General features: G+C 35.3%; 1 long non-coding RNA gene across 1 annotated transcript; it reads right to left on the minus strand.

The window, feature by feature from the left end:
* Positions 1 to 30,808: 30,808 nt before the first annotated feature.
* Positions 30,809 to 31,965, minus strand: LOC116422092. Its single transcript, XR_004232679.1, has 3 exons — positions 31,689 to 31,965; positions 31,465 to 31,558; positions 30,809 to 31,265 (listed from the first exon to the last, which is right to left on the minus strand). It is a non-coding gene; the product is annotated as an uncharacterized LOC116422092 (long non-coding RNA).
* Positions 31,966 to 72,089: the final 40,124 nt, after the last annotated feature.

Below are 72,089 nucleotides of genomic sequence, written 5' to 3' on the forward strand. Positions count from 1 at the left end.
ATCAGGAAGACTTGTCTTCATCAGTCGAAATCCAGCCTCAGACACTTATTAGCTGTGTGACCCTGGTCAAGTCACTTAACTTTGTTTCTCATCTGTAAAATGAGCTAGGGAAGGAAATATTAAACTACTCCAGTATTTTTGCCAAGAAAACCCCAAAATGGGGTCATGAAAAATCAGACGTGATTGAACAACAAACAACAAAGAACCGCTTTGAATAGTAGTGTTTAGAATACCTCAGCCCCTTTCACAAGTGGATCCATAGAATATCTATCTCAGATTCATGGTACTTATTGGATCCACATTTAATCCTAAATCATAGTACATGGCCCCCAACAATATGTTTATTAATCGGTCAGAAGACAAAATTTAATACAAAGGCATTTAGTGAAATAGTGCAGGAAAAAAAGGAATAGTACATTTCCCCTCTTTCCAGATTTGTGGCATGCTATCTTGCAAAAGCATACATAATCAGTGGGATGAAAGAACATTTCTGGAAAAGACATGTAAGAGGGAAATGTAGGAAACTGGTGTCACTCATGGGGCAATACATAATCATAGGATCAAAGATTCATAAATCTGGAGCTGAAAGATCATTCAGCCTGATCCTTTCATTTCATTCATAGATCTGAAACCTAGGGAATTTGTACCTTGCCCAAGATTGTACAAGTGGTAAGTGGAAGAGTTAAAATTTGAACATAGATCTGAATTCAAATCCAGCAAACTTTTCCATTTGTGGCTAGGGAATATGTATGTATGAACACTTATGATGGGAACATGTGAGATCAAGGATATATCTGGAGGGGGCAAAAACAAATGCTACATGGCCACTAATTGCTTCGTGATGGTATTTACATTGCTGTCAATGGACCCAAGTTTTCAATGGACATAACATGTATCCTCTGCCATGTGGTGCTTTGCTGGTCATGTGGACACTGTTTGGCTTTGTTCTCGGAGCCACTGCCAGGTTCCACATAGCTTGGCATGTTGACATAAAGCTTCTTTGTTGCCAGGTTCTGCCTTCCATTAGATTTCTCAGCTAAGTAACTACCTCTTTTTCATCAGAAAAAAGTGATCTATGAGATCTTTCTTTTAGCTTAGAACCCTGAGGTTTAAATTTCAGTTTTTTGTTTTGTTTTTAGTGAGAAAGGCAGATTTTTGTCATATAACCCACCATCAGATTGGGAAGATCACCTTTATTTTTTATTTATCCCATAAGAAGAAAATTCTGTTAGATCCTATTACAGTGTATAGAGTCCTGGGCTTGGTGTCAGGAAGATCAGAGATGAATCCAGCCTCAGACACTTTCTAGCTGTGTAACCCTTGACCAGTTACTTAACCTCTGTTTACCTCAGTTTCCTCATCATTAAGGATGGCTTAGAATAGGGAGGTAGTAGGAGAGAAATCAATTTAATTCAATTAAGCAAGCTTGCCCTACAAGGAGATAGGACTTAACCAGCCATCTCTTGTGAAGATGATGAAGCAAACATAAGAGAACATCTACTATAATGAAGAAACATTATGGATTCAGGGAAATCCCAGAATGAAAATATAGAAGACAGAATAACTCAGCAATAACTACAAGTAGGATACCAGAAAAGAATATATTGATGACAAGGATACGAGAGATGAAGGAAGACTTATTTTTTAAAAATGAAGGAAGAAATTGAATGTCTGAAAAAAAATTTGGAAGACTGAATAGCTCAGAACAAAAGTTGGAATCTTTTTTTAAACTCAAGTAATGTATGTTCCAAACTAGAGTAGAGGAAAATAACATTTAAAGACTAAATGATAAAATGAAAGACAATAGAACAAAGTCAAATAACAAAAATGAAGATATGACACATAACATCAGAAACAACTGACATAAACAAAGAGAGATAATTTAAAAATCATTGGGATCCCTAAAAGGGGGATAAAACCAAAAATTTGGACATCATATTCCAAGAATCATAGAACAAAATTGCCAGAACTATTAGAACAAAAATTGAATTCACCAGTCATTTCCAGAAACAATTTACATAAATTATATAATTTTATATAATAAATTAAATCACAACTAGAAATGTGAATTATCAACTCCAGTGCTTTTAGTGGGGAAAAAAAGAAATCATTAAGAGACAGATAGTATGCCAACGAGCCCAGGAGAATCATACAGAATTATGCAGAACACATGAGGGCAAAACAGAAAAAGTAGAATAAGATAGACACAAAATGAAAAGAAAATGGTACACAAGTGAATGATTTTCCTCTCAAATGTGAACTTAATCCTACAGGGAAAAAATGGAACAAGGTATTGAAAAAAAGTAATGATATTATAAAAAACATTAATAAAATATTTTAAGGAAATGATTCAAATTAACAATTTAGATTCATTAAGAAACAGCAACATAATCAGATCAAAAAGGAGAAAAATGAGAAAGAAAAAGAAGCATAATGACATAATTTTGATCTGATATTTTTGTATAGCATAATGAATATGGAAATATGTTTAGAAGAATTGTACTTGTTTAACTTATATCAGATTGCTTTCTGTCTTGAGGAGGGGAGGAGGGAGAGAGGAAGAAAAATTTGGAATTCAAGGTTTTTCAAGTGTGAATGTTGAAAACTATCTTTGCATGTGTTTGGAAAAATAAAATGATATGAAAAAAAAAGAATCGGCAACATAAAAAATGATGCTCTTTACCAACTGGAATTATAGACAACTAATTTGATTTTGTGAAAGGGGATTTAATAATATAGGTTTGGTAGGTAAAAGTGTTATCATTCTGCATGTCCTTGATCCTTAACCTCTGATTTCTTTTCTCTGGCTTATTTTTCTCATCTGTGGTTGTTGCTGGAAAATCTGGGGTCAGAATTACAATGCTCTCTGTCTCCATATTTCTCTAGCTAAAGCTACTGTCTCTGTCTCTGTGTCTCTCTCTGTCTCTGTCTCTCTGTGGTGTGTATGTGCGTATGTGTATCTGGCCTCTTGTGCAGTCATTTTCTTTTTTTTTCCAGAAAAATGTTTCTTTATGTATCAAATAAAATACATTGTGTTATAAAGGAAATTAATTACATTGAAACAAACTTATCAAAATATTTTTTACAAGTTTACAGACTCCAGGTTAAGAATCATTGCTTTAGAGAGTTGAAACAACTTTCCTGGGATCACATGGCCTGAAGCAGAATCTGAACCCAGTTATTCATGGTTCTGAGGGCAGCTCTCTGATGTTTCTTTGGGAAATCCAAATGGGTTCCCATAAATATAAACCACTGACCAAGGCTTTTATAATATGTTCACATTATCACTAACTTTCCTTTGTGCTGTGACAAATAATGTTAAAAGGTATTGTAAAATTACATATTCTATCTCCTCATATGGAATATTGTTTTTCTTGTATTTAGGAGTAGCTTGTAATTCATCCTAACTGGCCTTGATTTTTCTTCTTCGTTTTATGCCATAAATACCAGAAGTAATTGCTTGTAATCAGGGCTCCTTGGATGGCCAGAGAAAATTCTGTCAGACAATGGCTCTCTCTGCAATTACTTGTAATAACAATAAAAATGTCTCTGAAAGACATTAAATATGAAGCAGAGCAAAGCTTCTTTCTTCCATGTGGAAAATTGAGAGAAGGAAAGAATATGTACTAAGATTCCAGTGCTGGAAGAAGCACTTTTCCTTGGAATAACCCCATGAGATAGGTAGTTCATTTTTAGCACCTTTTGTCAGATGCGGGCCACGTAAAGCCATGGCTCAGGAGGGTTGGAATCATCACCCTTTTGGTTGTTCTTGCTTTGATTTCTATCAACTGAACTCTCAATTAACTGAGATCTCTTCCCTGGTTCTAGTGGTGAGACCCTGTTCTTGTTCCTTATGCTTAAGTCTCCCCATTTCTTCTAGACCGTGGTTTCTTTTTTTTTGTTTTTAATCTTTATTTTCAATTTCAAATTCTCTCCCTTCCCCAGCCCCTTTTTCATGCATCGAGAAGGCAAGTAATATGCTACCTATTATAAATGTGAAGTCATATAGAAAAATAAATTGGAAAAAAAGCTTCAATATGAAGTCAGAGTTCGTTAGTGTTTTCTTTGAAAGTAGTGTTTTTCATCATGTGTCCTTTGGAATTATAGGATAGGATTTCTTCCTTCCTTCCTTCCTTCCTTCCTTCCTTCCTTCCTTCCTTCCTTCCTTCCTTCCTTCCTTCCTTCTTTCCTTCCTTCCTTCCTTCCTTCCTTCTTTCCTTCCTTCTTTCCTTCCTTCCTTCCTTCTTTCCTCCTTCCCTCCTTTTCTTTCTTTCCTTCTTTCCTTCTTTCTTTCTTTCTTTCTTTCTTTCTTTCTTTCTTTCTTTCTTTCTTTCTTTCTTTCTTTCTTTCTTTCTTTCTTTCTTTCTTTCTTTCTTTCTTTCCTCTGAGGCAATTGGAGTTAAGTGACTTGTCCAGGGTCATACAGCTAGGACACTTTATGTCTGAAACCAAATTTGAACTCATTTCCTCCTGACTTTAGAGCTGGTACTCTATCCACTGTGCCACCTAGCTGTCCCTAGAATAGGATTTCTTAACCCTTTTTGTGACATGAAACTTTTTGGCAATCTGGTGAAGCCTATGGCCCTCTTCTCAGAGCAATAGTTTTTAAATGCATAGGATCTTAAATTAAACCAATTATATGAAAGTACCATTACATATAATATATATACAATAAATATATATTAAAATATATATTATATATTAAAAATTTCAATTCACAGAGCTCAGCATGGCAAATATGGAAATATGTTTAGAAGAATTGCAATGCACATATTTAACCTATATCAGATTGTTTATTGTCTTAGGTAAGGGGAGAGAGAGAAAAATTTGCAACACATTTTGCAAATGTGAATGTTGAAAATTATCTTTACATGTATTTGGAAAAATAAAATACTACTGAAAAAAATTCGCAGAGTTCAGGGTAGCACTGCTTTAGGATTTTCACCCTGCCTTGATCTTGTTACCTTTCCCATGGCCATGTAGCTCTCTTCCTACATTATATTTTCTTTTTTTTTTTTTTCAGTGATAGGAGAATTGTTTTTTTTTTTTTTTACATTATATTTTCTATGCCATTAATGTATATAGGTGACATGCCTACCTGACTCTACCTACTGTCTACCACCAGATGATCTGAACTCTAAACTCTTTGCTGCTTTCCAGGATCCTGCTTTGTCTCTTCCATTGATTCCCCCTATGTCAACTTGCATGGACCTTTACTCAATTCCTGATTCCATGTTCTTCAAATTCTACCCACTTGTACTGCTTTCTCACAGTTCTTTTACTACTTGTCTAGTTACTCCTTCTCACTTTCCTTTGTTAATATTCATCCAAGTTATGCCTGCTAATGGGATATCTTCCAAATTCTGTCCTGGGTCCTCTTTTCTTCTCCCTCTATATTACTATGGTGGATTACTTGCCCCAATTGCTACATATTTTGTGACGCATATAACAATTTTAATGCAAAAAATCAAACATAAATAAATATAGAGATATAGAGATAATTATAGAAATGATAAATTTCTAAATAAATGTAAGGTAGTTAAATACAGGGAAGGGGAGGTACTAGAAATTTTGAGGAATCAGAAAATGCATTATGTAGAAAGTTATCTTTAGGCAAAGTCTTGAAGGAAGGAAGTAATTCTGTCATTGTTCTGTTCTTTGTGAGTTAGCAGAAAGACACACAAATATACATATATACATGTGTATATACACATATGCACAGAGAGAGAGAGAGAGAGAGAGAGAGAGAGAGAGAGAGATTAATGTAGGGATGCTTATTATTCTCTCAAAAATGTGAAATGATCAAGTTTAGCTACTCTAAATGGTGACTCCAGCCTTACTCTGAAATTGTTTGCTCTCTTTTGGATGGAATAAGAATGATAGGGGACAAAGTCAAAGCTAAGTCTCTTTCGATAGAAGTTAGTGTCCTTTCTGAAATTCTTTCATATGGGGAAGGGAAGTCTGGTGGCCCTGGAGGTCATTGGGACTGAAGCCATCCCTTTTCCCTTTCTGCTTAACTCTTTTACCTTATTCCCTTGTGGTGTCCACCTCTTTTGTTTGACTGCTGAAAACTTTCCTCCTTGCTGAGCTTTGAGGAATTAAACAAAGGGAAAGCCTGCCAGGAGCTGTCCTATGTTCTCTGATATATAAAGGAGATTGGTGTAACACTTTTATGCACTTCTGGCACTGCCCATAAGTCATAGAATCATAGGGCTAGTTGGACTGTGAAGAAATGTCCCTGGGAGGCTGGGAAAAGCTTTGGTTGATGAACCCCAAAGCCACTGCCCCAGAGGGGTTTCTTGCTTTACTTTCTTACTGCCATCTGACCCACTGCCAGTCCTGCATATACTCTCAAGTGCCATCATTCACCAAACCCCTTTTTCTCCTTCCCTACCTCCATTCCCCATGCCCATATTAATAAGGACATTCCAGACATAGCCATGGAGGTGCGGGGCACAATTCAGTTTGGCTGCAACAAAGATTCTGAAAAATAAGAAATAAGGCTCCCAAGGCAAGGTAGTATCAGATTCTGAAAACCTCCAATTCTGAGTTCAAAAGTTTGAGTTTCAGTACTCTGAACAGACTTCCCCTTTCCATTTCTTCTCTTTTCAAACTCCACCCCCAAAACTCAACCTAATGTAAACATATGACACTTATCCAGGATTAGATTCTTTTCACTGAGTTCTTTCACAAATCTTGTTTTAAACATTACTCTTATATATAAACATTTGAATATAATCTTTTCACTTAATTATTTTTTGTTTAATTGTTAAGGTAACAAGTCATTGTTACATTGGCCCCACATCTGGGTGGAATGATGGATAGGGCACTGGACTTGGAGTCAAATACAATTTCTGACATTCACTGGGTGACTCTGAACAAGTCACATATCCTCTGTGTAACTCAATTTCTTCACTGTAAAAATGGGGATTAAACAGAACCTATCTCATAGAGTTGTTATGAGATCTAATAAGAGAATATTTGTAAAGCTAAGGCTTAGCACAGTGCCTAACACTATACAAATGCTTATCCTGTTTCCTTCAAAGCAGAGTGATCTCTTCTTATTTTCCCAGTTGACATTTTCTTCTTTATATATTATATCCTTACAATATTCTGATTCTTCACACGTACTTTTCATATCAGCACTTTTAACTCTTCTGTGCAATAAGCTCTAGTGGCTCACAATTATAAAATTTTCAGGCATTTAAGTCTTGTTATAATCTGGCCTCTTTCTACCTTTCTAGTCATTTTAGACATGAGGTCCATACATGTACAATAATGATCCAGCCAAACTGAGCTTCTTACTGTCCCTCCCTTGCAACCATCCATCTCCTATCTCTCTATCTTTGCAATGGCTTTCCTTCGTGCTTTATTCTCTCTCTTCATCTGGTCCTCTTGGAATTTTTGGTTTCCTTTAAGATTAAGTTCAAGTGTCATTTTCTTCATGAGATCTTTCCATTCCCTCCATCCCTTATTCTAATTGCTAATCCTTTCCCCTTCGAGATTACTTTGTCTCAGAACTTTTGATTTACTTCTTTTGGAGTTTTTTTGTCTTTGGTTTATCGGCCATTGTTCCTGACACATAATAGTTACTTAGATTGATGGATAAACTGTTTTATACAAAATATTAGAATGAAACTAAGTCCCAGAAATGCCTTGTTTTAAGTAAGCTGCATGTTAATTAGTGGTTTAGCCAGAACTAGCATGCACATCTTCTGACTTCTAGCTTAATATTTCCTTTATTATTTGTTTCTTTTAGAAGACATAAATAAAACAAATTTGTTGGGCTGATTTTATTGGAGTCATATTGAGGTTAAGGTGTTTTCAGTTGTGAACAACTCCATGCCCCTTTTGGGGTTTTCTTGGCAGATATTGGAGTGGTTTGACTTTTCCTGCTCCAGCTCATTTTACAAAGAAGGAAACTGAGACAAACAGATGACTTGCCCAGGGTCACGAAGTTAGTGTCTGAGGCCAGATTTGAACTCACAAAGATCAGTGTTTCTGACTCCAGGCCTAGAATTCTGACTACTGTACCACCTAGTTCCCTTCTATTTGCCCAGGCTCACATAGCTAGAAAATGTCAGAGCTAAGACTTGTATCCAATGATTTTCTTTCTTCTTCAGTAAAAAACAAGTGTTTTTCATTAAAACCTTGTGATAAGTGAATAGCCCTTTTATGGAGGAGAGGAGTATTACTGGATCTGAGATTTCATTGGCAAAAGCTTCTCCCACTGAGGAAATGCCCTCCATCAACGCGGCTCATAGTTTTTCTGAATTTGAAATTTTAAAAGATTTGTTTGAGGGCACTGAGAATCTGACCAACTTACAAGAAGTTGCATAACTGGAACATATTTGAGGGAGGACTTAAATCCAGTCAGTTCTGCTTTTGAGGCCAGTACTCTTTCCTCTACCCCATGTTGCTTCTTGACTTCTTACCATCCTAAAAATTTATTTGAGTTAACTTCTCATGTGTTCCAAATATTTTTTCTTCCCAGTTTTTATTATTTTCCAGTCTTCAAAAAGCCATTACATTTTTATTTCTCTTCTTAAAACATACATTTTTATTTTGCTTTTCATCACAAGTATTTCTTTAATATAATCCTCAAGTGACCCTCTCCTCCATTAGACACAATCAATAGGGATTTGGAGTACCTCTCCCCCTCCCACCCACCCTAGTCTAGACACTTGTTTGGGAATTAAATGTAAGAATAAGGCCCATTTCCTGCCAAAAAACAGTGGACAAAAAGACTTGCTGATCGCATTCATGTGATGGAAGGAAATGCCAGCCATAAAGCCCAGGTTTGGGACTCTTCCATTTCAGGAGGCAGCAGTGGAGGAAGTCTCTGTGTGAAGGTCTGAGCAGTGATGAATGAGACAGGCCTGCTGGGTATGCTGGGTGCTGAACTCTGTGAACAGGAATTTTATAGCTCCTAGTAAAAACACGTCCTGTTGCTTTGAAAGCCAGCACTGGAGGAGCAGAGAGAGGAGGTGTTAACTGTCCCTGACACGGCAAGGGAAGCAGCATGGAGAGTTGAAAGAAGACTGAATTCTGTGTCAAAGGTTTTAATCTAGAGTTTAGAAGTCCATTACAGATTTAAAATCTGTGATCTATGAGAGGCCTGGTCCTATTTCTGAGCAAACATCACTGTTATACCTAAAAAGTTGTCCTTGTTGTCAATTTTATAACTCTTCAGATCTGATAAGAGGAAGGCATTTCCGAATGTCAAAGAGGAGGACAGGTAAGATGTGGGGTCCCAATTGATGAAAGCCATACTATTGGGGGTAAAAGCTATTCAATTGGGGTGAAAGCTATTACAAGAATACTGTGCCTAGCAAATTACTTTGTGTGTGCCTGGGAAACTTATTCACACTGACCAGCCCATGGGTTTTGTGGAGTCCCTATTGGGCTGGAAGCCCTGACAAGGATATAGTAATGAGGTGTAAACCGAAGCAAGACATAGCAAGGACACAGAGACCAGAACGCAATCTTCACTGTGTCCACCACATAATCTTGGGGTGTCTAGGCACTCACCTGAGAGTGCTGGTGTAATTAATGCCTGAGTTCTGGGACCCAGGCTCCTTGCTAAACGTAGTGCAAATCCTAATGACATAAGTAATGATGCTTTGCAGCTCCTCTTCCTTTTGTTTGATTTCTATAATTACCATGGGACTTTTGGGGATCTTTGCAGGGATCTGCTGAATAGTTTGGTTGATACCCCAAGAATGCATGGTGGGGTTCTAAGATTCAGTGAATTGGCCTCCCCCAGACAGCCCCTATGTAAGTAACCCATTATGGTTATTAAACCATTCATATCAAAATGGATCTCTCTGCCTCTTTCTTTGGTACAATTAGTTGCTCCTTGGTTGGGGTGGGAGGGAGGAGGCTCAGAGTTTCTTTGGTTGGGGAATTCTGGACCCTAAAGAAAGGAATAAGCATTTATATAGTACCTACTATATGTCAGCTAATGTGTTAAATGCTTTAGAACCATAATCTCCTTTGATCTTCACCACAATTTTGAGAGGTATTATTAACCTCATTTCATAGTTTCAGGAAATTGAGATAAGGTTAAGTGACTTGCCTAAGGCCATATTGCTTATAAGTATCTGAGGGTGTATCTGAACTCAGGTTTTCCTGACCCCAAGTCCAATACTCTATCCACTGTGCCACCTAACTGCTTGGGAAAAGAATATTAAATCTCTTTATTCAGTCAACCATCCCATGTTAGATATTAGGAAAAATGAAATAAATTGGGGTTTGGAAAAACTATTCACCATGTTGAAGAGACAAGAGAAAAAATTGTGATGTATAAAATGTAAATGCTTTCAAGGGATTGTGGAGTGTTTGAAGACTTCTGTAGCTGGTCACTACCAATTCCCTTATTCTAATTGGCTGCAAATTTTTGTTATGATTCCTTTACTGAGGATGTTTTACAAACGTAAGGGGAGGAACCAGGGGTCTTCTCCCTCTGAAGCCATGTAGATCTTTAAAAATAGATCTTATTTTTTGCTTGCCTTGGCAATTTTTTTTCCCTTTTCCATTCCAGGTGAAGGTATTGAACACTATCAACCTGTGAGCTTCAAAAGGTCAACAGAGTGAGTTTCTGAGTCTACTGGCATTGTAGAATCTTAGCACCCAAATTTTTCAGTCACCTCAGTAATGATGGAAGCTATGAGGGACCTTCAGGGATGACCTTTGGGACCCAGCCCAGCAGTAACTGAGAAGAGGACTCATCTAACAGTCATGATGTTTCTGGACATGAACTTCGTTGAATCAATGGTGAGTATTAACTGTGTCAAGATTCTATTCTTCTCAGATACTAAAACAGTATAGGGGAAGAAGGCAGGTAGGTGATACAGTGAATAGATCACTGGGCCTGGAGTTAAGAAAACCTATGTACAAATCCAGCCTCAGACATTTACTAGCTACGTGACCCTGGGCAAATCAGTTAACCCTTTTTGCCTCAGTTTCCTCCTCTGTCAAATGAGCTAGAAAAGGAAATGGCAAACCACTCTAGTATCTCTGCCAAGAAAACCCCAAATGGGATTATGAAGAGTTGGACATGACTGAAAATAGGGAGAGTGCCTTAAAAGTATTTATTAGAGGGAAATTTCTGACTTTATTAGTCTCATACCATTGAAATAAATGCCTTTTTGTTAAAGCTAATTAATGTTAAATGAAACTGGTATTTTAGTTGCTCATGGCTAACAGTGATATGACAAAGCTGGTGACTGCTTGAACCAATAGCATTAGAGATCCTCTGGGACTCTCAAAATGACCCCTAGAACCCTGAGGAGAAGATGTAGTAGTCTTGTTCTGGAAGTATGGAGAAACAGTAACAATAAACATATAAACAAAAAGATACAGTGTCTGCTTCATGGTTTGTAAAGACAATACCTAAACTATCCTTTTAAAAAAAATTTCGTCACTCTCTTTGAGAATCTATTTTAATACTAGCACACCTTTGACTTCATTATTCATAGGATCATAGATTTATAAATAGAATGGACTTGAGAGGTCATCAAAACCAATTCTCTTATTTTACAGATGAGTAACCTGAGGCCCAGAGGAAGAAATTAAGGAATTGGCTTAGGGTCTCACAGCTAGGATAAAAAGTGCTGTCTCTTTAATTCCAAATTCAACATTTTATTCACAACACCACACTCTTTACTTTCTGGCTCAGTGAAATAAATAAGTGTTATACAAATTAAAAGCAAAACAGCAATATTTGTGTGCCTGTATTGAAATTGGAGAGTTGAGTTCTGAATGGCAATCCACATATACTTTTTCTAATACATCCTTTCATGAGAAATATTTTATTTTTAAAAATTGCTGATAACTTTATTGTTAAATGTTATTTTTTATTTTTAAAAATTTAGGGTTTTATTTTTTTTCTTTTAAAGGCAGTCCAAAAGGATTCTTCGTTTATGGCATAGAATGAAAATTCCCAATTATCTTGTTTTGTGGATTATTCTGGGGAAGTTTCTTTCAACCCTAAATAGAGGTGGGATCATACTGCTTCCCAATTGACTCCAAAGCCTTGATGTTTCCAAAATCTTGTCCTCCCCAATCCCCCATGTAAGGGACTTTCTAAAACATGAGTTATGGAGGTGGAGCCAATTTGTACTAGTAAAGGAAATTTACTCAGCTAGAAGTTCTCTATAACAAAGAAATCATAGCTCTACTATATTTCCCTACTTTTACAATTCTTCATATTCATTATTTCTCACATAACATGAAATTTCATACCATTCATGTAATACAAATTTATTTAGTCATTTCCCAATAGTTCTTGACCTCCTTGTGCTATAGGACAAGCAATGGGATCTTTGGGTCAAAGATTATTGAAATTTTCACAATTTAATTAACACAATTACAAATTGCTGTTTAGAATAGTTAGATTGATTCACAGATCCCCCAAAGGCCATTAGTATATGTGTCCTTCCTATCTTACAGACTCCTTAATGATATTTATTTCTACTGTTTATCATTTTTGCAAATTTTATCTCAGACAGTAAAAACTTACAGTGGTTTTGATTTTTCATTTCTCTTATTATAAATGAAAAAAATATTTTCAGTTATAGAATGATTCTCGAAATATCTTCAAAACAAACATGACTAGCTTTAATTACAAGTTTTGTTTGAAGTAATAAAAATGAAGTATGTCTTAATTTTATTAACAGACAACCTCTTCTTTGTTTTTAGTATTGGGACCTTGGATTCTCTGGAACTGATTCTGAAGTCAATTAGGGAAATTTTAAGACAGCAATTAACTAACTTTGATGAATTCAAGTCATTAGATTCAAATGTACAATAACCCAGAATACTAGAAGAACTAACAGATGACTTTGTTAGGCCACTTTTAGTGAATTGTAAAAGATTATGCGGAATGGGGAAAGTACAGAGGGTAGAAAGAAGAGAGTAGAGTCTGTAAACATAGGCCAATGAGTTTGACTTTGATTCTTGACAAAATTCTAGAATGTCTCATTAAAAGAATGACTAATTTACATCTAGAAAAGATTGTGATGATTACAAAAAGCCATCATAACTTTAAAAAGATATGTCATATCTTCTAGCTCCACTTTCTTTTTGAATAAGCCACCAGTTTGATAGATCAAGGGAATCTTTGAAGTACAGTTTACCTGAATTTTAGGAAAGTATTTGGCAAGTCTTTTATGCTTTTCTTCTACATTGGTTGAATAACTAGACTTCCAAAACATTCATTAGTGGCTCATTGAGAAATTTGTTGGAAAACTTTAATGTCCTCAGCGATCTATGTTTGGCTTTATGCTACTTAAATTTTTTGTCAATGGCCTAGATAAAGGTGGTCCTCATATCCTTATATCAAACATGCAGAAAGCACAAAGCAAGCTAATATGTTGGGATGACAGAGGCAAGATCCAAAAAGATTTTGACAGGGCTAAATTTAATAAGATAGATTGAATGTAGCTAGAGTTAAAGTCTTACATAGATTCAGAAAGAAACTCTGGAAGTTCAAGGGGGATGATATATCTTGATAACAATTTATTTGAAAAAGAATCTTGAGGGATTTGGTGGTTTTTATAAGGTTAGTATGAGTCAACAGCAATATGGCAGCAAAAAAGTCAATGAATCCCAGTTCTGTTGCTTACTGATTATTTGACTTCTATGTTCATCTCATCTCTCATATTTGCCTTCTTCTCTCCTCTGATACTGCACTAGGCTAGTGTGGATGCTCCTCATGGCTGGACTATTGCAACAATTTGCTAGTTATTCTTCATGCCTCAAGTCTTTCCCTACTCCAGTATATTCTCCAATCACCTGCCAAATTAATCTCCCTAATGTACAAATCTGATCATGTCAACAGACTTCTTATGAACTCTAGGACCAAATACAAATTCTTCTGTTTAGATTTTGAAATCCTTAAAAGGTCAACTTATGGACCAGTGAAGTCAGGACAAATCCAAATCTATCCTTCTAATACTGACTTTGTGACCCTGAACAAATCACTTACATTCTGTCTATATAACTTTTCTTATGTATATAATGGGGATAATAATATCACCTACATTGCAGGATTGTTGTGAGGATTATATCAGATAATATTTGTAAAAGCACTTAGCACAGTGTCTGACACATAATAGGTAGTGCAAAAATGCTATTCCCTTTCCTCTCCATTCCTAGCTTGGCCCCTTCCTACCTTTCCTATTTTCTTACACCTTTTCCCTTCCTATTTCATCTCCCATATTCTGTGTTCAGTGACACTGACCTCCTCATTGTTCCTCTTACAAGATACTGGGTCTCCCAGTTTTGTTCATTTTTAAAAGCTACTCCCCCATGCCTGGAATACTCTCCCTCTTCAGCTCTTGCTCTTGATTTCCTTCAAATCCCTGCTAAAATTTCACCTTCTGTAAGACTTTGCTAATTCCTCTTAATGCTAGTGCCTTACCTCTATGACAATGTCCAATTTATCACAAATATATATGTAAACATAGATATATATTTTAATATAAATTTTGTTTGTACAAAGTTGTTTGCATATTATCTCCCTCATGAGAGTATGTGGAGTGTGAGTTCCTTGAGAGAGAGGGCTGTCTTGCTCTTTGCATTCTCAGCCTTTAGATCAATACCTAGCAAATGGTAGGTGCTTAATAAATATTTGTTGATTGATGTGATTATCCAGCAAATCAGACTCTCTTATTATCAGCAAGTCAGACTCTCTTAGTCTCAGTTTTTTCTTTAATATAGGGACAGTAATATTTGAGCTACTTGCTCAAATGCTCAGTATGGTTTTCCCAAAAGTCTTTTGTGAACTTTATAGTGCTGCATCAATGGGGATCACTGGTACCCACCTTGCTCTTATGGGTGCCTCTGGGGAATGGAATCCTGTTCCATATGACAATCTCTATGTCTAAATCCCTGCTGCTTTATAACAGACATTTCTGATCCTGATTGATTGTCTAAGTCACTGCCTATAGCTAGCTTTCCAACAGCGTTCTATCACCTGTCCTCTGTTCCTACTGGACATCTCTGATACCAGCTTCTTGCATGCCTATATCCTAAGATGATAGATTTAGAGCTGGGAAGGACTTCAGAAGTCATATCATCCAATTCCTTCATTTTATAAATAAACTGAAACCCAGTGAGGATCCCTAATTTCCCATGGTCATACAGGTAGTAAATGGCCTGCTAGAATATGAACTGAGATCCTCAGGTTCTAGGCTCCAAGTAGTTTTCTCTGAATCATTCTGCTTCTCTCTTTCTGCAGTTTTGGTCTCCCAAATACTCCAACAACATGCCCAGACTTCAATGGAGCTCAAGGCTTAGAACTTCTCAGATCACTCGTCTCACTGGTTTCTGGGTTCCAACCAGATCCAATCTAGTTCATTTGTTACACAGTGTTAAGAGAATTACTATCCTGGAAACTCTTGTAAAATTTGGGGAAAAGGATTCTAGCAGAAGTTCTCTAAATAGTAGGTTGACTTCAAAACTTAATCCAGTTGATCCCCAAGTGGATTCTTATTACTCTATGCCCATTTTTATCTTATTCACCTCTCTGAAGTGTGCCAGGATTAACAGTCCCTTTCCCACAAAGCCAGAAATGGTCTCTCCTTTCCCTACTCCCAAACCTCGGTACCACAGGGAAAACTAGACCACTCCGTGGCACCTTGATCCCAAAGTAAAGTTACTAAAGTAACATTCCCAAAAGCCTATTGTCTTAGGTAGGAAAATATCTAGCTCACTAAGCCATTAGCTTCTGTCTTCTCATCCTGGTGACAATCATAAATTTAATGAAATGAATATAAGTCAAGTGCTTTGCAAAACTTGTGGAGTTATATAAATGAAATTTATGGTTGTTGTCATTGTTATTTTCAGATCTAGAGGATCCTTGCTGAAGAAATATGGGGGAGGATTGTTAAAATCATACAGAGAAAGGCTTGCATTGGTGAATGTGGACAGACCCGATATACATTTGTGAGTCAAATAAGATATTTGTGCCTGAAAGATTTTTTTAAAAAGATTATCTGAAAGGCTGTTCTAGTATGTTAGTCACTGCTTTCTTTTGCCCTATCCTGGAATCAGTGATCATTACTTCTCTTGTTGGAAAAATGATTATATTCAGGTTTGAATGTCACTCAGAGGCCCTAGACACATGAGTTAAATAGGGCCATAAGAACTCCCAGGTTGAATGCAAAATTCTGATTACAGGAACTGTTAGAGATGATCTGTTTGTTATTGTGACCTGTTAGTACAAAAGTAACAAATTCCCAAGTCTGTTTGAAAGAGACACTCACAACCCAAAGCCTATTTGCGAAGTTCTTTTTGTCATTTACCAAACTCCTATAGTATCTTTTGCATATTCTGAGGTGATATGGCACATTCCTTGAGTACTATTGATAAATATAGAGAAACCAGTATGTGCTGATCTGGCAAGAATATTAAACAAGAATGAATAATTTTGTTATAGCCTGGTCTATAGAATAAAAGTAGGAAATGGAAAAAAAAAAGAATCTAAAGTGGTGAATCTAAAGTGATAAAGTGGTTTTGTGTGACAATTTTGTCTACCTCTTGGTTCTTCTGGAGTTCAAGACTACAAAGTAGGAATATTATGAAGTTGAAAGGCTACAGAGATCTTATGAAAAGACTAATGAGAGCCTCTTAACCCTATATTCACATAGATTCTTCATTTTGTCCAGATTTTGTCCAGAAAAACCTTGTAGTGATTTGAGGCTAATAATTAGGGATTTTGAAGGTCTTGAAAGGAATTTACTAATGACAAATGATTACTGGAAGCAAGAACTTTGAATAGAATTCAGACAAAAGCAGGAAAAAAATAGATTAAATTTCTCCTGGTGCTTTCTAGCTTTTGGCTCTCTGTCCCACAGACTGTAATTCTAGGAGTGGGGGTATGTGGAGAGAGGCTAAAACTCCCTTAGAAAAGAGAAGCTTATCTGTTGGCAGACCCCAGCACATAGCAGCAGAGAATGTCAGATGTCCCAAAGAGGCTCAAGATGGTAGCAGACAACAGTTCATCTAACTCTTCAGTAGATGCTACGATTGAGCTGTCTAGAATTAAGTTATGTAGAGGAGAATGAACATGTGATACCCACCAGATGCCCATAGCTATCAGAGAGCAATATGATCACATTGCCAGTGAACATTGGCAACTCTATAATATCAAAGATGTGAAAATAGAAAATTTTGATTATATCAAATTAAAAAGCTTTTGTACAAACAAAACTAATTCAAACAAGATTAGAAGGGAAGCAATAAACTGGGAAAATATTTTTATAGTTAAAGGTTCTGATAAATGCCTCATTTTCAAAATATATAGAGAATTGACTCTAATTTATAAGAAACCAAGCCCATTCTCCAGTTGAAAAATGGTCAAAGGATATGAACAGACAATTTTCAGATAATGAAATTGAAAGTATTTCTACTCATATGAAAGGGTGTTCTAAATCACTATTGATCAGAGAAATGCAAATAAAGACAACTCTGAGATACCACTACACATTTGTCATATTGCTAAGATGACAGGAAAAGATAATGATGAATGTTGGAAGGGATGAGGGAAAACTGGGACACATGCATTGCTGGTGGAGTTGTAAGTGGATCCAACTATTCTGGAGAACAATTTGGAACTATGCTCAAAAAGTTATCACATTGTGCATACCCTTTGATCCAGCAGTGCTACTACTATGCTTATATCCCAAAGAGATCCTAAAGAAGGGAAAGGGACCTATTTGTGCAAAAATGTTTGTGGCAGCCCTTTTTGTAATGGCTAGAAACTGGAAATTGAATGGATGCCCATCAATCGGAGAATGGCTGAATAAGTTGTGGTATATGAATGTTATGGAATATTATTGTTCTGTAAGAAATGACCAGCAGGAAGATTTCAGAAAGGCCTGGAGAGACTTACATGAACTGATGCTGAGTGAAATGAGCAGGACCAGGAGATCATTATATACTTCTATGACAATACTATATGATGATCAATTCTGATGGACATGGCTCTCTTCAACAATGAGATGAAACAAATCAGTTCCATTTGTTCAATAATGAATAGAACCAGCTACATCCAGAGAAAGAACACTGAGAAATGAATGTGGACTCCTTGCATTTTTGTTTTTCTTCCCAGGTTATTTTTACCTTTCTGAATCCTATTTTTCTTGTGCAACAAGAGAACTGTACGTATGTATACACATATATTGTATTTAAGATATACTTTAACATGTTTAATATGTATGAGACTGTCTGCCATCTAGGGGAGGGGGGAGGGAAGGAAGAGAAACGTTGGAACAGAAGTGATTGCAAGGGACAATGTTGAAAAATTACCCATGCATTTGTTCTATCAATAAAAAGCTATAATAAAAAAAAAAGATGTGACTTGTCTCAGTTATTTATGTGCCCTGTTTTGGCAAGTCCTTTTGTGTATGACATCCATGTTGGTACCTGGACTAAATATATTTCCAATGTAAGTGCACTATTCACACATTTTCCTGACTATATGTATATCCTTTTATGCATATTCCCTGATCACATATTCTCTACATATTTAAACTACCCCATACCACCCTTATTTTGTGTAACCTGTAGGAGACTGTACTCTTGTGGCTATGGGGAAATCTTTCTTGGCATCTAATTTGCTATACAGAAGCAGCATAGCATAGTGGCTCAACAACTATTCTGAGAACTAAGAAGACCTGCATTCAAGTCTTGCTTTAACACATAATAACTCTGTGACTCTGCACAAGTCACTTCATCTCTCAAGGCTCTTAGCAATTCTTTAAGACTCTAAGTTTCAGATAGATGCCAATCTGTGCTGGCAAAGAGAATTTCTTTATTTGAAAGTTCCATATATTACTGAAACTATAAGTCCATTCCTATCCAGTTATCTTGCTATTGTGTTAAATCAAATATTTCTTACTTAAAATAATATATCTTTTGGTTGGCCAACAAAAGAAACATGTTGATGGGAACTCATCAGCTATGATTTTGAGTCCCAGCTACAATGTGTATTTAAACTGGGATAGAATTCAGGGGAATCACATGTGAGGAGAATGTTAGGAGCTATAATCGTGTGACTTAGTGGCACCAAGGTAAATGATGAATGTATGGCCCTGGTGGTGTGCCCCTTGTGTTCAAGGCTCAAGCCCTGGCATAGGCTTGGCAGCCATCAACCATGGAAACCTGCAAATCCTAGATTGCAGGATCTTTATTTTTCTTCTATCACCACATTCCTGCTGTTAATAACTTTCTAATTGGTCTTTCTGCCTCAAATCTTTCCTCTGCTAGTCCATCCTCCACTCAACTGTCAAATCTTCCTAAAGCATAGGTCTGATCGTGGTAGTTCCCTATTCAGTGAACTCCAGTGGATTTCCTTTCATCTCCATGATCAAATATAAAATCCTCTGCTTTTTAAAATCACTAATATCTGGTCTTTTCTAACTTTTTAGAATTCTCATACTTTACCCACTTTCACATACTGTATGACCCAGTGACACTTCTTTTTGTTACTTAAAGAAGATACTCCATCTCTTGACTCCTTACATTTTTATTGGCTGTCCCCGGAACATGCAATGCTCTCCCTTCTCACCTCTGTTTCCTGGCTCTACTGGTTTCTTTCAAGTCTTAGCTAAAAACCTCACCTTTTACAAAAGCCTTATCAGCTTCCCTTAATGGTAGCACCTTCTTTTCAAGATTACCTCCCACTTAAGGATTTATCATGAATGTATATACTTTCCCCCCATATTGCATACTTCATTAGAATGTGAGCTCCCTAAGGGTGGAGATTGCTTTTTTTTTTTTTTACTCTTTTCTGAGTTATTGCTTCAGATAGAGGAGGTAAGTAGGCAGGGAAAGATGCCCCCATAGTAATGAATCTTCTTGCCTCCCATCCCATTCGAAATCGTATGTTTAAGAGAGTTACTATTAAACAATTTTATACTATTAAATATGTGGAAAGAGAATTAATTTCCCACAGAGAAATCATAGAAGATTTTTCTGGAAGAGACTTTTAAGTCATCCTGAAGAATGGATAAAATTTCAGTAGGCAGGGATGAGGTTTGAGTTTCCTAAGCACTGGGTTCAGCTTGAGCAAAGGAATGGGGATAGAAAAGGGTGGTCTGAGAAGCGGTACAGTTTGACTGTTGCCTGGTGGACATAGTAGGGAGCTGTGTACAATATGGTTGGAAAAGTAAAACATTGACTTAAGGAGGGTCTTGAATATTAGGTTAGGGAATTTGAACTTTAATCCATAAGTAATTGAAAGCCATGAAATTATTTTGAATAAGAGACTAACATGATCATATCTGTTCCATAGAAAGAGCAATGTGCCATTGGTGTGAAGGATGGATTAGAGTGGAACAAATTGGTGTTGGAGAGGGACTAGATAAGGATGGTAGTGTTGGGAATGAGTCCTGGATAGTTACACAAATAGGTCTCTGGATAGGAAGCCTCTTAAATTAGTAATTTTGAGAGAATATTTCTCCAAATAGCTGGCACACCATGCTTCCTTTATATGTCTGCTTGAACATGTAATATGCTTACTCAGATTTCCTAAGATGCTGCTTAGCATTGGAAACAAAGGGCAAATCTAGTATATTGGTATACTGGGATATAAATGAACTTTTTGGAAATTATCATAGCATGGAGAATAGAGATGGCTGTCCTCAAAGCCAGGAAGACCCACTTTGAGTCCCACTTCTGACATCTACTGGCTGTGCAACCTTGAACAACAATTTAATTTGGTTTTCTTGGATTTCTAAGCAACTCTTTAAGATTATAATTTTCAGAGAAAGAGTTGAACCTCCATTGGTAGAAGAAGTTTTCTCACTTGGGACTTCTCTAAACCACTGAAACCAAAGATCCAGTTCCTATTTCTATTCCAATATCAAACCACAGATATTGAAAACAAAAATTGACCAATATAGCCAATACCCAAAAGAAATAAAGTTAGGCTGCATGAATGGATTAGCAAGTTTCCAAGGCAGGCAAGAAAGTGATATTGGTTTATTCATTTTTGGTGTTTTTATAATTCATTTTAAAAATTCATTTTGCTTTCATGCATGCATCAAGTGTTATAAGAAGGCTGAGGCGGGGTGCTTTTACAATCATCCATCCTTCCTGACTCTCAGTCAATTTTCTTCAGGTTTGTACCTAGATTCAAGATAGGTCCTACTGGGACCTAATCAAGAGTTTCTTGAATCATCCCAACAAGTCTGGGATGAAAGATTTTTATTCTTGAATCATAGAGGTTAAATCTTAGAAGGTATTCTGGGGCCACTGAATCCACCTAATACCTGATAAAGAATTGACTCCTCAATGTACCTAACAAATAACCATCCAGACTTTGCCTGAACACCTCCCATATTTTTCCTAGCAAGGAAATTGAATGCCCCTCCATTTCAAGCCTCCTAGGCCAGTAAATAAGAGTTCCTTTGATCACCTTTGTTACATGTTCATGAAATTGTGCTGGGGGTTATGTATGGGGCTGGAGGGTGATTATCTGTTAGTACTTTCAGAAAGGAAATGTGGGTTATTTTTTTAGCCTGCTGTCATGGGAAACATCTGAAAGAATTAGGTTTGGAGACAGAATGATCTTGAGGAATGGAGGTAAGTAGAAAGCTGGCTTTACAGGTAGAAGAATTCTTCTGTGAGGACATTTAGAAAGTGATTTGCAAAGCCAGGGAGGGGAATCTTCAGGACCTAGTAGTCCCCTTGACTCACCAGTTGTAGGTTCCTAGGTCCATCCTGGAATTCTTTTGGGCCAGAAGCAAACACCATATAAACAAACTTATGGACACTATCAGCTAACAAGGTTGTTTTAATTACTTTTGGAGTCATGAAAAACTTAAGTACTTCCTAGAGGAAAATGCTACCTTATGCTCAGTCACACTGGGTTTAAAGCTGTCACAATAAAGGCTTAAACTTCCTACTTACATTTTGGTTCTAGGTTTATATATTGCAGACATCCTAATTAATAAAATCAGGAACTATTAGCTTATTTATCTTTGTGTCTCCCTCAATATCTGGCAGAATGAGCTTTCACACAGTCAGTGCTTAACCAATATTTATTGAAATTGAGTTGGAAAAAATGGAATTTAACTGAACTCTCTTAATATTTAAAATTAGTGGTATCATAGCTGGAAGTCACCCCAAATTATATATAAATGATCCTATCCAGGGGAAGTGTTTTTTGTCTTTCAGTTCAAGTCTTTCTAAACAATCTTCTGGAAAGTTATATGTGATAATATAACTCCAGACAAAATATAAGAGTTCTTAATATGGAATATAGATTTGAAGGGATCTAGGAACTTGAATGGGAAAAGATGTATCTTTGTTTTTTACTAACCTCTACCTGGAAATTGAGCATTTCTTTAAATTATGAATGTAGGCAACAAATGAAAGTTCATAAGCTTCACTAGAATGTTAAATGGGATTCCCAATGGAAAAAAAGTAGTATTTACGATTTGTTGCTGTTTATCTTAGCCTCGTACATGGTCCTAATACAACTTCATGATCATATAAGAGAGTGGCCAGGAGAATCCCAAATTGCTAGCCTGGGGCATCATAGAGGTGCATTCTATCTCCTTACTAAGGAACATATTAGGAGTGGGTAAGCAAAATCTAAATGGCTTTTTTGCTGGGTGTTTTATGGTAATAGCTGTGTTAAGGCATGTAAAGCACTTTATAAATATTATCTGTGAGGCAAATAGGTTCCAGAACCAGAGTCAGTAAGACCTGAGTACAAATCCAGTATTTATTAATGAGATGATCTTGGACAAGTCATTTAACAGTTATCTGCCTCAACTTCCTCATCTGGAAAACAGAGATAATAGAAGCACCTATCTTTCAGGGTGATTATAATATTTGTAAAGTGCTTGGCAAATTTAAAATTTTAAATGCTAGCCATTATTATTCCATTTTATTCCCATCTCATTTTATGTACCTAGGCACTACCTAGGTGCTTCAAAAAGTTAAGTATATTACCAAGTAAGAGAAAGAGAACATTAAAGGATACAAAATGGATAAATTTGACTCTATTAAGTGAGAAAGGTTTTGTATAAACAAAGCCAAAACAACTAATATTAGAAGGAAAGCAGAAAGTTGGGCCAGAGGATGGGATGAGGAATCATATAGCAAATTTCTCTGGTAAAGGCCTCATTTCTCAAATACATAGAGAACTGAATCAAATTTATAAGAATACAAGTCATTCCCTAGTTGATAAGTAGTTGAAGAATATGAGCAGTTTTCTTTTTTTTTCTTTTTAAAAATTTTTATTAAAGCTTTTTATTTACAAAATATTTACAAAACATCATATGCATGGGTAATTTTTCAACATTGACTCTTGCAAAACTTTCTGTTCCAAATTTTTCCCTTCTTCCCCCACCCCTCCTCTAGAGACAGATAAATCAATATATGTTAAATATGTTAAAATATATGTAAATCCAATATATGTATACATATTTATACAGTTATCTTACTGCACAAGAAAAATCAGATCAAAAGGGAATAAAAACCCTGAGAAAGAGAACTAAATGCAAGTAAACGTCAACAAAAAGAGTGAAAATTCTATATTGTGGTCCACACTCAGTTCCCACAGTCCTCTCTCTGGGTATATAGATGGTTCTCTTCATCACTGAACAATTGAAACTGATTTGAATCATCTCATTGTTAAAGAGAGTCACGTCCATCAGAACTGATCATTGTATATAATATTGTTGTTGCCGTGTATAATGATCTCCTGGTTCTATTCACTTCACTCAGCATCAGTTCATGTAAGTCTCTCCAGGCCTCTCTGAAATCATCCTGCTGATCATTTCCTGTAGAACAATAATATTCCATATCATTCATATACCCTAATTTATTCAGCCATTCTCCAACTGATGGGCATCCACTTAGTTTCCAATTTCTTGCCACTACAAACAGGGCTGCCACAACCATTTTTGCACATGTGGGTCCCTTTCCCTCCTTTAATATTTCTTTGGGATACAAGCCCAGTAGAAACCAAGCTGGGTCAAAGGATATGCTCAGTTTGATAATTTTTTGAGCATAGTTCTAAATGAGCAGACAATTTTCAAATGAAGAAATCAAAGCTATGTGTATAGTCATGAAAATGTTTTAAATATTGATTGAAAAAAATGCAAATTAAAACAACTGTAAAGTACCACCTCATACCTATCACATTGGCTAATATTACAGAAAAAAGGAAATTGACAGATGTTGGAGGGAATGTGGCAAAATCGGAACATTAATGCACTGTTGGAATTGTGAACTGATTCAACCATTTTGAAGAACAATTTGGAACTATACCCAAAGGACTATAAAATTGTGCTTATCCGTTTGTTTGTTTTTTTTTAGCAATACCGTCATTAAATCTGTCTCCCAAAGACATTTTTAAAAGGAAAAGGACCTATAAACAAAATATTTGTAGTAGTTCTTTTTGTGGAGGCAAAGAATTGGAAATTAAGAGGAGACCCATCAATTGAAGAACCGCAGAACAAATGATTATATATGATTGTGAAGGAGTATTATTGTGCTTTAAGAAATGATGAGCATGATGCTCTCAGAAAAAAAACATGAAAAAACTTTTATGAACTGATACAAAGAGAAATGAGCAGAACCAAGATGACAGTGTACATAGTAAAAGTAACATTGTATGATGATCAACTATGAATGACTTAACTGTTCTCAACAATACAATGATTCAAGACTTTGCTGAAGAAACTATGATAAAAAATGCTATCCACATTCAGAGAGAAAACTTATGGAATCTGAATGCAAATTGCAGCATACTTCTTAAAATCTTTTCTTTTTTTTGGTCTGTGTTTTCTTTTACAATATGACTAATATGGAAATAGGTTTTGCATGACTGCACATGTATAACTATATAAAACTGCCTGCCTTCTCATTGAAGGAGCAGACAAGGGAACATTTGGAACTCAAAATTTTGGGAGAAAAACTAACATTAAAATTTTTTACATGTAATTGGAAAAAATAAAATATTAATATATGTGTATTTATTATATCATTGTTTATTTTGCTTTATTGCTAAATAAATATGCTTAAGATTTTAAAAAATTATTATTTTTACATGTAATTGGAAAAAATAAAACATCTGAAAATAGAAAAAAGTTAAGAATCCTATTCCATTGGGACAAAAGATATGCAATTTGAAAGTCAAATTTGCAGTCAATGTATGTATTATCAAAATTTATCTCTGATGCTTACTACCCATGTGACCTATAATGACAAATCTTTTAATCTTTCCAAGCCTGTGTTTTTTTAATTTATAAAATGAGAAAATAGCTCTAGATGGAAAAAAAATTTTAAGTTCTTAAATTCTTAGAACATACACTATTCAGTGCCACTTCATTCTAATGATGCTTCTTCACCTTGATGTGGCTTTTTCTGCTGTGGATGAGTAACAAAGAGCATTCAGGGACTGGCTGCTGGTCAGTTGCTCCTTCTCTCCATAATCTGGCCTTCTTAAATATCCCAGAGGGATTTTAAAAAATGTGAATCTGTAATCTATTTCTTTGTAATTGGACAAATAGCAAATTTCTCTGTCTTTGTCTCTCTCTGTCTCTCTCTCTCCCCCCCTGAGCAGACTTAGGTTTTGCCTATCAAATAATGAGTTCCCAAGTAGGCTTCTTCTGTTCTGAGCTAGAACACACTGAGCAAGAACGAAAGCATGTCTAACAGCCAACGGAAGCCTTCTGCTTTTCTTGTGGCTGACTCTACACAGGCTTCAGCCTCTAACTTGCTGGTTCTCAGACCCAGTAGTCTGCCCCATGTGCCTCATGCCCTTGCACAAGATCTTCAAATGGCTTTTGGTCTGGAAACGAATAAATCTGGGCACAGGTGCATCATTTAAGATTTGTGGGGAAATCTAGGTGATGTAAAAGCAAAAAATATCAACAGAATTTGTTTCTTTATTATTCTATCTTTGTTGTTGTTCTGAAGAAAGTTCTTTGTAGACCTTACGTGTCTTGTACTGTGAGCCATTATTATTATTACTGTGGGCCAACTCTTTGTCCCAGGACTTGCCAAGGTCTGTAGAGAAGCCTCAGCTGCAGTAAGACTTGAAGAAGCCACAATGAATTTACAAAAAATAACAAGATGGACAGTTAATAAATAGAGGGCCAGGCCAGCAGAATTCCATGTCAGCCTCACACAGATATTAGTTGTGTGACTTTGGGCAAATCACTTAATTCTATTTGCCTTAGTTTCCTCTTCTACAAATTGAACTGGAGAAGGAAATGTCAAACCACTCCAGTATCTCTGCCAAGAAAATTCCAAATGGGATCACAAAGAGTTGTATGTGACTGAACAACAGCACATAAGATAAAAGATTGGCAAGGAACTTCTCTAAGAAAAAAGCTGAAGCAACCTGGATGTCTTGGTTTAAAGATCAAAGAACTGATAGAAAATTTTGTAATTAATTGCCTTCTTATCTGTGATATAAGATTTATTTTGCATGATGGTATTTATTATGTATCATTCTGAGGAAAGGCAAGAAGAAACACGCTTAATTTGTAGTAAGAGGAATCCAGGTTAGCTATTAGGGGAAAACCTTCTCTCTGTCACATAGTAAGTACTTAAGCACTGCTTGTTGACTGATTTCATGACTGCCAAGTTTCTAAGATGTTAGAATTTGTTGCCAGATGAAAACTTTCTCTCTCTCAGGAGATTTTTTTCAGAAAGATAAATATCTTTTATTCTGAAATGATATAAGTATGTTATTTCCTGAAGGGTAAGAGATGGACTACATAAACTCAATTTTATGATTCTAAGGATAAAAATTAATATCATCTCACAGGTGAGCATCTCAAAGTCATGGAACAGAAACATTGCAAACAGGATCCCGCTACTCTGAGATTTATTTTTATAACTACATAGAAAGTTTCCTCCTTCATCACTGCCAAGGACTTGGTTAAGTGTTCAAAAGATGAACAATAGTAGCCATAAATAAGGTACAACAACTATCACCAAATAATGCTACAGCTGAGATCCCAAGCTCAAAATCCTTCATGATACCATTTGTGTGGTAGCTTGCCAAAGGCCTTTTTAAAAAATAAGGCACTGGCAGGACCATATCCATAAAATTCTGAATTATGAACAACTGACAAAACATTTTTCAAAAAGATTGGAGTTGGAAATGGGAACATTTCCAAGTCAAGGATAATTTATACAACAGGAAATTATGCAACAGAAAACTGAAGATTGAGGGAACCTTGACATTATTGCTGTGAACATCATTTCTAGCACAACCCTAAATTTGCATATCATGGGTCATTAATAACTGCCAGGGATAGTTGTTCTTACCTTTTTTCTTTTTTTTTCTTCCTCCAGTTATAGATAACTAGCTAGTCTAATACAATTTAGCTAATTAAGAAATCACTAATTGAGAATCTATGACAATTCAGAGAATGGTTGAACTAAAGTTCATTTTTGTTGAGTAACAGTTTCCAATTGTCAGACTCCCTAAAGGGCCCCATATTGACAGTGTTATTGTTGTTTATTGTGACCGACTCTTCCTGACCCCATTTGGAGTTTTCTTGCAAAGATACTGGAATAGTTTGTCATTTCCTTCTCCGACTCATTTTACAGAGGAGGAAACTGAGGCAAATAGGGTTAAATAACTTGCCCAGGATTAGACAGCTAATGTCTGATCTAAAAAATATGAACCCCCATACTCTAGGCCCCCATACTTTTTCGAGTGTACCATCTAGCTGTCAAAACTTTATTTTTGGATAGCTATAAAGATTCAGCTTAGCAAATTATCATTGTCATGTGCTTCAGTTCTTTTGGTTGCAAAAAAAGCAATTCATTAATTACAGTGGAACCATAAGTGGGCCCTGTAGTATCTCTCCTAATCAATACTTTAATTAGCAATTTAAATCTCTGTGTATGCTGGATAGTAATAAAATGATTTCTTTTTAATTTTATAATTCAGACTTTTTTTTTTAATTCAAAATGAACTCCCCTTCTAATTTGCATTAGTGACATTTTGCTGCATTTGATTTTCCTTGGCAGCCCTGGAGTATCTGGTCCTTTCTAATGATGTACAAATAGAAAAGGCAAGAGTCACTTTCATATCATGACAGTGACAGTTTTAAACAAGGACTCTGATCCAAACGGCCTATTCTTACATGTTCTTCATCAATCATAAATTTCGTATCTTAACTAAGGCAACTGTGGATCAATGTCTGTCCAATTCAACAGCATCCATATGACCCAAAGTTTACTTGAAAAGGTGTTTGAAAGAACAAAGCAAATATCTGGAGCTGCTTTCTTTCCTCCCTCCTCCTTCAAACATGAAAACCTCGGCTTCCATGTGAATTTAATATTAGTTAGGTGCCAAGGATTGAATAATAGAATGTTGTACCACAGAGCTAGATTTTATGTTTGATAGCAAATAGCAAATTTGCTAGCAAAAATTGTTATTCTAAATGCAAGGGATCAAGGTGCCATTAATTACCCTATTGTGTGAATTGTACAGCCTCCTTTCAAAATAAGTTAATTAATCAATCAATAAGCCTTTGATAAATATCTATAATTTCCTTCAGGGTATGGACTGTCTTTTGCTTCCTATTATATCTGTAGTGTTTAACAGAGTAGTTGGCACTTAATAAATGTTTATTGATTATGTTTCAGGCATTGGTTGGGGAGATGTTCAGGATACAAAGATAAAATTGAAACCATCCTTGCCCTGAAAAAAACTTGTTCCCATATGTTGCAAAGATCAGAAATTATTTTATGAGAACTAATGACTAAAGGAAAGTACTTTGATCAGGAAACTGATAGATGGTATCTCATAGTTCAAGAATCTTACTTCAACAGCTAATATTTTACTTTTATGTGTGTGTCTATATAGATATATACCATATATATTGCTTTCTATCTGAAAATATCACAAATGAACACTCTTCTTACAAATCTCTAGTTATATATCTATCCTTTTCATTATCAGAAATAGGCAGAGCAATAAATACACGAAAATCTTGTTTGCTAAATTTCTAGTGCCTTATTCTGTTAAAATGAAGCCTTTGTTTCTACAGCTGTTACCTTACATAGAGAATGAAGTTCTGTAATCTTGCATGCAAATATTATTTATGTTACTACTAAAATGTTAATACCAACTATATATTTTTTGCCTTCTCAATTAGTCTCAAGTTCATTACAAGTCCTTAAGTTTATTATAGATACAGATTTGAATATTTCTGCATAGCAGAGGGGAAACCCCACCCAAAAAACCCCAAAATACTTTCCTGCAAGAAAGAACAAAATTTTGCAAGACTATCTCTTGACTTGCTTCTAAAAGAAAAATTGGGTCCTCAGAACTTGATATCTGTGCCAGGAAATTATGTTTATATACATGTATGTATTTATACATGCACAAATATTTTATTTTAACTTTTATTTAATATTTTAATATTTTTAATTTAAAATTATTTTAACTTTCTAGATGTTAACAATTTTTAAAAATTTTATTCTTGCTGATAAATAGCTTGCATATGAAATGTTTCATTTCTTCTCTTCCTACTGAAATCTATCTATATCTATATTAATATGAAAGACAAGAAAATGACCCATTTACCCACCAAAACCTATTTAGTATGGAAATGCAAAAGTAGATTGAGAAACTTAGTGAAGATCTTGAATAAACAAACTTAAAATTTTTTTACACATTGTTATTTTTAGAAATTTCTTATGTTAGATTTTTTTTAACACCTTTTCTTTTAAATGTCCAAATAAACCATTTCTTCTCGATGCCTTTGGATAAATAAGCCAAATTTTGGCCTATAACATCTGAGACCTTCATTAGGTATATATTTTGAAAATGGAAAAATTAATAAAACAGCCACCTGATTAATAAAACCAAACCTCATTTCACATCTCAGGAAACCAGGACCAGGGAAGTTATATGATTCATTATTTTCAGTCTTAGACATTGTATCTCTATTTATATAAATGAAGATCATTAGATCATATTCTTGGTTGCCATATTTTACTGCCAATTCTGCCAATATTGGATATGAATCCAGTAAAACCCACAGATAAAATGAGATCATTTTGGCATCTGACTTGACATTTTACAGTGTCATCCACAAATCTGGCAGGATGGTAAGTAATACAAAAACCTATGTACTAATTCTGATTCTATTACTCACTCACTAGCTCTGAGACCTTACAACTAATCTGAATCACTTTGGCCTCAAAATCCAAATTTTTCTTCCAATAAATCAGTCAATTAATTACTTCTAGAGTCCATTTCACATTGTATGACCAGATACTATTAATGATCCAATATATGAAGCTTGAATTTGAAGAAAATAATCATTCATTCATATTTTTGCATCCCTTTCTTGTTTTCGTTTATGGTTTTAGAGACTAGCATAATTTTTTTTACATTTAAAATCTCTAATTTTTCCATGACAGTAGTACCTAGACTTGAAGATATTCATGATAAAATAATTTCCATTCATTTGTATTTTACTTTGTCATGGTAGGTTGGTTTCATAGTGATTTTTTATGTGTCACTTCTAAGAATTCTTCTAAGAATTACTGAAAAAACTGGAAAATAGTTTGGCAGAAATTAGGTTTGGACCAAGATTAACATCATATAAGCTGAATACAAATATATATGACCTGAGTATATGAAAAGCTTCAACATAAAAAAATTAGACAAGAATAATATTGGTTGCCTTTTATGTCTATGGCTAAGGAGACTTCTTAATTAAACAAAGGATAAAGGAAACCATAAATCATTTTTGACTATATAAAATTTAAAACTTTTGTAATTCTTCTTTTAAGTCTCCATCCTTTCTCCCTTGGCTCTTCCATTTCCTTTCTCTGCCTTTTGCTCTTGTCTCTAGGCACCTGACTACCAAACCCATATGTCTATAGCCCCCTTGGCCAAATGTAATAAAATGAGATTTAAAAGAGATAAATGTGCAGTAGGTTCCAAAAAATAGACATCATTAGTTAGAAGCATAGTTATACAGCAGTTCATTTGAACAAGATCCAGGAGTTTTAGTACATTATAAATTTAGTATGAGTCAACTTGGAATGTGGGGCACCCATTAGAACTAACATGATCTTAGGTCACATTGAGAGGAGTAATGTGAAGAATAAGTAAGGTGATGGACTGGTTATTTTATTCCATCCTGCTCATTATTTTAAAGGGACATTTTAGGAAGAGAGCCGTCAGAAGAAGGATGGTGAAGATCTTTGGAATCACTCCTGATGAGGATTAGTTGTAGGAAATGGAAAAGGACCTGAAGGAAAGAAAAGGAAAGTTCAGTGAAGTACTAGTAAACGTTTAATAACTGATTCTTCAGGGAAAAAAATCTACAAGTGGCATGTTTATTTGCATTATTAACATTTTCTGCATCATTTTCTAAAGTCTAGACAAAATCAGACAATATATCAAACCCTGATTTGTAGTTTGCTTATTTGCAAAGGATAAATACTCACACTTAAAAATTGACAACCCTGTGTTTCATGGACCTGTGGAGCTATTTCCAGCGAACCCTTCAAGAGGCTGTTTTGGGGAAATTAGTCTTGGCTCCTGGGGGCAGAATGAGGAGAAAATGTGTTGAAATTACAGCACAAAAAAGATTTAGGTTCAGTGTAAACAATACTTTCTTAACAATTAGTGCTACTTGGAAATAAAATGGAGCTATCTCAGAAGGAAGTACCTTCTCCTTCACTTTGACTCTTCAAGCAAAAACTGGATGTCCACTTGTCAGGTGTGATACGGAGAGGATCCTTGTCCAAGTGCAGTTTGGGCCAAATGTTTTTGTTGGTTCCTTCCTACCCTAAGGCTCTGTGATTCAGTAATCTATCCTTCTAACCCACTTCCCCAAATCAGAACCCAGCAGTGGTGGGTAAGCCATAACGAACAACTCCAGAGAACAATTTCATGGAATTTGAGGTGAAGAATCTTCAGTAACCCAGAGTGCTGGAGACAGGAAAATAGACCTGAAATAGAAAGATTTTTATTTGAAACGTTTTCTTCTTGTTAAAGAGAAATGAATATGTATGATTTTGACTCAACAATATCATACTCGTTCAGCAAAAGTGTGCATAAAAGCTGCTCAGTGTATAAGATGATCTGAGAGTCTTTTTTAAAAAAGTATTAAAAAAATAGGGAAAACACAAATCCCAAAGGGTTGAAATGCAATTCAAAAATCTAATGCTAATAGTTTTCTTTAGGTTCTAAATGCTGAGAAAATAATACTCTTTCCTTGACTTCAGCCTTAGAAGGAGTCATTCATCTCTTTTCCTCAACCAAGGGACAGTGTAGGCAGGGTCACAACAAAGACTTGGCCTTCTATTTGCATAATGTGCAAGTAAAAAGATTGTCGGTGTCATTCCTTTGACTACTGGCCGAGGTGCCCAATAGATGGGGCAGACTGGGAAAACCTTGGTACTTATTTCCAAGGCTGCTTCACTATTGTTTCATTTGAATAAAATGGGGATACTCGGTTCTTTCTCTCCTTGAGGAATATCATTAATAATAGCCCTGGCTGACAGAATGGGAGGATAGCTAGGGTCATTCTGTGGTCATTTCGGAGTCAGCTTTAGCTGCTAGGTGACTATCTCTCCTACCAGGTTTTGAGCTCAGGGTCTGGTCACCTATAGGAGTGGGTGGGGATGAGGGGGGTGCAGCAGGGAAAGGTCCCAGAATCTCACAGTGCAATTGGTTAAAGCTGAGAATTTGGCCCCATTTGGAGTAGAGAGCCCCAGAACAGGGGAGAGGGCAACCATGAAGCCTTGGGACTTGGCCCTGTGCCCCACTGTAGGGGAACATAGCAGCCATCACTAGAGCAAGGAAAGAAGACCTTTTTTTTTTTTTTCTTGCTATTAACCTTACAACTGAGGGATCTGTTTTTATACATACAGGTTTTATATCTGTAACCAGTCATTGATGTCCAGTAATGGGAGAGATCATGCTGGCTGTTCAACAATCTCATGTACTGTATATGGAAATAGGAATTGACCAATATTCCATTGCTTTGGCCCACTAGGATGCACAATTAGCCCTTGCTTGAATTAAGATTCAGAAAGTTGGAACATAATAATAAGGCACATTTTATAGTCAGTCAATAAGCATTGGTTAATCACTGCCAGCCATAGTTCTTAGTAATATATCATATATACATAATTCTTTGCATGTTATCTCTTCTCTATTGGATTATGAGCTCCTTGAGGGTAAGAATTATGTTTTTGCCTTTCATCATGATTCTGTTTATAAAGATCTTCTTCACAAGAGCCCTTTGAAGTAGGCGATGTAAACATGTTCTTAGTCCTCTTCTGAAGAAAAGGAACCTAGGACAAGAATGGACAGAAAGTAGCAGGGACCCAAGTGTCCTCACTCCAAATGTGGTGTTTGATCAATTTTATTACTATCCTCCCAGTATATAGAATATTCACAAATTCTGGTTAATATTGAGAAAATTAGTATCAGATATGTCAGTTTATCACACACACACACACACACACACACACACACACACACCATACCCTATGTTCTAATTTCCTCAAGTCTTACTGAGATCTTTATCTGGCATGCTTAATATTAGATCTGAAGAGCTGATGTTGGAACCTAAGGTCCAATATCTGAGCTACTTAAATCCCACTCTCCTGTTCAACTCAAACTCTGACCATCATCTATTTAAAAACTCTTCTAATCCATTTGGCTTTTAGAATGTGTTTGGATGGAGAATACACTAGTGCAAATCTGGGGAAATTATATAGTCAAAATGGATTTTCCATGATTTACCAGTAACATATGCTTATCATTTCTCCCCTCCCAGCATCCAAAAAATGTCCATTGGGGTGAGTTATCCCTAAAGCTCTACTTTTATTTGTGTAGTGTTTCATAAATGCAAATAGCTCTATCTGCTTATGTGGCCCTGAAGAAATTAGGGCTGAACTTTTAACAAAACAATTAAAATGACCTTTAGCAACTGGTTTAGTGTGGAAAAGACAGAAGATAATTTTGCAGGTAATTACAAAAATTGAGGAAATCAATTTTATAGAAAATAAGTTAGTTGGAAATATTATTTCAAACTTGTTTGCAATGTATTCAAGGTACATGCATCCCAAAACATAACTTCTTACATGACACATAGATGAAAATATATATACAAATATACTGTACATCCATTTGACTTAGTGCTGTCCAGAATTCTCACCTCATTTTTTAAAAAAGGCATTCATGTAACAGTTCAAGAGCTTTTACTTAAATATTGTTACCATCATGATATCAATAGACAAAAAGAATATTTTCATCACCTCTGTTACTTTTGAGGGAACTTAAGAATCTTAATTGAAAATGGCTTTCTCTTTTGTGTTTGCTGGCATTTCCTCTCATTAGCAAGTTTCAAAACCCAACATAATCTTTATTCCCTTGTCTCCTATGGAGTACTATATATCTTTTATATGTATTTTCTTGTTGGAGTAAATGGCAAAAAAGAGGGCCTTGGTCTTGGGACCTCCTAATCTGAACTGTAAATGGATCATTTCACATTATGCAAATGGTGGAACAGAAGAACAGTGAAAAGTCCGTGGTTAATCAGATCTCTCTTTCTGTGGTGTTTTTCCTAGGTACAGATGGAGAAATGCCCTTGTAACAGCTTCTAAAAGAAAGAGGGAGCAGGTGAGCTGGACTTAAAAACCGGGACACAAGCTGACTGTTCCACGGGCCTGTGATGTGCTAAGTCTCTGAGGAGCCCATTTCCAGGACTTGGGGGCTGGGGAGCCTGTGAGCAGGTTACATGGGATGTACCTAAGAATTTTCCCAGCATCCAGATAAAAAATCCTCCCGCCAAAGCCAGGCCACCGCATCTCTGCAAGAGTCTCCTTTTAGCCAGCCCTTCCTCCCCAATGCTTAATGTGCTGGGTGTCTGAGCAAATTTCTGGGGGGGAATACAAACTTCTGAAATAAACATTTTTGGGAAATCTCCAGATTGTTTCAGAATCAGTGGGACACATTGGCCAGCTACAATAGGTTCACTTTCATGTGGACGCTGTAGCAGGCAAGACTTCCAAGTAAAAACTCTGAATGTGAATTTAGCTAGTTTTGGATAAAGACGCCTTTCAGCGTCAATAAACACCATGAATGCAGCCACGGTAGTTACAACTTAATGAGATGAGGGGAAGTGCACCGGGTCAGGCCTCATCTCCCGCCCTCTGTCATGCTAATCAGCTGGGTAGCCTGCAGCTGAAAAACTGCTGGAATTTTTATTTGCATTTCATTTACTTGGAAGGAAATTGACCCAGATGGCCCACAAAGGCAGTGGAAGGCTGGCGAGCACGGTAGGGCTGCACACTTTTCAGAGGGCCTGCACTTGTCTGCCCAGCCCTCTTTGAGCCCAGCACATAAAAGATTAAAACAGCGTAAGGGAATTGATTTCATGATTTTTAGATAATTTCCCCAAGATTTCAGAAAAGACCTAGAAAAACTAATTTAATCAGTGCGCAGCTCAATAGTAATTAAGGGGAAGAAAAGCTGAGATAATGAAAGAGGTGGTGGGGATTTTTGCTGTTGCTGGTGGGAACCTTTCTTAATTAGGAAAAGTCTAAAAACTAAATGATGTTAATGGAGACAAGCATAAACATGGATGGTAGAGGCGCCGGAGGCCCAGGCAGGATCAATGATGGATTGCCCGAGCAGTTAATCTTTCTGAAAGAAAGCAAAAATGATTGACCATGGAGGTGCCCCCAGCTTGGCATTCCCATAAGCATTTGCCCAAATCAGGAGGCTGGAGCAGCTGGAAGGGCTTGGAGACTTGTGCGTCACCCCCTTAACCCTTTCAATTTAGAAATACTTTTCATAGAGTTCACCCAGGTAAGCATCATCTCTCTAAACTCAGTCTTTGGACTGAAAGGAGCATCCTCTTTGTCTTTCTTTGTTTTTGTTTTGTTTTAGGAAAGAAGATTTTCAAGTAGCTGGATCTGGGGTGGATTGGCTAAAAATAGTTCATCCTCAGTCAAGTGACAGGCACACTTCTCTGAGATCAGCCATGGGAGAAATGAGAAAGATAGGTGTTCTTGTTTCCCTCCTGAAGGAACTATAGAAAACGGAAATTTAGGTTCTAGCTACTGTTCATGATAAATATAAGGTTTTTTCAGTCATTAATCAACGAATCAGTCTGCCCTTCCAACTTATGGCTCTAAATTTGCCCTAACCCCAGTGTTCTGATCAATGCTGCTAACTCCTGGATTTTTAGTTTCTCATCAGTTCTTAACCAGTATTACCTTCATAGACAAAGGCCATTCCTTGAATCCCTTGATTCCTATGTCTTCCCTTTTTTCTTAGTTTTCATCTATAATCCTCAGCTCATCCTCTAATCCTTTATCATACATAGACTTCTTCCTGCTTCTTTTGGTTCTGGGCTCTCTCTGACCAGTTCTTGACCCACTGGGCTTCTCCCACTTCTGTTCTCTTCCTCCGGGTACTACATCCAAATCCTTGCCTACTTTTTGTAATTATCTTAGGATATTGTTGAGAACAACAATATATGTTTTTTTTTAACCAAATGAAAGTGATGTTTCTTCTACATATAACACTTCAGCATTTTATATAAGTGTTTTTGAATTTATTATCTTATTTGATATTCACAATGGTTCTGAGATAGATCATACTATTATCACCACCATTTTACAGATACTGAGGCATAGAGAACAGGTGTAAACAAATAAGAGGATATATGGAAAGTTTTTGTAACCCAAAATATATTAATAAACATGAATGATTATTATAATGTATTCATCCAAGATCACATGGCTAGTAATAGAAATGAAACTCCAAACTAGATCTTCTTCCTCCACATTCAGTGTGTGCTTTCCACTACAATGATAGGTTTCAATGACTAGAATTTCCAAATAGTTGAGAAATACCAGAAAAACTCCCAAAATATAACCCCTATGTTGACAGATTTTAATGACATAATGGGCCCAAATAATTTTTTTACCTCTCTTTCATTGGACTGCACCCAGAAAATCTTGGCATTTTACCCAGTGATACCATCTAGTGAGTTGTTACTAAACTCTTTTCAAGCTCATGGTTCAAAAATCTCCAATATGAAAGAGTTTATTTATAAGTCAAAGAATGCATATAGAACTTAGAGTTCATGAGAAGTATTAATAATAGCTAATAACTCATCTTTGGCATAGTCTCAGTAATTTACACCCATGCACTAGATAGGCCTCCCAGTAGGCACTACTTTTCATAATTTTTCCAGTAGGTATTGCCTTTTACGTCTTTTCTCAATTTTTAGAGGTAACATCTGTTGCCACTTCTACCTATCATTCTCTGAAGCTCCTGGAAGACAATGTCTGCTCCCTTGAATCTCTCTGGTTTTCTGTCAGTCTGTCTGTAATTCATTAAAGTTCCCAAAAGGTGGTATGCTGGTTCTCTTTCCAGAAGAAAAGGCTCTCTGGAATTGGGTCCATTTTAGTATGGCATAGTAGAATGTTTTAAAGTTTTCTCTCATGGAAATTTTCTTGACCAGAAACTGGGTCAGAGCAGGTGCCTCCACTCTGAAGTCTATCCCTTGCATTCCCACTCCCGTTGATCTCAGATCTCATATTAATATTTGCCAGGGGAAAGAGGATGGTGATAGAGGAGGAGGAGGATGGAGTCAAGATGGAGGAGAAAAGGCAGTGACTCCTGTGAATTCTCCCCCAAATTCCCCTAAACATCTTTAAACAATGCCTGGAGCAGCAGAACTCACAAAAGGATGGAGTGAATTAATTTTCCAGCCAAAGACTACTTAGAAGCTCAGCAGGAAAAGTCTATCACATCTGGGAAAGAATGGAGCATAGTCCTGTGCAAGCCATGGCAGAGCAGACCAGGGCCCAGGAAACTAGGAACAGGCCTTAGGAGCCACTGAATCATCATTCACTACTTCTTCCAGAGCCTTCAGTCCCTAGACAGTAGGGGGAGTAGGGCAAACAAGGGTCTCTTTATTAGCACTGAGGCAGGACTCTGTTGTTTTGCCCATACTCAGATCTGGGCTGTAATCCTGGGTGGCAGCCCCAGGGTGAGGAGGAGCAGCAGCACACCAGAGCTTGTGATCACAGTGAAGCTGCGACTCTTGTCACAGATCCAGAGCAGATCAGAAAAAAAGTCCAGGGGAACAGTAAACATACCTCTCTTTAAATCATATCACCTTGGAAGAACTGAAAACTTACAGGTCCCTAGAAGTGTCTCTGGAAACAGCTACACAAAACTAAAGCTTGAAAAGATGTGCCCTCCAGTCTAGAAGGAGAGCCCTATTTTAACAAAGATTTAAAAGTCAAGAAATAGGCTGGGAAAATAAGCAACAACAAAAAAATTTTCTCACCATGGAAAGTTATGAAAGTGACAAGGAAGATCAAAATATATACTCAGAAGAAGATAGCAAAGTCAAAACTACTATATCTGAAGCCTCCAAGAAAAATATGTGTTGGTTTCAGGCTATGGAAGAGCTCAAAAAGAATTTTAAAAATTAAGTAAGAGATGTAGAGGAAAATTTGGGAAGAGAAATGAGAGTGATGCCAGAAAATAATAAAAAAAGCATGAAAAATAAGCTTAGCAAAGAAGACAAAAATTCTGAAGAAAGTACCACTTTAAGAAAGAGACTAAGCCAAATGGTAAAAGAGGTACAAAAAGCCAATGAGGAGAAGAATGTCTTTTAAAAAAAGTAGAATTGGTGAAATGGAAAGAGAGGCATACAAATTCATTGAAGAAAAAACTACTTAAAAAGTAGAATTGGTTAAATGAAAAAGGAGATGCAAAAGCTCACTGAAGAAAATAATTCCTTAAACCACCAAGAAAAAAGTAAATTCCTTTCTGTCTCCATTCAATTTTCTCCAAAGCTCTATTATACTTAACTTTTCTAACATTATGTTTACCTCTTTAACTTCTTTCTTGTTTATTTTGTGGTTTGATTTATCTAGCTCAGAGAGAGCAAGTTTGAGATCCCTGACTACTATAGTTTTGCTGTCTATTTCTTCTTGCATCTCTCTTAACTTCCCCACTAGGAATTGGATGCCATACTACTTGGTGCATATATGTTTAGTATCCATATTGCTTCATTGTCTCTGGTTCCCTTTAGCAAGATATAGTTTCCTTCCTTATTTCTTTTAATTAGATATATCTTTGCTTTTACTTAATCTGAGATCAGGATTGCTATCCTTGCTACCCCTGCTTTTTTTTTTTTTTTTACTTCACCTGAAGCATAATAAATTCTGCTCCAGCCCTTTATCTTCATTCTGTATGTATCACTCTGCTTTAAATGTGTTTCTTATAAACAGCATATTGTAGGGCTCTGGCTTTTAATCCAGTCTGCTATCCACTTCCGTTTTGGGGGGAAAGTTTATCCCATTCCCATTTACAGTTAAAATAACTAATTCTGTATTTCTTGCCATCTTATTTATCCCAAGTTATGCAAAAAAATAATTCTTTAAAAATTAGAATTGAGCAAATGCAACCTAATGACTGTATAAGAAATCAAGAAACCATAAAACAAAAACAAAAGAATGAAAAAATAGAATACCATGTGAAATATCTTATTGGAAAAAACAACTGACCTGAAAAATATATCCAGGAGAGATAATTTAAAAATTAATGAACTAATTCCCCAATTGATAGTCAAAGGATATGAATAGACAATTATTAGATGAAGAAATTAAATTCATATCTAGTCATATGAAAAAATAGCCTAACTCATTATTTAATAGAGAAATGGAAATTAAGACAATTCTGAGGTATCACTTCCTACCTCTTAGATTGACTAAGATGATAGGAAACAATAATGATAAATGTTGGAGGGAATGCAGGAAAACTGGGACACTAATACATTGTTGGTGGAATTGTGAAATGATCCAACCATTCCAGAGAACAATTTGGAACTATGTCCAAAGTGCTATAAAACTATGATCCAGCAGTCTCATTACTGGGTCTGTATCCTAAAGAGATCATAAAAGAGGGGAAAGGACTCACATATACGAAATTGTTTGTGGCAGCCCTTTTTGTAGTGGCAAGAAATTGGAAATCGAGTGGATGGCCATCAATTGAGGAATGGTTGATTAAGTTATGGTATATTAAGGTAATGGAATATTATTGTTCTATAAGAAATGATAAGTAACCTGATTTCAGAAAAGCCTAGAAAGATTTACATGAATTGATGCTGAGTAAATTGAGCAGAACCAAGAGAACATTGTACACAGTAACAACAAGATTATGTGATGATCAACTGTGATGGACTTGGTTCTTTTCAACAATGCAGTGATTCAAGGCAATTCCAATAGATTTGTGATGGAAAATGCCATCCACATCCAGAGAGAGACTTATGGAGACTGAATGTGGATTGAAATATAGTATTTTCACCTTTTTTGTTTGCTTCTTCTTTCTCAGGGTTTTCCCCTTTTTGTCTGATTTTTCTTGCACAACATGACAAATATGGAAATATGTTTCAGAGAGTTGCACATATTTAACTTATATCAGATTACTTGCTGTTTTAGGAAAGGGGAAGGTAAGAGAGGGAGGGAGAAAAAATTGGAACATAAAGTCTTACAAAGACAAATGTTGAAAACTATTTACATATATTTAAAAAATAAAATACTATTGAAAATTTTAATTCTGGAGCTTTTCAAGGACTAGAAATAAGGAGGAATTCCAAAATGAGAGTGAGAGTCTGAATTATGAGGCTGACATAATATTCTTTTCCAGTGAACCCTTTTCTAGAAAGCTGGAAAAAAAATTAATGAACTACCTGAAAGCCATGATCAAAAAAGAACCTAGTCATCATCTTTCAAGAAATTATCAAGGAACATTGTCCTGATATTCTAGAACCAGAAGGTAAAATGGAAACTGAAATCATTCGCCAATCATCTCCTGAAAGAGATCCCAAAATGAAAACTCCCATTATAATCAAATTTCAGAGCTCCCAGGAAAAGTAGCCAGAAATAAATAGAAAATTTGATTTTTAAATTACAAGACTCAGGAGGATAAAAAGGTAAACAGAAAAGGGTAGGCATAAGGGACTTAATAAACTTAAACTATTTATAGTCTTATATGGGAAAATGATTCTTGTAACTTAAGAACTTTCTCATTATTAGGGTAGTTAGTAGTATATATAAACAGAGTGTGTGTGAATTGAATATGAAGATATGATATCTAAAAAAATTAAATTAAGTAGTGAGAGAGGAAAGGAAGAGGTATAATGGGATAAATTATCTCATATAAAAAAGGCAAGAAAAAGCTTCTATAGTGTAGGGTAAGAAGACAGAGATGAAGGTGAGTGAGTGAACCTTAATCTCATCAGAATTGGTTCAAAGAAGGAATAAAATACACACTCAATTAGGTATAGAAATATATCTTATCCCACAGAAAAGTAGGAGGGGAAGGGAATAAGAGAAGGTAGAGTGATAGCAGGGAGGGCATTTTGTGTGAGGGAATTATCAGGGACAGTCAGAAACAAAACACTTTTGAGGAGGAACAAGGTGAAAGAAAAGAGAATAGAATTAACAGGTGGGGGGAATAGGATGGAGTGAAACGAAGTTAGCAATAGTAACTATGAAAAAAAATTTTGAAACAAGTTTCTCTGATAAAGGCTTTTTTTCTCAAACATAAAGAGAACTGAATCACATTTCAAAAATAAGAGGCATTCCCCAATTTGTAAATAATCAAAAGATAGGAATGGTTTTCAGATGAAGTAATCAAAGTTATGAATAGGTATATGAAAAATTACTCTAACTCACTGTTGATTGGAGAAATGCAAATTAAATTAATCCTGAGGTACTGATTTATACTATTAGATTAGCTAACAGAATAGAAAAAGAAAATGACAAATGGTGGAGAGAATGTAGGGGAAATGAGATGTTAATGAACTGTTAGTGGAGTTGTACATTCATTCAACCATTTTGGAGAAATATTTGGAATTATGTCCAAAGGGTTATAAAACGGTGCATACCCTTTGACTAGTGATACTACTATTAAGTCTGTATCCTAAAAGAGATAAAAACAAAAAGGAAAAGAACGTATATGTACAAAAATATTTTTATCAGCTCTTTTCTGGTAGCAAAGAATTGAAAACTGAAGGGATGTTCATCAACTAGGAAATGGATGAGCAAAATTGTGACTTATTATTTTGATGGAATACTATTGTGTTACAACAAATTACGAGCAGGATGCTCTCAGAAAAACCTGGAAACACTTTTGTAAGCTGAAGCAAAGTAAAAAGTAATGTGTATAAAGCATAGCAATATTTTTAGATGATTAGCTGTCATCTGATACAATAGCAATACAATAATCCAAGACAACTCTGATGAAAAAAGCTATCCATTCCCAGATAAAGAATTGATGGTGTCTGAACACAGACTGAAGCATACTTTTTAAACTTTATTCTTCTTGGAGGGTTGGTTTTGTTTGTTTGTTTGTTTGCTTTTGGTCCATGTATTCTTTCACACTATGACTAATATGGAAATGTTTTGCATGACTACACATGTATAACATGACTACACATGCTTGTCTTCTCAATGAAGGGTGATGAGCTGGGAGGGAGAGGATTTGGAACTTAATTTTAAAAACAAATGTTAAGGCTGTTTTTATTTTTATGTGTAACTGGAGGAAAATAAAGTATTAAATAAGTTGAAAGGGAAAAAATGAAATTTGCCAGAAATCAGCAATCTAAACTTGCCTCTCCCATTTTTGAATGACTATTATTGATCCATGATTGGGTCAAAGTGAAGTTGATGTCCTCTTCCTCCACAAACAAGTAATATAGGTCCATACCCTTCAGTATTTCCATGGGTCTAAGAGTTTGAGAAAACAATTCATTTTCTCTCTAATTGTCCCTCTATCCCTGAGAGTCCTTTTAATGTTGATTGGGCAGAACTATTCAAATTACTTGGGCCTACTCTTGTTATATACAATATATCAGACACTCTTTACTATTGTCATGTACAAAGAATAGAAGATAAATTTTTAATAATCCTCACTAAAACTGTCGGTATTGAAGAAATGGAATATACTTGTTGCCATCACTGTCTTTATCCATACTTAGTTCAAATATGGGAAACAGTGGATAGAGTCTGGAGTCAGGAAGACTTGAATTTAAATCCAGTCTCAGATATTTATTAGATATATGACACTTGGTAAGTCACTAGAAGCTATTTATCTCAGTTTCCACAGCTGGAGAAGGAACTGGCAAACCACTCCAGTATCTGTCAAAACCCACATAGAATCACAAAGAGTCAGATGCAACTGAAAAAAAGCCTGAAGAACAGTTTTTAAAAATATTTCATATTTGTTAGTTTTCTTTTTAGTCATGTCTCCTACATTCTTAGATCACTATTCATAGAAAAAAACCATACACATACACACACATAAATGATATCTCTAAAATCTCTTTTTGATGATTACAGGTAAAATCCTTTTATAGCAAATACTTTGTAGTCAGACAAAGGGACAGTATGGTCAGAAGAGCAATGGACATACAACCAGCTTGTTTCTACTCCCTCCTTTTTTCCTAGCTAACTGAGAAATTTAGAGCAAGATAGTTAGCCTCTCTGAGCAATCTTTCTTTCCTTAAATCTTTCAAAACACTCTGTGTGATCTTTCCTTAATTAAATTCTATTAATTTTTGTGTATATGTTACTACAACATAAGTTCCTTAAACCAAGGATTCTGTCTTATTTCACCTATGTATTCCTTGGACTAGCCCCCTTCTCAATATGGTAGTATGCCTAGGTGGTATCTGATGTAGTGGCCACTAATTTTTTTCTCTCTCTTTGAACTGCCTTATTCTTTCTGACCTGTCCTGATTTTCACTCACTTGATTTTTTTCCCTCAGAGCAAGGGATAGGAAATTATAGATCCTCACCCTTTCTTTTTTTATATGTTAAAATATATATTAAATATATTTTAACATGTATTACATATTTTGGATTGCTTGCCATCTAGGGGAAGGGCTGGGGGGGAAGGAGAAAATCTGAACACAAGGCTATGCAAGGGTCAATGTTGTTAAATTATCCATGCATATGTTTGGAAAATAAAAAGCTTTATTAAAAACAAATAAAAATAAAATATGTTAAATTTAATATGTATTAACATATTTATACAATTTTTTTTTACTGCACAAGATCAAAAAGGAAAGAAAACGAGTAAGAAAACAAAATGTAAGCGAATAACAACAAAAAGAGTGAGAATGTTATGTTGTGATCAACAATTAGTTCCCCCAGTTCCCTCTCTCTGAGTATAGATGAATCTCACACTTTCAACTAGGATGCTATGCTATTCATAATCTCTCCTAAGGTTCTAGGAATAACCCTGATGTGAGGAAATATATTCTGCTCTACACCATTATAGCTCCTGAGTTCCCATTGTGGCAATGTGTTTCCAAAGTCAAGTATTTCAGGATACAGTCCAAAGGGTGAACAGTTGGGGTTAGGAACATGATGGAGTCTGCCAGCTCCTCTCATGTCAGCTTCTTCCCACATTTTATTTTATTTTCAGATATCTGAAGAGGGGTTAGCATCTCCCATTTTCTCTCTCCAAGCTGGAAGCCAGAAGCATCCTCAATGACTGCATAACCCAAAATGACTGAAGAGACTTTCAGAGGCTGAAGAAACTGAAGAGATTTGAAAAACCTGATGTTCTCTTCAATTCTACCCTGCTATACTATAAAGGGGCAGTGATCTCCACCAGTGAGGAGGGAAAGTCCCATACAATAGGCATTGGGACTCAGGTTACATACAAAAATCAGACACCACTAACTACTAAACATAAACTTTTTGCTAAACAATAAGGCAAAAGCAATAATAATCATAACATTTACCATTGCCTTCTGTTTTAAAAAAAATGTTATAATAGCTAACTAGATAACACAGTTATTGAATGCTTACTTTGTGTCAGATACCATGCTAAGTGCTGGGGATTCAAATACAAAGCAACAACAAAAACATACAAATTAAAACCATAAGACACTGAAGGAGTTTATATTCTAATATGGGAAAACAAAACATAAAAGAGAGCTAGAAGACTTTTGGGATGTTAAATAGGGAGAAAAAGAGTATTCAGGGTAAAAGAGTCCTGAGAGTGTGTTGAACTAGAAATGGAGTGAACAGTATTCCTGGACCCTTCAAGAAATGGCAGTTCCAGCCAGAGAGATTAGCCTTGCGGGAGGAGTCATCCTGAGTGGGTCATAGTAGCTGATGGGGAGGTGGAGCAATCTGGAGAATGAACTTGACAGTTAAGTACACAGGGGGAGGACTAATTTGCATAGCTTTCATAGGACCTGCCCTATCTCCATCCCAATCAGCAAAGCAATGCCAATCTTCCAAAAATACATGTTACCAGCAAAACAGTAGATGATCATCACTAATATGGAAATATGTTTAAAATGATTATACATGTATAACCTATATCAGATTACTTGCTGACTTGGGGAGGGGGAGATAAAGGAGGAGAGAGAAAATTTTGGAACTCAAAACTTTACAAAAATGAATATTGAAAATTTAAAATTTTACAAAAATGAACGTTGAAAATTATCTTTACATGTAGTTAGAAAAACAAAATGCTACCCAGAAAAAAAAATAAAAATAACAAAAAAAGTTTAGATGACACAGCTGGAAGCAATTTTTCCATTTTTCTTCTATGTCTTCTGTCCCAGGCGTCCCAAGATTGTCCTGTGCTCAGCGTCCTCCTCCTCTATATTCTTTTCTGAATTCTTATATTTTCTAATTCTTCAAATTAAAGTCTCCTAGAAATCAGTGGCTTATCTTGACCTTATGAAATAAAATTCAAGAAAATCACTTTTTTTTCATGCATGATACCAATAGACCTCAGAGAATCTTCTTATAATCCTCAGGTATTTGATCTATACTTTTGTCAGTTATAATCTTCAAAACTTAAGTTAACTCCAGTACTTTTGTCAAGAAAACTCCAATAGGATCATATAGAGTTAGTTGGTCATGAACAAAACAACCGAAAAACAACATATCAGATAAAACTTTTTTTTTAAACCAGTGCTCACTAGGCATATCTTATTCCTTGATAGGTACCTGTCATTTTCTTATTATAAGCCATTATCTAAAAACCCAAACCCAATTCTGATACCACTTTGGAGCTGAGGTAACCAAAGGAAACAGCTTAAGTGACTTGCCCAGAGACATGCAGCTAGTAAGTATCTGAGGCTGAGTTTAGATTTGCTGGACCCCAAGTCCAGCCTTTTATATCCTGTACCACTAATTGTCTCAGAAAGATAAAGGTGATAGCTTTTTCCCTATATCCAGCAATATAAGTTGTTCCCTCCCCCTTCACCTTGGTAGATTTACAGTTAAATTCTATTTTTTCCCTGAGAATAGATTATTTAAGATTTCTGTTGGATCTTCTGTTAGTTGGGTATATTTTTGAAAGTATTCTTATATTTTGTTTGTTAGCATACATAGTAAATTCTGATAATTAAAAAAAATTTCTCCTAGTTTTGTTGTGATTTTACCTTGTTTGGTTGCTGTTTTGTTGATATAATTTTCTGGCTTCTTTTTTTCTATCAAGTTGGTTAAAGATTTATCAATTTTTATTAGTCTTTTTCAAAGAACTAACTTAGTTTTAGTTACCATTTCTATAGACTTTTAAATGTCTTGTTTATTTATTTTTCCCTCTAATTCTCAACATCTTTTTGTATTCATTTTAGGTTTATTTGTTGGCTTTCTACCTTTAAAATGTTTATTTATTTTATTGTCTCTTTCTATTTTGTTGAGATGTATATATATATATATATACATATTTAAGCATATGTATGTATAAATACATATATAAGTATTTGTATATCTATACATATATAGTATATATGTATCTATCTATATATATGTATATATAAGTATGCACACATAAGTATATATGTGTGTATACACACAAACACACATATTGTACACATACACACACACACATGCACAGAGTATGTGTGGTAGGTAATTTTCTTCCTGAACACTGCTTTAGCAGCATTCTAGAAATTTTGGTATATAGTTTCATCACTATCATTTTCTTTTACATAAATATTAATAATTTCTGTGGTTTATTCTTCGATTCACTAATTATTTAGGATTTATCAAATCTCTATTTGATCCGTGTCTTTTGTTTGTACTCCCTGAAATGATTACTGTTTTTATTGCATTATGGTTTATAAAAGATGTGTTTACTATTTCTTCCCTTTTACATTTATTTATAATATTTTGTATGCTTGTACATAATAAATTTTTTGTAAAAGTTCCATGGGGCATTATATATATATATATGCATATATATTTATATGTGTGTATATATATATATATATATATGTATCCTTTAGCAATCTCATTTAGAAACCACTATAAATCTTTTAGCACTAGTTACCCCAGTTGTTTGTGCAGTCTTATGTATTTTATTTTGTTTATCTTTCTAATTAGATTTGTCTAAAACAGAAAGCAACAATGTCTCCTGCTATTTTTATATCTATATCTTCTTGTACTTCGTTTAGTTTTTTCTTTATGAATTTGTGTGCTTAAGGCATTTGAACATAAAAGTTTAATTATTGTCAGTGGATCCTGTCAACATAATGTAGTTCCTTGTTTATCTCTTTATATTGTGAATTTTTGCTGTTTCTTTTGTGTGATAGCATGATTGCAATTCTTCTTTTTGTTTTTATTTTGGATTCACCTGATGTATATTAAATTTTTTTAGTATGTCATTTTAATAGTATTTTATTTTGCCTCAATTATGTCAAGACAATTTTAAGTATTAATTTTTCTGAGATTTTTTTCTTTCTCCCTCTCTTTTAAAAATCATAGACAATTTGCTATAAGTACTATCATGTAAACTATATTTCCATAATAGTCATATCTGGGAAAGAAGAAATATATCAAAAGAAAAATAAAACTACAAAAAAAGAACAAATTAAGTGAAAAAATATGCCCAAATCTATATTCAGAGCCCATCACTTCTTTATCTGGATGTAGATAACATTTTTCTTTATTAGTCTTTTATACTTTTCTTGGATCATAGTGTTTGTTGCTGAGAAGAGCTGAGCCATTCATAGATGATAATCACACAACATTGCTAATACTTTGTACTAAGTTTTCCTGATTCTGCTCATTTCACTTTGCATCAGTTTGTACAAGTCTTTCTAGTTTTTTTTTTTTTCTGAAATCTGCCTATTTATCATTTCTTTTTGCACAATAGTATTCCATTACATTCATATACTACAGCTTGTTAAGCTCTTCCCCAATTGATGGGCATCCCCTCAGTTTCCGATATTTTGATACCATAAAAAGGGCTGCTGTAAATATTTTTGTACATGTAGGTTCTTTTCCCTTTTTTATGATCTCTTTGGATTACAGACCTAGTGGAAGTATTGATGCACCAAGGGAAGGCATAGTTTGGTTGCTCTTTGGGCATAGTTCCAAATTGCTCTCTAGAAGGGTTGAATTAGTTTTCAACTTCACCAGCGGTGCATCAATATCCCAATTTCCCCCCTCTATTATTTATCATTTTCTTTTTTTTATTATTGTTATCATATTAGCCAATCTGATAGGTATGAGGTAGTACCTCAGAGTTGTTTTAATTTGCATTTCTCTAATCAAAAGTGACTTGGAGCACTTTTTCATTTGTCTATAAATAGCTTTGGTTTCTACATCTGAAAAATGTCTGTACAAGTGCTTTGACCATTTATCATTTGGGCAATGGCTTATATTATAAATTTAACTCAGTTCTCTATATATTTGAGATATGAAACCTTTATCAGAGACATTTGCTGTAGATTGTTTACCAGCTTTCTATTTTTCTTCTAATTTTGGTTGCATTGGTTCTGTTTGTACAAAAACTTTTATTTTAATGTGAACAAAATTACATATATTATATTTCATAATACTTATAACTTAACTTCTCCTTTAAGAATATGGATACTACAACACTCGGTGCATATATGTTTAGTATTGATATGACTTCACTGTCTACGGTTCTTTTTTGGTAAGATATAATTTCCTTACTTATCACTTTTAATTAGGTCTATTTTTGCTTTTATTTTCTCTAGGATCAAGATTATTACCTCTGGTTTTTTTTTTCTTCAGCTGAAACAAAATAGATTTTGCTCGGATGATTTCAGAGAGGCTTGGAGAAACCTACATGAACTGATGCTAAGTGAAATGAGCAGAACCAGATCACTATACCCAGCAACAACAAGACTATATAATAATCACTTCTGATGGACATGGCTCTCAGGGCAGTTTTTCCTTGATAATTTCCTGAATGATTCTGTCCAGGTCCTCCTTTTGATTATGATTTTCAAATAGTCCAATGATTCTGATATTGTCTCTCCTGGATCTCTTTTTCTACTTTACATTTTCTTTTTTTACATTTTATATTTTACATTACACTTTACACTTTTCATTTTACATTTTCTTCTTTTTTTATTCTTTTGAATTTATTTGACTGATTCTTGATATATCAGAGTCATTACCTTCCACTTAAGTAGTTGTTTTTTTTCAGTTAGCTTTTGAACTTTTCTATTTGGCAAATTGTACTTTTTAAGAAGTTGTTTTCTTCATTGGATTTTTGTAGCTCCTTTTCCATTTGGCCAATTTCACTTTTTAAGTATTGTTTTCTTTTTCCAAGTTATTGATTCTTTTTTCATAATTCTCTTGAATCACTCTCATTTATTTTCTTAATTGTTCTTCTACCTCTCTTATACGACTTTTTAAAGCTCCTTTTTGAACATTTTTGTGAGTTCTTTCTGGGCTTGAGACCATTTCCCATTTTTCTTTAAGATTTTGCCCATAGGTATTTTGACATTGTTGTTCTCTTCTGCTTGTGTCTTGATCTTTCTTTACACCATAATAACTTCTTTTTTTACTTTTTACTCAACTACTTGCTATCTTTTTCCTTTCTTTTAAACTTGACTTTTGCTTCTAGGGTGGAAGAGGCACTGTCTCAGGCTTCTTGTACCTGAAGATGCAGGTCTTGGCTGTTTATTGGTACTGCACTGATGTTGCCCTGAGGCCCGCAGGGAACCTTTTTGTGTTTGGTGCTATTCTGAAGGATGGTGTGGGAAGTGGCCAGCATTGCTGGAAGCCATAGGGGCCTAGCAGAGCCTTGGTCCTAGTGCTGATGTCGGGATTGTTCTGAGACTCGTGAGGTATTTCTGTGTTTCTTAGACTACACTGAAGCACATGGCAGTCTGACAGCTGTAGGGGTTTGTTTACCTGGAATTATGTTGAAGCATGTGACAGTTCTCAGAGCTGATTAGCTTAAACATTCACAATTCTTCTAAACATATTTCCATATTCATATGCTGTACTTCATCAGTTCATGTTAAGTCTTTTCAGTTTTCTCTGAAATAAGTCACAATATTTCTTGTAGAACAATAATATTCCATTAAGTTTATAACTTATTCAGCCATCCCCCAATTGATGGGCATCTTAAATTTCTAGTTCCTTGCTTCTACAAAAGGGGTTGCTCAAGTATTTTTGCACATGTGGATCCTTTTCCCTCTTTCATGATCTCGTTGGAATATAGATCTAGTGGAAACATTGCTAGATGAAAGGATATTCATAGTTTTGTAGCTTTGTGGGCATATGAACTCTGGATTCTTTAGATTGGCCCTTTGTTCAGAATATTTGTATGTTCAGAAATCTTGGCAGATTTTTGTTTTGTTTTGTTTTCTTGCTGTATAGTTTTCAGGTTTTTTGACTTGCATGTTCTTCTAGGTCTATCGTAAGTTGTCTCTTTGTATCCTGTCTCTGAGATCAAAATGTTTATAAAGAAATTATGGTTGGATAGAGCACCAGCCCTGAAGTCAGGGGGACCTGAGTTCAAATCTGGCCTCAGACACTTAATACTTCCTAGCTGTATGATTCTGGGCAAGTCACTTAACCCCAATTGTCTCAGCAAAAAAAAAAAAGATTATAGTTTAAAAAACCCACCATTATTTTTTGTTTCTCTTCCAGATTGCATTTCACTTCTGTGTATCTGTATTCTCAATCTATGTTCTCTTTTTTGTTTGGTGAAATTTAAAACATTTATCATTTAAGAGTTGCTGCTTTTGCTTTTCTTCTTCTATTCTATGGATTTTATCCACTGTGCAGACCACAAATTTAGCTTTCACAATTCCTATTTCTTTTTTAACCATTCAGGAAAATCTTCCTGAGGTTTCTTGCTTTCTTGGGAATCTAGAAAATCCTCAGTCTCATCAAGTACTGATTTATTTTCTTTCATCTTATAATATTTATGCAGAGCTACTTGGACTTGTTTAGATGATTTGGAGGCAAAGAATTTATGATTTGTTTCCTATTTAAGTTTTTATGTTTCTCTTGAGTCTTGTATTTGCAAATCAAATTTTCTATTTGACTTTGGTCTTTCCATCAGGAATGTTTGAAAGTCTTCTATTCCATTGAATATCCACTTTCCCCCTAAAGGATTATATTCAGTTTTGTGGATAAGTATTTTTTGTTTGCAATTCTAGCTCTTTTGCCTTTTGAAATATCATATTCCAAGACCTCTGATCCTTTAATGGAGAGCTACTAAAACTTATGTTTCCCAACTATGGTTACATGATATTTTAATTGTTTCTTTCTGATTGCTTACAATAATTTCTCCTTCACCTGGGAGCTCTGAAATTTGGCTACAATATTTCCTTTTCAGATCTCTTTCTGAAGGTGATCAGTAGAATCTCTCAGCTTCTATTTTATACCCAGGTTCTGGGATATAAGGACAGTTTTCCATGACAATTTCTTGAAATTTGATGAAATATTTCTTTTTTATTCTGGGTTTGAAGAAATCTAATAGTTTTTACATTATTTCTCCTTGATCTACTTATATTTTCTAAAGAAAGGTTATTGAGTGTTCTGAGACAACAATTGCTGATTTGAAAAGCTTGAAAGGGCATGTTTTGCTTTTTCTTCTATCACCTATTGCTGAGAATAAGGAAAAAGAAAGAAAGAATAATGAAGAAGAAAAGAGAAATATTTTTTCCTCTCTTTCTACTTGTTGCTGATAGGTGGGAGAAAAACAGTTCTGCTTTTTTGAAGCATGAAAAAGGAGAGATGAACAGGTGTTTGTTAATATTAGTGTAGTTATATTAGGATGAAAATCATTACCTTTTCCTAAAAGAGCATAATACTACTTTAACTGACGGTATCAATTAAGTCTAAAGTTGAAAGTAATGGCTACTGCAACTGCTGTACAGGTAGGTGTAAACCCAGATATACAATGGGACAACAATATAATGTTAGATTTTTATAATCATTTTAGATCATCAGAGAAGTCAGCTAACAGATAGACTTAAGTACTTGGGATACCATACCTGATAAAATTTTATCCAGCTTACAATGGAAACATTTTTCACAAAGAAACTATGGTCATCAAGTATCTTTTTGTACAGTTCCTAAGACAGAAAGAATTCTACAGTTCCAATATTGTGAATTGCCCTAGTTACATGTATTCCTTTTGCACAAGCTTTGTTAACCTGGACTTAATGTATGTGCCCATTTTCTTAATAGAGATTGTATGCATTGGTAGAAAGGTGATACAGGTTTATAAATGAAATTTATGTAAATTGTATGTATTCATTTTCATGTGCAGTAAATGTTTTACATAATATTAACTTTGAGTATCTGATTTATTAATAGAAAATATGCTTTGGAGGGATTAACAATCTACAATGCTAGTAAGAATAGTAATCCATAAAAATTACTATCAGGACCATAAGAATATTAAGTGTAGCAGCCACCTTCCCTCTGGAGAGACTTCCAACTTGCTAATATAGAGGTGGGTCATGGGGAAATGGGTGAGAGAAAGAATGAATCTGGACTCCTCAAGATCTGGGAGAAAGGGCACCTGTCAGGGTTCTTGCTACATTTACTTCTGAGAGTGAAGGATTTGTTCACTCAGACTATATGGTAGTTGAAGAAAACTTCAAATGCTCTATTCCCTCCAAAGCCATGTAGCCCCAAGAAACAGCCCTGAAACATTTGCCTTTTCAATACTTCATTCATATTCTAGCTACATGGAGTGAAATCTGTGATCTGGCTTAGGAGAGAAAGCTGTAGGGAGGGACTAGGAATTCTACCAGGAATCCAGGGTGGATGTGCAGCAAGCCCAGCAGTGATGCCCTGAGGAGCACGAGTCTGGGATTCTAGCCAAAAGAAGCTGGTATTTCTGACTTTGAATTTGAATTTGATAGGATTAATGCTATTTAGAAACTGAAGTAAGGTATAAGCCTAAATTCCATCCTTTCTCTACAGAGAATGCTATTTTTTTGTGGGAGAGGAGAGAAAGAGAAATTTTACCCCCAAGGTGTTGGGGAAAATGTTTGTATATTTGCTCTTAGTATGTCTTTGAAGCAAATGCCCCCTAGTAAATTCTAATCTAATGGTTTGGAGGAGCTAGGGTACTGGCCCCTGAGTCCCAAACAATAGAAGGTATACAACTAATGGAAGCTTGAACTGATGACAGCGAAGATACAATTCCCCCAAATTTAGTTGACTGAGAACCCTGAAAGAAAAAGAATAAAATCTAACAGTCTTGGGTCCAGAGTAAACCCATTTTATATGTGTAAAGTATAGGATTTGAACTCAGGTGTCTTGATTTGACTAACTTATCTTCTACAACATTCTGCCATTCTGCATAGTTTTTAGACTATCTATAAACATTAATTTAGTTATTGATACTTTAAATGTAATATTCTTTTTTAGTAACCAAGTGGATGTTCAATTGGAGGAAATGAATCATACCAACTCTCATATTTTTATTCTAAATGGAAACAAGGCAAAAGAAAATTGCAGCTAAATGAAAAGATGGTTCACAGGTTCTCCTTGGAGAGGCAAACAAAGGACAAAGTTGTTTTTATCATGTCTCCAAAGGCAACAAGAAACATTATTTCAGGGAATGCTTAGTCACAAGGAATTGCAGTGTTCATACATATTTGTAAGAGAACCATTAAAATAATTGCAACTTATATACCAATATTGATTGCAGAGGATGAGGAAGGAAAGAAGTCCTATGAATAATTTGAATAAACTCTCCAAATCAATAAACATATAGTTTGATACTTAGTAACACTGATGCAGATATAGACAGAAGAGAGGACACTAAAAAAAGGATATTGAATAATGTGGTTCAGGTGCAAGGAATGAAAGAGGCCAAAGACTTACCAATTATAGAGTAGGTGCTTATATATACATAATAAACAATTTCTTCAAGAAGGCAATAAGGAAAAACTGAACATAACAGTCACCAAATAACATTATAAAAACAAAATTGATTATATTTTAGCAGACAGGAAATGGCTCATGTAGAGCCATCATGTAGAAATCTTATGTAGAAATCATTTCATTTCAGTTCTTTTTTTTTCTTTAGCCAAGGACTGTCACAGACAATTTATTAATATACAAACATGTCTGCTTGAATAGAGGAGCCATTTGGCTGTTTCCCCCTGCTAATAGATATTTTCTCTGCCTTGAGCCAAAGCCTACTTCTATTTCATAATGATCATTAAGCAAAAGACGCCATTCCAAATGGATAAAATAAGAAAACACACTTGGAGAATTATTTTCCTGAATACTCCAAGTATTCTCTTTTCATTCTAGTTAAAGGTATAGGTGTATGGGGAAGACTAGCATCTCTGGTGGGAGGGCTTGCTGAGCCCTTTTCAGGGCTGCTCCTCCACTTTTCCTGTTTCCCTGGCACTCTACTCTCACCTGAAACTCCAAGGAGCTGTAGCATGCACAGCAGCTACATCCTTGTAAACTGTCTCAGTAAAGGGCTAAATCAGATTGAGGGTAATCAATCAATGGTCCTCAAACCCTTTAGTGAAATAGTTAAGTCTATTCCAAGTATTCCCTGCAGAGTGGAAGGATAAAAACAATTTATTCTAAGGTCATGAAGGTGGCTCAAACAGGTACTGAAGAGCCCTTAAAACTTGGTCAGATGTGGAAAATGCTAAGCCTCTTCATCCCAGGCCATTGCCAGTCATCTTGATTTTTACCTTGCCACTGGCTTTGATGACTCTGGAAGAGAGAGCAAAGCTGATGACTCTGTACAACTCTGTCTCACTAAAATACAGTTCTCTCAGGAGTCAAGAAATCACCTTCTTAATTGGATTAAATAAGAAGACAATTCTAGTGCAGTTTGGTCTCTATAAGCAAGCCATAAACAAAATTAAATCTCTTCTTTCAAGGACCCAAGAACTTTTCCTGAAACTGATTAATTTTTTTTATTTAAAAAAAGGCTACTTAGGTAGATGACTCAAGTGAGTCAAAGACTTCTAAGTATAACACTTTTTAAAATAATTTTTTATTATAGCTTTTTATTTACAAGATATATGCATGGGTAATTTTTCAGCATTGACACCTGCGAAACTTTTTGTTCCAATTTTGCTCCTCTTCCCCCCATCCCTTCCCCCACATAGCAAGTAGACCAATACATGTTAAAGTATATGTTAAATACAATATATGTATACATGTCCATTAAGTATGACATTTTCAAAATACTTTTCCTTACCGTTTTATAATACAACTATAGTCCTAGTGCCTATGTTTCCATAGAATATAGAGGACCTACCCAACATACTGGAAGCTTCTTTCGATTTTTCCTGACATGTAAGATTCTGAATCATGTGTAGAGTGAAAATACTAACTTTTTAGTTAAAAAAATCAAAATTAATACAAAATTAAAAGAAAGAATAAAAATAAGAAAAAGACAATTTATGCAATCAGAACAACTCCAACATAAGCCAAACAAATTATTGATATTGAAAACTAAGAAAATGATGGACAAAAGGGGATCACCACTAATTATAATAATTTCTTATGGGCTTAACTTTCAAATATTCAAATAGATACATTTTATTATCCATTTGGGCGTTTCCTCCAATTATTGAGAACACAACTATTTATATCTGCCTATTTTGTGTGACTTTTATCCATAATCCTCCAAAAGTCTGCCATAGAGAGTCCATTCAACATACTGAGTTGATCTTTCTAATTTTTCCCCAGTATCAAGCACCCTGGTCATCAACTAAGCATGATCTCTCACTCTTGCCACACAACTAGCTCACCTTATCTTTCTGTCATACAATGTCTTTGATGACATCTTTATTCCTATTCTCTGCTGGTTACATATCATCGTCTGCTCACATTCACTATGTACCATTTCATTGCCCTTTGATTGTTATACTTTAAGCCTCCAGAGGCAGTGACAAAGGAAGTCTCAATTCCATAAGGCAACACTGCTGTTAAAACAATATTTATATTACACAATATTTTGTTTAATTTATTTTAAAACATTTTATTAAAACAATAGTCATAATAGTAGATAACCATTATGGGAAGTTTACAATTTTGTGTTTAACTGACATAAATAAATTGCTACTAAGAGACATAGAAAATAGTTCAGTGAACAAACCTTGAAACTTCTTTCCAGGGGACAAATGATGCCAGCCAAAGTAACACTGGTTAAGAGTTCAGACTCACTTGTAAAAACTAAAAGAGGAGAATGGGGGAAGATTAACAGTAGTATTTCTTTGTATGACAGTGAGAAACCATGGAGAGGGGGAAAAGTTTAACAAAAGCTTAGAAAAAGACCCAATCAAGCAGAATAATCTCAAGGGATAATTGGAAGAAGAATGACAAAAAGGCAAAAGATAGAAAAATATCTAAGAGTTTTGTAACAATTTATTTTCACTATCAATATATTTGGATGCTAATATTCCATCCCAGAAATTCTGCCAAAGGAAATAAAAATGGTACTAAAGAAAAACAAAGATAAGGAAAGGAAACTGAATTAGGCCAAGTATATTCAGGAGAGGTCTTTGCTGGAGAAGGTGCAATTTTGAGAATATTCTGAGATAAGTTTTTCAAGTTTACAAAAGAGGGGAGGATACTAAAAGTCAGTCTGTAAATAAATATCTACTAAGGTCTTATTTTTTCCGTGCACTACACTAAGTGCTGGTAATACACAGAAAGGCAAAAGAAAGCTGCTGCCCTCAAAGAACTTACATTTTAATTGAGACAACATGCAAACAAAATAAATTGGATGTATCAACAGGGAAAGCCCTAAAATTAAGAAGGATTGGGAAAGGCTTCCTGTGGAAGGTAAGATTTTAGTTGGAACTTTAAGGAATCCAGGGTAGAGATGAAGTGGGAGATCATTTTAGGCATGAGATCTATGCAGTGAAAATAGATAAGTCAAGAGATGGAGTGTCTTGTTCAAAGCATCAGAAAGCCAATATTACTGGAATGAAGAGTACTTTGGGGTGTGAGGACTGAAAAAAAACTGCAAAGTCTGGGGGGATGGTTTTTGAAGGACTTCAAATGACTAACAAAGGAGTTATTTTTGATCATGGAGATAATAGGCAGCCTCTAGAATTTATTGAATAGGGAAGAGTTAAGTCAGACCTAGCTTTAGAAAAATCACTTTGATGGCTAATTGGAGATTGGTTTGGAGTGGGGACAGATGTGTCAGGCAGCCCAAACAGTATGTTATTGCAATAGCTCAAGTAGGAGGTGATAAGGGCCTATACCAGAGTAGTGATAGTGTCAAAGGAGAGAAGGAGGTGAATTTGAAAAATGTTACAAACATAAACATCAACAGGTCTTGACAATAGATTGGACATGGAGTTAAGAAAGGGAGAAATTGAGAATAACACTTAGGTTGAGAGATTGGCTAACTGATGGTAGTTCTCTTGATAGTAATAGAGAGATTTGAGAGGAAGAAGAGTTTAAGGGGGAAAATAATGAATTTAACTCTAGACAGATTGAGTTTAAAATGTTTACTGAATGTTCAAGATGTCTAATGGAGATGCAAAATTATAGGTCAACAGAGAAGGTAGGGCTGGATAAGTAGATTTAAAAATTATATGCATAGAGATGAACATTGAATCCAAAAGAATGATTGAGAGCAACTAAATGAAATAGTATAAGGGTAGAGAAAAAAGGAGAAAAACCCTGAATGACACTCACAATTCACAGGTATAACCCTAATGGAGAACCATCAAAGGCAATTAAAAAGTCGTCATACAGGTAGGGGTGTCCCAAAAATCTGGAAAGAAGAGTTTATCAGGGATAAGAAAATCACCCACAGTGTCAGGGATTGTGGTATACAGAGGTCAAAAAGGATATAGGGATTGAAAAAAGGCCATTGGATTTGGCAATTAAGAGATCATAGGTTATTTTGGAGAAATTGTGTGGGGAAAAGTCTCAGATTTCATTTTCCAGAAAAAAAATCACTGAAGGAATAATAAAAAATACCAATTTTTATACCCACTTTCCCATCTATACACATTTTTTAAAAAGATTAATTCCTACAGGTATCTTATGGAATATGAGAACAGTCAGGTCCTTACAAGTGATGATATTAGACTAGTGGTGCCAAAGTCAAAAAGAAACTTATCCCTTTGGGCCATAGAAGAACACAAATCAACATAAACTATGTTTGTATTGTATTTTTATTTATTTTGTTGGATATTTCTCAATTTCATTTTAATCTGTGGCAAATTTAATCCATTTGATATTAGACTACATATTTATAATTAGAATATACATTAAGCTACATATTAATGATCACACAGTTGTCTGAAATGTAAAGAGAATACAAGATCCCATTGAGCTTGTCAACTATTTTTAAAAAGAGAGAGACAATTTGGAAATCAGGAACATACACATACACATCAATCATCAATAAATATTTATTAAGGGCCTTTATTTACTATATTACTATATGCCAAGAATCATACTAAGTGCTGGAGGATACAAAAAGAAAAAGATAGTTCCTATTCTCAAGGAGCTTACAAAGGTATATGTATATACATGCATACATACATACATGTATGTATGCATTATGTATCTGTGTATATGTATATTTAACTCAGATGCAGCAAATGGACAAAAACCTTGGCCCAGTAGTGAAGATAAGAAATTTGTTTGCACAGTTATTTTAATGATCCCAAGCTTCTCCCTGAAATCAAAGTATACAGGGACTACATGAATGTAATTTTAAAACTTTTTTATACAAATAAAGTCAGACTGAAATAATTGAATCACTAATTGTTCATGGGTGGGCAGAGCCAATATAATAAAAATGACAATTGTACCAAATCTACTTTTCCCATACCATTCCAATTAAATTACAAAACAATTATTTCATTGAGTTAGAAAAAATAACAAAATTCACTTAATAGAACAAAAAGTCAAGAATATTAAAGAAATTAATGAAAAAAAGATGTAAAAGAAAGACATTTGGCAGTACCAGATCTTACATTATGAGGCAGTGACTATAAAAACTATCTGGTACTGATTAAGAAATAGAAAGATGGATTAATGGAACAGAGTAAGATTAAATATACACTGGTAAATAATTATAGTAACCTTGTGTTTTGGTAAATATAAGTATTTAAACTTTGGGATAAGAATTCAGTATTTGGTTAAAAGAAAAAGAAAGAAAGAAAGAAAGAAAATGGAAAAACTAGGAAATAGCCTAGAAGAAAGTGGGTAGAGACCAATATCTTAATCCATTTACCAACATAAAATCAAAATGGATATATGACCTAAATATAAAGGAAGATATTACAAGAATAATAGAAGAACATAGAATATAATACCTAGAAGACTTAAGAATAGAAGATTTAGGAATAAATAAGGGATGAGCATTGTGGGGGGTTAAAAATGAATAATTTTGATTATGATATTTTTACAAGGCTTTGTAAGAATCAAATCAATGTATCCAAGATTATAAGAAAGCACAAAATTGGAGATAATATTTATAGACAATGTCTTGGATAAAGGTCTCATATCTCAACTATATAGAGAACTTTGTCAAATGTATAAGAATATGAATTATTTGATATGGATGGTATACTTAGAGGACCCTAGAGATTCTACTAAAAAGTTATTAGAAATAATCCACACCTTTAGCAAAGTTGCAGAATACAAAATAAACCCACATAAGTCATCAGCATTCTTATATATCACTAACAAAATCCAACAGTTAGAGTTACAAAGAGAAATTCCATTTAAAGTAACTACCAATAGTATAAAATATTTAGGAATCTATCTGCCAAAGGAAAATCAGAAGCTTTATGAACAAAACTATAAAACACTTTCCACACAAATTAACCAACTGGATCTGATCTAACCAACTGGAAAAAATATTAAATGCTCTTGGATAGGGCGAGCAAATATAATAAAGATGACAATACTTCCTAAACTAATCTATTTATTTAGCGCTATACCAATCAGACTCCCAAAAAACTATTTTAATGACCTAGAAAAAATAACAACAAAGTTCATATGGAAAAGCTAAAGATCAAGAATTTCAAGGGAATTAATGAAAAAAAAAATCAAATGAAGTTGGCCTAGCTGTACGAGATCTAAAATTGTATTATAAAGCAGAGGTTACCAAAACCATTTGGTATTGGCTAAAAAATAGACTAGTTGATCAATGGAATAGATGAGGTTCAAAGGACAAAACAGCCAACTTTAATAATCTAGTCTTTGACAAACCCAAAGACCCCAGTTTTTGGGATAAGAACTCACTATTTGACAAAAATTGCTGGGAAAATTGGAAATTAGTATGGCAGAAACTAGGCATTGACTCACACTTAACACTGTACACCAAGATAAGGTCAAAATAGGTTCATGACCTAGGCATAAAGAATGAAATTATAAATAAATTGGAAGAGCATAGGATAGTTTACCTCTCAGATCTGTGGAAGAGGAAGGAATTTATGACCAAAGAAGAACTAGAGATCATTACTGATTACAAAATAGAAATTTTTGATTATATCAAATTGATAAGTTTTTGTACAAACAAAACTAATGCAGACAAGATTAGAAGGGAAGCAATAAACTGGGAAAACATTTTTATAGTCAAAGGTTTGGATAAAGGCCTCATTTCCAAACTATATAGAGAATTGACTCTAATTTATAAGAAATTGAGCCATTCTCCAATTGATAAATAGTCAAAGGATATGAACAAGCAATTCTCAGACAAAGAAATTGAAACTATTTCTAGCCATATGAAAAGATGCTCCAAGTCATTATTAATTAGAGAGATGCAAATTAAGACAACTCTGAGATACCACTACACACCTGTCAGATTGGCTCGAATGACAGGGAAAGATAATGTGTAATGTTGGAGGCAATGTGGGAAAACAGGGACACTAATACATTGTTGGTGGAATTGTGAATACATCCAGCCCTTCTGGAGAGTGATTTGGAACTATGCCCAAAAAGTTATCAAACTGTGGATACCCTTTGATCCAGCAGTGTTTCTATTGGGCTTATATCCCAAAGAAATCTTAAAGACGGGAAAGGGACCCACATGTGCATGAATATTTATGCCAGCCCTCTTTGTAGTGGCCAGATACTGGAAACTGAGTGAATGCCCATCAATTGGAGAACGGCTGAATAAATTGTGGTATATGAATATTATGGAATATAATTGTTTGGTAAGAAATGACCAGTAGGAGGATTTCAGAAAGGCCTGGAGATTCTTATATAAACTTATGTGGAGTGAAATGAGCAGGACCAGAAGATCATTATATACTTCAACAACAATAATATATGATGATCAACTCTGATGGACGTGGCCATCTTCAGTAATAAGATGAACCAAATCAGTTCCAATAGAGCAGGACTGAACTGAACTAGCTATACCCAGCAAAAGAACTCTGGGAGATGACTATGGACTATTAAATAGAATTCCCCATCCCTTTATTTTTGTCCTTCTGCATTTTTGATTTCCTTTACAGGCTAATAGTACACTATTTCAAAGTCTGATTCTTTCTCTACACAAAATAACTGTTAGGACATGTATGCTTATATTGTATTTAATTGATACTTTAATATACTTAACATGTATTGGTCAACCTGCCATTGCGGGGAGGGGATGAGAGGAAGGAGGGGAAAAATTGGAACAAAAGTTTTGGCAGTTGTCAATGCTGTAAAATTACCCATATATATATAACTTGTAAATAAAAAGCTATAATAAAAAAAGACCATATTAAAAAAATGCTTATTGATTTGATTTGAAAAAAAAGAATGTAATAGAATACTATTGTTCTATAAGAAATGGTTAACAGGCAGATTTCAGGAAAAATCTGGAGACCTATATGAACTGTTGCTGAGAAAAGTGAGTAGAACCAGAAAAACACTGTACACAGAAACATCAGAACACTGTGATGATCAACTATAGCAATGCAATGATACAAGACAATTAAAAAAGACTCATGAAGGAAAATGCTATCTAAATCCAGAGAAAGAACTATGGAATCTGAATGCAGATTGAAGCATACTATTTCCACTTTTTTTCTTTCTCCTGGTTTTTATCTTTTGTTCTGATTCTTCTTTTACAACATAACCAATGTGGAAATATGTTTACTATTATTATATATCTATAACCTACCTTAGATTGTTTGCCATCTTGGGGATGATAAAGATGGAGGGAGAGAGGGAAAAATTATAACTCAAAATTTTGTAAAAATGCATATTGAAAACTATCTTTCCATGTAATTAGAAAAAATAAAATATTATTAAGTGGGATAAAATAAAAGAGAAAAAGAATATAAAGGGGAAAAAAGGAGCCAGAAGTTATCTCACCAATGTTATCCTTCAGAAAAGCCATATGATTCACAATGTGAGGCTGTGATTTTCATTGTCTCTTGTTCCAATTTGATATATATATATATTGTGAGGAGCAAGTGAACCCCATCATTAATAGAAAGAATGATGAGCTGAGTGCTTAAGAACACTCTTCTATACACGTACAATGATGGGAATTTCAGGCAATGTTCCTGGTGTTACTGTCACTCCATGACAACCAGTTTCTCCTGCTGGTTCCTAGAACTTTCATATCAAGTAAAGCTTGATCATTACAGATGCAGACTCTCTTTTCAGAACTTCTACTTTAAGGTTTCTCTTATGTCAAACATTTATATAGTGCTTTAGTTTTTTGCAAAATGCTTTCCAAATAACTCATTTTACTATAATTCTGAGAGGCAGATGCTATTATCATCATTAATTTATAGATTAGGAAACTGAAGCAGACAGAGGTTAAATGACTTGTCCTGTCAGGGTCACAAAACTAGTATCTGAGGCTGGATTTGAACTCAGATCTTCCTGGCTCCATGAACAGTTATCTATCTACTATGCCATATGTCTGACTATCTACCATGATTTTTGTCTCATGTTGAGAATTTCAATAAGTTCCTCCCATCTCCAGATGTTACTCGAGTGGTGAGAAGTGTGTAAATAATCTTATACAAACAACTGAATCAGTTTCTCCTTCCTCAACTAGGTCTGCAACATTTTAAATTCCTGACAGCCTTCCTTGTCTGATAACAGCTTTACTATTAAAAAAGGGCTTTGTAAACCGTGAAAAGTTGTTATTGTGAATGATCTTGTTGTTGTTGCTATTATTATTATAAAAAATAATGAAAAGGATCACTGATGATGATTCTATCTTTAAGAGATAGCCAAGTAGATATTAGTAACTATTAAGCTACATGCTTGCTTTCTTATCTCTTTTTCAGTCTTTATGAAAATAAATTAAGTAGGTACCCATTGAGATTATTCTTGATGGAAATATAAAAAGGAACAAAAATAAGCTTTAGCAGATTAGTTTCCATAGCAGATCACATTTTTATAGTCACACAACTTATAGAGATGGTAAAATATACAATTCCCATATATTTATTGTTCATTGGGTTGCAAAAAGCATTCAACTCAATAGAATAAAATACATCTTTGAAGGTTTTCTTCAGACAAGGATCTCCCATGTATCTCCCATATATATGTTGAATCTTCTACATGACTCCATGAAGAATGTGCCAATGAGGGTATATTTTACTGACCTCAAAAAGAGAGATGTTTTCACTTAAGGGACCCATCAATATTATGGTAGGTTCAAAAGAAGAATGATTCCTAATCATTGATGAAGTTTTGAAATGGTCTGATTCTCTAATGTAATTGGATTAATTATATTAAGCTCTTGAAGACTCCCTAAGTAAAATCCACAAGAATAAAAAATTCATTAGTCTAACTTTTCAGAGTGGACTAACAGACTGAAATGGTCCCATCAAGCTAATCCTTTAATATGTATATACCGTATATTTACTGGCAAGGAACAAAGAGATGGGATGGGATCAGCATTAAGTTAGAGGATTATAGATTTCAGAGCTGGAAGGACTTTAATATCCATGTCACCTAACTCCTTCACTTTACCTCTGAAGTATATAGAGTAGTCAGGAGACTTGTCTAACCTCAAAGAGCTAGTATGTAGCAGGGTCAAAATATGAATGGTTATGTTAAATTTAGAGAAGGAAATAAGCATTTGTGTAATGTCTATTATGTGCCAGGCATTGTACCAAAAGCTTTGCAAATGTTACTTGATCCCCACAACAACTCATGAGGTAGGTTCTGTTACTATCTACATTTTACACTTGGGGAAACTGGAGCAAACAGAGTTGTGACTTGCTCAGAGTCACACAGCTAGTAAGTGTCTGGAAGTCACATTTGAACACAGCTCTTCTTGACTCAAAGATAGCTCTCTATCCATTTTGTTATTTGGTTGCTTCTAGAAGAACAATAGGAATGCGCCCATACTTTGCATAGAACTGCAGATGGAGAACTTGGGAGAAAATAGAGAAGAGGACCACCCAGGTTGAGAAGGCTTGGTGTTTATAATCCATATTTGGAAAGGAGTCACTATAATGATGGAATCACAAATTTGTCAAAGTGTTCAACAACAATATTAATGACTGCAACGTATTTTACATTCACTCTCTCCTTTGACCTTCAGCATGGCAGCTTTATTATCCCCCATTTTGTAAATGAAAAAGCTGAGGTGCTGAGGAAAGAACTAATTCCTGATGTGTCAAAGGTCACACTGTTAGACTTGAAGCCAGGTTTCTAGCTCTAGAAGGGAGGTTTTCATTCCTTGCCTGAAGAGAGCTGAATACTCCTGGAGCCTGTGGGCAACCTGAGTGACCAATGAATTCAACACATACCTGAAAAAAAAAATTCCCTCTCCAGTCTTTCTAAGAACTGAGCATCTTGGTAATAACTCAGAACTTCCTGGGAGAGGGAATCTGTTAGCTCCACAAGAAGCTCATTTCTCCTGTACATTGTGCTAATTGTTAGGAAATTTTTCCAGACCTTGAATCAAAATCTGCAACCTCTGCAACTATTATCCATGGCTCCCAGGACTTCCCTGTCAGGGCAAGCAAAATGAATCAAATCTCTGTCCTAAATTACATCCTTTCAAATAGGGAGAGGCAGCAATCTAATTCTCCATTTAATTCATTAATTGATATTTATATAGCATGTTTTCCAGTTCCTCTATCATTCTGTCTTTTCTCCTCTAGACATAATCCAATATATCAGCATCTTTTCAAAATATGGTCCCAAGAAAGGTTCGAAATATTCCAAATGTGGAGTATTTGATCAGAGTTGAGAATAGCAGAATAAGAATTTTAGATCTCACTAGAATTCTTTGACACAAAAAGAATGGGAGGTAGAAGTAGAGAGGACTTATAAAAAGATTCCCCAAAGTTTCCAGGAAGCTGGAACAGAGATATTATGGAGACTGCCCAATCCTTTCCCATCTTCTTAAGTCTTTTCCTTCAACAACCTAAGGTGGGGTTGGTCTCTTTCTTCTCTCAGAATTGAAAGTAAATTCTCACTTAAAAAGTCCCCAAAAAGGGACTTCTCAGGGGCTGAAAACTGATACTCTTGCCTCTCTTAAGAGATTTTGGGAAGTCTACCATTGGGTAAAACTCAGGACCCTCTCTCTTGGTTGAGCTGGATTTCAATGGGAAAACTTCATTATTCTGGATTGTCTGGTATATGGATGGTCTCCTATATATACTTTCTCCGATATCTTTTTGTTATGATTTAGATAAACAGGGCTTTGGGGGTTGCTTTTTTGCTACTTTTTATGCATGTTCATTGTGGAATTGATATTTATTGGGAAATAGATCAATTTGGATAGATAACTTAGGGTCTCCTTCTTCCAGAAATAACAAAGCAATCAAAAGTTCAAGTCTGATTTAGATCATATCATATAAATTGATAATATTTAAAGAAGCAGACAGATACTTCTAGCCCAATGCTCCTTCTCTCTAAGGATAGCAGAGGGATGACCTCTAGTCCTAACCTCCTGCTACTCCTTTCAGCAGGAATGAAAGTCCCCCTTGAAGAAGAGTTAGAGGAGAGAGGATAGAAATCTCTATTATCTCATTCATAGTAGACAGTACTTTATCAACATGTACTCTGGGGCGTCATCTCCCTAGACTAAATACATGTTCCAATGTAAGCTATTTTCTCTTTAATTTTCATCTATGATCATATATATAATATATATATATATATATATTTTTTTTTTTTTTTTTTTTTTTTTTTTTTTTTTGGCCTTCTCACTGATAGCCTACCAGAAAATCTGGTAAGGAACAGGATACCTATAATCTCCTCTGAATGGAGAAATAAGCATTTGGTTTTTTTTTTTTTTGGTAGAAAATTATATATGGAAAGTACAAAGCAGGAAGAGGCTTTGTAGGGAAAAGGAAAGAAACTTGAGCTTTTATTGATCCATCTGAAAAAAAGAAGAAAGTGTTTTTTTAAGGAAGCCCAAGTGACTTTTCTTGTGCTTGAGAATTAGAGGAACAGAGAAGAAAGACTTTGTTTCATTGACTAAATAATCACTCCCGAGTGCTTCAGGATTTTTATATCATTTACACACTCACCCTTCAGGTTTCCCCAACCTTTCTCAGCTTGACCTAGAGCTCAGAAAGGATTTACTTCATTTTGGCTTTCTTCATGCATAATTTCCACTAGATTGCTGCTCTAAGGCAGAGAGGAAATTAAGTCATTTAATGCAAAAAGGATTACTTCACAGATATAGACCACCTAGCCATTTGTGGCTATGATTTCTAGTAAGAGCTGGAGTTTTTGCTCTGTTGTACTTAGCCCTTTTCTCCACTATACCCAAATCTCTTGTCAGCCTGATGTTCACATCCTTATCTTCCCCAAAGGCTCCCTTTCTTATCCTTACTCTGCCCCCAACACACTACTCACAGCATTCATTTAAGTCCATATCCTAAAGAAAAGAGAATTCATCAAAAATATGGTTTCTAGGAGGTTGTATAAAAAATTTGGTTTGTGCTGTCTCTCTATTATGAAATCCACAAAATGTTTTTGTCACATTGTTGAATAAACCTTCAAAATCTGGAAAAGGTTACCTAGAAAAATGAAATCACTGGGCTGAAGTTTTTAGATGAAACCTGACTTCTTCAGTCTCACTAACAGTTTCCAATTTAACCACTACTCAGTGATCATGATTTATTCTGGTTCTCCCCATTAAAAATAATCACAAGAAAAGATAGGTCTTTTCAAGGTTATTGTTTCTTGGTAAGTCCAGTAAAATAATCATAAGAAAAAAAATAGGTCTTTTCAAGGCTATTATTCCTTGGTATATCCAGCACTTTGCTCTTAAGCTCACTCCATATTCAAATGCACACTTTGATAAATAGTGATATACTAATATGGAGTTCTGAAAAGAGTCTAACCAGATTCTCCAATGTAAAGTAAATGGGGCAGAGCCAATTTATAACTTAGAAAGCTTGCTTCATTGCTTCATGAAATAGTGTCTTCTGGGAAGAAAATCAAGGTCAAGACAAAATAGTTTTCTTTTAAACTTTGCATCTGCTCCTCTGCCTTAAATATAAAGATATATGTATGAATATAGTATAGTTTTGTATGTAAATTTTTTTTCTTAATAAATAACTCTCCAAAAGAGATTTGAATGAAAGTGCTTCTCTGACTCCAAGACTGACTTCAAACAATCTTAAGATGTCCTTTACTTAAATGTCAGATAGTTCAAGGAGGCCGAAAAGTACTCAAGGGAAGATTTTGTATGGGAACTTTAACTTCCCATTCCATTTGACTTTTGGTCTTTAAAATACAGGTCAAATCAATGAATTTAATGAAGGCCGTCCTACACAATGGCTTTCCCTTGCATTTTGACCCACATAAAGGAGAGTCAGTCCAGGTCACAAAGCTTTAGCCGAACTTTAAGTGGTTAGTACACAAATGTGACAGAATGTTTAGAATCTCAGAGCCTTGCAAGACCTATTGACAAGCAGTTAAAAGTATTTGAAATAGCTGCATGAATGAACTTTGATAAGGTAGAACTATTGTCTTCCATTGTCTCTTTAAGACTCTTCATACTAAACTGCCCCCAAAAGAACAACAGCCAATGAATGTGAAATGTAGTGTCAGTTTTACTGGACCCTGGACTTCTTTTTTTTTGCTCCAAGGACTTTTTGTGACTGATTCATGGTATTTATAAAAGAATTGTTCCCTCTAAATTTCACCTCTTTCAAATGACAACTTTTTAGTCCTTTATATCCCTAAGTTGTTTTTTTTAACCCATCTTCATCAAAAAAAAAAAAAAAAGCTCTCTAAATTAAAAAAAAAGATTAATTTCAAGGCCCCCCCCCCCCAAGTCCTGACATTTTGATTTTGCAAGAAGGAATGAAGTGTTATTTATTCTAAGTTTAGTACAGAAAAGTGAGGGGGAGTTGAAGGGGTTAAAGTGAAGGGGTAAATGGGGGAATAACAGAGGATGAGGACCTCATCCATAGGATGAGTAGGATAGGCTTTTTCAGCCATAGGATAGTAGTATAAGTATCAGCCAGATCCACAACTGCAAACTGCAGAAAGTATTAGTCCAAAAACCTAAAGTGGACTCCATCTCTTAATTAAGTGATAATATTGTAAAGAATCACAAAATAAGTCTTCCCTCCAAAAACAAAGATATAATCATGTGTTGAACCCCACGTAACACCCTAAAAATCTGCATGACCCTGTCCATGTACAGCAAAAAAAGTTATCTCTTGAATCTTGGTACCTGTCTTTTATTTTTTTTTTTATCGGCTAAAACCTCAACTGGATGTTTTCTGTGTCTAAAATCTAACAGCTCAACATATGGTTCCCAGGGGTGCGCCCCTTTGCTGGGAAAGCCTTCTCAGGCAGCCAGCAGGTTCACATTGTGATAGTCAGTGGTGGGGCTGTTAAAAGTCTTAAATTGGCCATTCTAAAAGAAGCATGTGTTGGTTTCACAGGGTTTCAAAGTTCTGAGATTTGCTAAATATGCTTTCGGGGGGTTTTCTCAGTAAATCTCTCTGGCTAGATTTTATTGTATTTTACCCTTTTGTCTGCTTTTTTGTGTTTGAAATTTCTCCCTTATTCATTGACCAGTAACTTTCTGTCACCCATCTTTGACTTTGCTCCTTACATCTGCATTAAAGCTGTCATTTACTCTTGCTTTTCCCCCTCCTCTAGATATTTGACAGCAAAAAGCCTTCATCTGCTTTTATCCCTTTTTGTTTGCATTATGACATAACCTGTGCAAAGTGGCCCAGCTCCCCAATTCTTGTATGTAAAATTTGCAACATTTTTTGAGACGGGTCAGTGCCCATTTTGGGGATCCTTTTCTTTATCTGAGTACCGTGTTAAAACTTTTTGCAGATGTGGTCTATTCAGGAGCAGCCTGCGGCTGCATGCAGAGATGGGGGAAAGAAGAAAAGGCCTTCCTATTTTGCGATTGCCATAGTAACTCAAACATTGCCAATGTGTTTGTGGGTTGGGTAGGCACCGCTAGTGAATTTGATTTCCTGTGCAATCAAGCCCTCTACTGGAGATCATGGCTTGTATGACATAGGGTTACAGAGAGGACAGTGTGCTTGTTAGGCCTGAAATTAAGCATTTCACTTTAAAATAATACCCATTTGTATCCATTTTGTTCAACACAACAACAGCTGCTGTCCTTGGAATGACAGACTCGCCTTTTTAACCAAACCTTCATATGACATTTATGAATGAGGCTGACTTCATTCATTTGCAGTTTGAATTCACAGTAGTTATTTTTGCCATTTGTTTTTTGCACCCCCCCCTCCTCCAGCATATGGGTTATATTCAACATTATTCATGTAATTATATACACAGTTCATAGGGAGGGAAAAAGGCGGCTTTGTTTATACCATCCCTTTCTAACATTGCAGAGAGCTTTTCTTTTCCCTTTTTAAAAGGAGGCAAAGTATCTGAGAGGAATGGATTATTACTTCAAGAATGCAGATCACCTTAAAGTTACCAGGAATGAGGGCAGATAGGGGCAGTGAAGTCATTCATGTTGCTTGGGTTTTGTTTATTTCTCATTGGACAAACAGGTTAAAATCCTTTGCAAGGGTGCAGAAGGATGCTATGCACAGAGTCGTTCCTAAAGGCATTTAAAAGTGACCCATTCCCAGCACCTATATAGGCAGAACATCACTTCCAGAACATAACTCTGGAATGGACAAAAAGCCTTCCTTGAAATTGCTGCACAAGTTCTGGGGATCTTTATCCCAATTCTCACTGACAAATAGGGGTCCCCAGAGCCTGCTAACATTTCTCTTTCCGGGTGAATTCCTGATTCCTCAGAGACAATTCTCTAATGCTGTTGACTAGAGACACCAGTGATGTGCTACCATCCAAAGTTTTCAGTAGAGAGATCGTTTAGACAACCTAAGAGAAAGTCAAAGTTGCTTTTAGAGAAGGGTATTTACTGGGTTAATATAGTAATAACAATTGTTACAAACTATCTCAAAGCCTGTGACATACTTTCCCAAGAGTAGAGAATCCAGGGGAAAGTGGGCTCAAGCTTGTTGTTCATCCTTCATTGTCAAAGAGGACCAGTGACTTGAAGGGTGATGTGTGGGTTACATTTAAGTGAGGTGCACAGTCTTCAGCCTCATTCTTCCTTCCAGTCATCCAAGTTCAGCGGCAAGGCAAAAGTGAGGATGACGGGTGATGGCTTGGGATGCAGTGGATGGCCATGGCATCTTTAATGTCTGATTGAGTTCTAAGTCAGCACCTGCTTCAGCCTCCTTCATGGTGGGTGGAATTAATTGTTCTCATCCTTCCATTCTGCAGGGGAAAGTCTTTTTATGTGCTTGGGATAGACACTCAGTGATGGGTTAGTTACCCTCATCCTGGTTCAGTCAGAGTAGTAGCCAAGAGTTGGGTGACAGGTAAATGAGCAGCCCTGAAAAGGGCTCAGCAAGCCTTTACAAACATGGGAGCTAGTCCTCTCTGAACACCCCATGGACTACTGAGATACTGAGTTAATTGAATTAGAGATTTGGCTTAGCTAGAAGTGCTAGTCTTTCTGGAACACCCCATTCAGCCAGGGCTCGAGCTTAGAGAATATATAGTGGGACATAGTAGACACTAATAAATTCTTGTTGATTGACTGATATGTGGCAAAGGGATAACTCAAAGCTTTTAGTTGCTACAAATTCTTTACTCTCATACATGTACTCAGGAAGTTCCTCTTCAATTTGGTTAATTTGAATTCATCTATCCTGTCTCCATATGCAGATGCAGATAAGTTGTAGATAGAGTTAGTACACTGATGGTTAGATAGGAGATCCAATATCCTCTGAATCCTTCAGGTCCTCCTCTGGCCAAAGTGAGGAAGAGAGAGGAGGGAAAAAATAAAAACCTGACTAAAGACAGCCAAAGAATGCATGGAGACTGAAATATTCTGAGGATTTTATCTGCGAGCACCCAAAGAGCAAACTGCCAAAGAACTAATTCATATTACAATGATGGAGAGTTAATTTAATTTAATGGGAACAGGTTGATGACAAGTGTGGTATATAGTGAGCCAGTCACAAAGTTAAAGAAAACCTGTTCCTTCTCTAGTCTCTCTTATGCCGACTTTGGGATCCTAGGTAAAGTAAATCTTTATTGCTATCAATTGAAGAGAAGGTGTTTCCCTAGCCTGGAATTTTTCTCACCTGGAAGTTCCTTTTACCAGTGAATTCAAAGGTCCTATCTTTATGTTTACTCCTTAAAGATTAAACCAGTCCCTATGAAATGGGCAAGCCAATTGGTCTGACATTTTAATGTTTAATTCACATTTTCCCCAACAATTTTCTGTAAAGTCCTCAAGGGGAAGAACTGTCTTTTTGCCTTTCTTTGTATCTCCAACAATGAGCACAGTGCTTGACACATAGCAGGTGTTTAATAAATGTTTA

The sequence above is a fragment of the Sarcophilus harrisii genome, chromosome 3 (assembly GCF_902635505.1).
Source record: "Sarcophilus harrisii chromosome 3, mSarHar1.11, whole genome shotgun sequence".
Classification (NCBI taxonomy): domain Eukaryota; kingdom Metazoa; phylum Chordata; class Mammalia; order Dasyuromorphia; family Dasyuridae; genus Sarcophilus; species Sarcophilus harrisii.